Raw genomic sequence first — 71,761 nt, forward strand, 5'->3', positions numbered from 1 at the left:
ATATTTCATTAACTGATATAATGTTAATTTACCAACCTAATGAAGTACTAATATCTGTTTTGTACCTTTATAATACACTGACAGTCACCAAACACAGTGGTGATAAGAGTCACATGATGAACCAAAGTTCATCACAAGCTGAGAAAGACAACACTAACATATAGAAGGTGCACACAGTGTCATTCACACACACACTAAACACCATCATGATAACACGCATGAAATTTTAATAATGCAATAAACATTAATTTAACAACATTAGATGTAACATAAAACCCTAATATACATAACTGATTAGAAAAAAATGAGAAAAACTAAGAAGAAACAGAGTTATTTCAACGAAAATATATCAAATGTGAAGTGTCACGCAGGGAATTGTGGGAATGTCAATTTATGGTTTTTTACTGTAAATTTTACAATGAATTGTTATTTTTCACTTCCAAAAACTGTGAATTTAACGGTATGTTACCGTAAAATTACATTAAATGTACCATTAGATCTATTACAGTTATTCACCGTATATAGTACGGAAACTTTCTGTAAACCAATTTTTCAGTCTTTTACTGTTAAAATCATGGTCATTTTTTACAGTGTGGGTTACTCTTACAGAAACTTAATTCTTAACTCTTAGGCCTGGTTTCACAGCCTCCTTGTTAAGAGCGTCCGGGTTCGTGTCTCGCTTGGAGCGGGCAGGTGCGAACTGCAGGGGATACACTTGCTGATGACATGGCTTAATGCTTATTGGTTTAAACAACCTTGATGTATTGATCTACTTTAAAATGTTTGATTTTAAAACACTAATATCATGAATTTTATGTGTATAAATTATGTGTGAATATTCCCAAAATCTCTGACAGTGCGATCTCTCTATGGGTTATGTGATTGTTGTTATAGGCTATTTATAAAAATATACAAAAACATGTCTGTAATTAAAATAAAAATGATTGATACACACGCCTTTCGAATGGAAATATATAACAAGTACTTAAGTGTCTTGTTGATTATAGGCTATTTATTTTCATATAAAAGCAACAGAACTTAAATTACATCTAGTTTATCAGCAAACACAGCGCGTGAGTGTGAATCCCGCGATATCTGCCTTGATCTCGTAAGTGTCTGTCTTGGCTGCACTTTTTCACACCTCCTCTCACTGCAGCTGCCTCTCGCCTACATTTCAGGCGAGGCGCATCTCAAACAAGCCTAACTTTCTAAAATAAGGACAGCTTAAAAAACTCATGCTGGGGGGTCAGCTAGAATATTTTAAACATTCATGTGAAAAGGTTAATATTTTGGCTTTCTTCATTTTGTTTGTCTTTCTTCAGAAAAAAATATCAACAAAATCAAAAATTTGAGCCGGGAAAGTTTTTGAAATTTGGTTGATTTGACAATTTGACACAGAATGATCTAGAAGAGTGTCTGAGAACTTTTACACCTTTTATATACACATACAAGTTGAAATGACATAGGCTACACTGTGTTGTACAGTAATTTTGCATGTGTGCCTTATTCTGTCCTTTATTTTCCTATAAAAACCACGATTGTCCATTCTTTTCCTTAGCTGAAGTTAGTGTACACACCTTCTACAAGCCATCGCTCCCACAATTTTAACAGCACTGACACACATCATCAACACATCTCTCCACACTGGCACTTTCCCTAACACATTCAAGCAGGCTCGGGTAACCCCACTGCTTAAGAAACACACATTAGACACGTCTCTTGTAGACAGCTACAGACCTGTTTCTCTCCTACCATTCATAGGAAAAACACTTGAACGAGTTGTTTTCAACCAGGTGTCATCTTTCCTCTCACAGAGCAACCAATTGGATGTCAATCAATCTGGTTTCAAGAGTGGCCACTCGACTGAGACTGCACTGCTGTCGGTCACTGAATCCCTGCGGATTGTAAAGGCTGATTCCAAATCATCAGTTCTCATTCTGCTCAATCTATCTGCTGCCTTTGACACTGTGAATCATCAGATCCTCCTGTCCACCCTCTCATCACTGGGCATCACAGGTACTCCACTTCTCTGGTTTGAATCCTATCTCACAGGAAGGTCTTTCAGGGTTGCCTGTAGAGGGGAGGTATCCAAAGCTCATCAACTGACCACGGGTGTTCCTCAGGGTTCAGTTCTTGGACCCCTCCTCTTCTCCATTTACACTACATCACTTGGTCCCATCATTCAGGCACATGGTTTCTCCTACCATTGCTATGCTGATGACACACAACTCTTCCTTTCATTCCAACCAGATGATCCCACAGTAGCTGCACGAATTTCAAGCTGTCTGGCGGACATCTCGGCATTGATGAAAGAACATCATCTACAGCTCAACCTGGCTAAGACTGAGCTTCTCGTCTTCCCTGCCACTCCGACTCTAAATCACGATTTCAGAATCCAGCTAGGCACATCCTCAATTACCCCATCAAATTCGGCCAGAAATCTTGGAGTAATCCTTGATGATCAACTGACCTTCAAAGACTACATTGCAAAGACAGCTCAGTCATGCAGATTTGCACTATACAACATCAGGAAAATCAGGCCCTTTCTAACAGAACATGCAACACAACTTCTGGTCCAGACCCTGGTCATTTCTAGGCTTGATTACTGCAATGCACTTCTGGCTGGATTGCCATCATGCACAATCAGGCCTCTACAAACGATTCAGAATGCAGCAGCACGTCTCGTCTACAACGAGCCCAAAAGAGCCCACGTCACGCCTCTCTTCATCTCTCTTCACTGGCTACCATTTGCTGCTCGCATCAAATTCACAGCCAACATAGCATGGTGGGGCCCAGATGGGTGTCACCTGGGCTGCCTAACTGGGCCCAGACATTTTTGTCCACGGTTTCCATGGAGGCCCTACATGGGTTAGCCCAGATGAACTGAACACTGCTCAGTGTGCACACTACAGGCTGTTAAATGTAACACAGAAACATGCTGGAGTTAATGAGATAATTAGGTGATAACGAGCAGAATCACTGAAGGACAGAGAAACAAGAACTACGACTTCAGCCACAGCCTTCGATGAAAACAACTGAAGATAAAAGACATTAAATCACTGAAGATCTGATTAAACATCTCCACAAACACCATTACCAGCTTCACTTATTACTAACCAGACTGACTTTATCTCTGTCACATGCTCTTATTGAGAATTACCAGAGGTTTAGATGTTGATGATTTGTTGAAAACAAGTTTGGTTTGATGTCACCATGATCGAGGTCAGCGCTTACTTCAGTTAGGCAGTTTGACTCTTGACTGTTTTAGTATTAGTGTTTCTTTGGCTGCTCTTGTTGTTTGTTATGGCAAGAAAAGCAAGAGATAAAGTGTTAATGTTATGGCTTTGTTCACTGATCTAATGACTGAGCTTTATATGAAAACAATGTTATTAATTTTGTGCTGGATTTTTTCCAGAATAACAAAAAATGTTACAAAACTCAAATCAGAAAAATAAATCTGAATAATACAATGTACATTAAATGCTTTAAAACACCTGCAAGATTTATTCACACACAGACATCAAGAATCAGCGTATGATTCTCAACAATGGTGACATGCTTCATGCTGCAATGCATTCTGGGTGCCTCATACAAAACTCATCCATGACTCCCAGAATGCATTGCAGCATGAAGCATGTCACCATTGTTGAGATTCATATGCTGATTCTTGATGTCTGTGTAAGTGAAATGTGCAGGAGGTTTAAGATGTCCAGCGCAAAGTTAATCACATTTTGCTCATTAAAAGCTCAGTCATTACATCAGTGAATTACACCACTAAATGATGACTATATATTTGTCAATTAGCAGCTGACCACATTGTATCTTGGTTTTTTTGCCACAACAAACAGCAAGAGCAGCCAAAGAAACACTAAAATTGTCAAGAGTCAAACTGCCTAACTGAAGTAAGCGCTGACCTCGATCACGGTGACATCAAACCAAACGTATTTTCAACAAATCATCAACATCTAAACCTCTGGTAATTCTCAATAACAACTTTTGTAGATGAATGTCAGAAATAAAGTCAGTCTGGTTAGTAATAAGTGAAGCTGGTAATGGTGTTTGTGGAGATGTTTAATCAGATCTTCAGAGATTTAATGTCTTTTATCTTCAGTTGATTTCATCGAAGGCTTTGGCTGAAGTCGTAGTTCTTGTTGTTTCTCTGTCCTTCAGTGATTCTGCTCGTTATCACCTAATTATCTCATTAACTCCAGCATGTTTCTGTGTTACATTTAACAGCCTGTAGTGTGCACACTGAGCAGTGTTCAGTTCATCTGTGCTAACCCATGTGGGGCCTCCATGGAAACCGTGGACAAAAATGTCTGGGCCCAGTTAGGCAGCCCAGGTGACACCCATCTGGGCCCCACCATGCTATGATGGCTGGATTCAAGGCGTTGACGCTTGCTTACAGATCTACCACAGGCTCAGCACCCTCCTACTTCCACTCACTCTTACGAGTCTACACTCCTACCAGAAGCCGACGGTCTTCAAAGGAGAAGGCTTGTGGTACCATCACAGAGAGGCACGAAATCACTTTCCAGAACATTCTCATTCACTGTCCCTTGCTGATGGAATGATCTTCCTGCCTTCATCCAGAATGCGGAATCCCTGGCAATATTCAAAAGACAGCTGAAAACCCATCTCTTTCGTGAGCACTTAACCTCATCTTAAAAAAAACAAAACAACAACTTCTTATTCCTATCCTTTCACTTCCTCTAATCCCTCTCTATTGTAGCATATGATGATCTGAGCACTGCCTATAACTTGTATTATGAGCACTTCTTGTCTATTTGCCTCGTCATGGCAACTCGCTTGTTGTATTCCTCACTTGTAAGTCACTTTGGATAAAAGCGTCTGCCAAATGAATAAATGTAAATGGTGTGAAATCGGTAATTTCCCATGTAGCCTAACTAGGAAATGATGTCAGGTAGGCAGGGTCGGCAAACGTGACTTTAGGCAAAAGCCTTGTCCAAATACCCACACTTGCGGTTTTTGCACTTGACCACTTGTCTACTTACATGACGTATTTCCTGTTCAAGTGGGCGTAAAGACCGCAAGTGTGCAGAACTTTTGATTGCCTGATGGGACACACTTATAGTCTTGCAAAAAAATGCAAGCGTTTACAGCTTTTTTTTTTTTTTTTTTTTTAAATATTATTTTCAATACTATTTTTAAATTTTAAAATAAACTTCTAAATGTCTGTTCAGTGGTCGCTATGTAACTAACAGAAGACACTAAATTGTGGTGCTTCTTTAAGTGATAAAAAGCAGTTGCAAATGTTGTAGCTCCAAATCAGAAGCGTAATAGAACAGTTTTTAAATTAAGTCACCAGTAAATTGTATGGCTCCTACAGTAAATGTTGTATTGTCTTATTTATGTTTTATTTTACCAGTTGTGAAATCCAACCATTCATCCATCTGAGGTAACAGTTAGCCTACTTTATTGAGTATTTCCATTTTATGCAACTTTACACATTTATTAATAGTAAATTAATAATTAATAAATTTAAGATCATCATGTTTAAAGCGAACTAGGGCCTATATATTTTAGACCTAGTGGAGTAATAGTAATAATATCTAGGTAGGCTAATTGAAATATATGTTGTACGTTTTAATGGATCACGCTACGAACATAATGATCTTATAATACATGATACATTGCTGTGTCCGTTATCACATAATTCACACTTTTGGACACTTTTGCTTTAACGGACATTAGACAACACTGCAAAATCAAGCTGTTATATTCATAAATAGCACGTCTTTGGTTACCCATTTCTTCCACCTGGTGGTGAACTTCATTAATTGCTCTCCAGATTTTCTAACAATCATGTAGGTAAGTGGTGTATTGTCAGCATGTTGATGTCCTTGTAGTCGATCAAGTGTCCCATCTTCTGGGGAAACGCCGTTTGTAAAACCGAGAACAGTAAAACTTGACTGATAAATCCTTGTCTACATACATTGCCAATGACAGAATCATTTCCCTCTCACAATATTTCAGTAATCATTCTTCTGTATTTTCTGTTTACATATCACGACAAATCAGAACTGGCGATACCCGATTCGTAAATGAATCAAGCTTTTGAGTCGATTAGTGAACCTGACAACGATCCGAACCGGTTCATGAGTCTGAATCATTCGGGCAACTCGCTCAGACACTGAATCGCGTTTAAAGCGATGTGTCAATCTGTAAAACAGTAACTGTTAACTGAAAACAGACAACATACTGACAGTACACGAAAACACTAAAAGCACCATGGCATTACTGTGTGTGTTTAATGACATTTATAACCATGGTATAGGCCTATTAAAGTACCAGATTCTTTTTAAGAATCTGTCATGTTAATGTCTTTTTAAACGCATTCATGTTTATTTCTGTTTTTGTTTTTGTTTATGAATCCCATAGCATTTTAGTTACTATTCAAGTAAACTCAGGTTGACACTTTATTTGGCTGATAAATTTAATGACTGATAAATTTAAATTCTAAATATTTCACCACAAAATGAAAATACTCTTATAATTGACAAAATATCAGTTTGCTGATCTCTTTTTCCTCCATTCAGTTAAAGTCAATGGGGATTGAATCTCTCAACCTCAAAAAGGACTCAAAAGCGTCATTATAATAGCTTATCCCACAGAAGAGAAAAAGTAATAGCCTACTCATTCGTAATGACATGAGTGCGTAAATAATGACAGAATTTTTGGGTGAACTGTTTCTTTAATGATTCATCTTAAATATGATTAAACACAGTCCAAACTGTTACCAGACTGTTTCTTTTTTAATAGATTGATTATATATATAGATTTGCGGCATCTTCTAGGCCTCCATTGGCTCAGTCCTCAATCTTCTTCAGACCTGAAGAAAAGATGATCATATTATGAGTTTTTTTTTTTTTTTTTAATCAATATATAAGCATCATATTAAGATGTCATATTAATATTAGGGTTATATTTTCCAGTCTGGAATCCAACGTGCTTTTGGATCAGAGCAGTACTTCTCTGTATAGAATCTGCAGGACCAGATATACAGTACCATTGAAATAAAATGAAAAGTATAACGAAACAAGTTTCGTTTCCCATTGACTTCCATTGTATATTTTTGTCCATACAACGGAAGTCATTGGAAACAGAAACTGTTTAGCTTCTAACTTTCTTAAAAATAGCTTCTTTTGACTTCCACAGAAGAAGGTCAGCAACATGAGAATAAGTAGAAGATGACAGAATTTTCATTTTTGGATGGACTCTGCCTTTGGATTATGAAAGCATGTTGGTGTGAATTAAATGGATCTTAAAAGCAAAATCTGAGTATAAATGTAAAAAAAAAAGAAAAAAAAAGTTCCATAATAATCAGTACAAAAGCCAACAATAAAAAAAAAATCCAAAACTTACATTTGACTTGCTGCTAACAAGTGCAGTAATACACACAAGAAGTATCATCATTATTTCCAGCAGAGGTGCATGATGTTTGTGTAAAATATTCAGAAAACCAAAAGAAGAAGATGTCTGCAGGCTAGTTTCTGTTTAGAATGACTTAAGTCCTTTTATATGGTATTTTTCAAGACAGGATATTGACTTTCTTTGCATCTCTAACCAGTGAGAGTGTCCTGCAAACCCCATGTAACAAACCAGTAGAAACAGTATCATTGACTTTGATATTGAAATGTCGTGTGCTGCATGTTTATTAAGGTTTAAATGTGACCTTCATAAAAAAAAAAATAAATAAAAAAAATGTTAGTAAGAATGAAACTCAACTGATCTTTTGATATATAATGTAGATTATTATGTTAATGTCATATTTTGTTTTTAGGATTTTACTGACCTTAAAGACAAGAAAAATCAAAAAGGAATTTTCACTGTCAACACTCAAGTTCATAGAACGTACCAACTTACTCATGCAAATTAACATTTGATTATGGATGAAATGTTCATATGTAGCACAAGGATGGATACATGTATAGTCATCAAACAACTGCAAATGAATGAATAAAGATGCTAAATAGAAAAGGTGTCTTCATTGCTGACAGAGGACCTCTTGCACTGTAGGGGTATTTTACAGTTAAAGACCCAAAAGACCAGATATGATGAATGAAGACCTGGAGTCAGAGTTAAAAAAAAATAAATAAATTGAAGAAAATTTTATTGAAGAATAGTTTGCAGTTTCATCAGCAGCAGCTTCAAGTCTGAGAAGGAGTTCGTATACCGTTCCGTGTACATTCACATTTCCACAACAATTATACTCTAACAGAGTCCACTAACTATGTCATTACTAAGGTTAAAATGATTCTGATTGGCTAAGAAAAATAGACGAGACCAATAGGAACCTTCTAGACATGGACAAATAGTCAGAAGCATATCTCCATTCGTCAGGATGCTGACAAGGGGACCCTGGATTTAGGTACTGGTTATCCTGTTTGGTCATGACATGACATCTGCTGGTCTCCATGCAGCCAAATGCCGGCTGTCCTTTGATACCAATACAGGAACTACACACAGAACACTAGCGCACATACACAGATGCACGTGATTCACAGCTTCTTCAAGGCTGAAGTTGGCCCAGGCTCCAGCTATAAACAGGAAAGTTTCTCAAAGCATACTGATAAGTTGTACTTTTCTCTCAGTGAGAGGTACAGACAATATTCAAAATTATTTTCTAGTGTTTGAAAAGGAAAATAAATGCTTTAACATAAGTTGATGAAGTCATTAAAATAATTTAATATTTAGAAAGATGTTAATTAATAACTCAAAAGATATGTATTGAAGCAGCAGTGGATTCCAGAATTCACCCTTCAGCACACATTCAGAAACATCAACCACATGCAAAACCAGAAGTTGTTGATCATTGTTTATTTGTAGTTTCAGATTGCACTCGTTCATTTACATATTCAATTGACAAAAATATTCAGGTTTGCTCTCATACAAATCAGTTTGAAATTCACTCAGACTTGCGTCACACTTCTTCACACAGCAGTTCATGAGACAAATCCATTTCCAGTACATTGAGTGAAATATATTTCAATGTGAAATATAACATATGCTAATATTTTATTTAAAAACATTTGTTATAAAACACTTTCACCATAACTCAATTTCTTAATACAAATTGAATAAATTAAGAACTGATTTGTCACCGCTAAATTTCCTTACATGTATGACACCATATATTTAAATATTCAGTTTAAATATAAATATACATAATTTACTAACCTTCGTTTTAAATATTTTCAAAATACAACAGTGAAATATCTTAAATTTAAATAGTTTAAAAATGCATAACTACTTCAAGATTACTTTCAGATGTTCATGATTCATGAGCTCTCAGTTGATTGGGTAGATCCTGTCACATGAGTGTGCTCACTGATAGATGATGCTGGTTATGCCGTGGAAGTCTGCTGTGGAGCTCTGCTGTAAAAAAAAATGTGAATACAAGAATACCATACTAAATACGCAACACTTTATAAGCATATGTTGTTATAATCTGGTGTGTTTTACCACATTTGTTGGGTTTAACTTACATAAACTGCATAACTTTCTCCTTCACCCATTGCTGTCTAGGATCACAGCAGAACTCTCCTCGTTCAGTCTCAAAGCTGTCAAAGAGAAAGAAAACAGAAATATAACATCAGATGCTATTGATCTCTAATCGCAACATGATTTCTTTAGGGAGGAACTGCAATTCTTACACGATGGCCATCACACATGGAAGACTTTGTTTTTGCTTCCTGAAACCGATGATTGGATCAGTCAACTTTGCTTTGGAGACGGCCTTACAGCATGTGCTCACCTTCTGTGGTGCATCTGCTGAGACTGAAGAACAAGATAAACCTCAATGTTCTGCATCGTTCAGACAGAATAATATACAAACAGTTTAAAGCACTTTACCTGTTATAGTCCAGATCACAGATGCAATGAACACAACAGCCAAACTCCTCATGAGGATCCTTTGTGTCTCCATTGTCTCAGTCGATCTTCAACTCTCACTTCTTGTGTCTGAGAGAATATATTCAAGACTACTAGTTTACTTTATATAGTCAATATAGCGAAACTAAAACTGCATGGGCTACATCCTCTCCATTGTGCACATTTATTTTTGTAGCTGATCTCATAAGTTTCATCATCATGTACTTTTCTTGTTCATATTGGGAGTGAAATCATTTGTCATAGTAAGTATAAATGTTATCTGCTAAATTAATCTATGTAAATATAGAAGGGGGATCTCTGTTTGATGAATCTTTTGATGATATTTCATTTTATTCCTTGCTGTCAGTCATTTAACTGCCTGTGTAATGACAGGAGCTGACCAAAAGTGAGCCAGCTCTGGCCCACTAATGTTTGCCAGATTTGGCCCAGTTTGCACTGAGACATGGCACATTTAGCCACATTCGGCCCAATTCTAGACCATAATGGCTGGTCTGATTTTGGGTGAAATATGGCCATACAGACCCGGACCTGGCGGTGGGTCTCCTTTTACAATGTGGTAAATTATATGTAGCAGTGACCCTTAACCTTAAGCATAATATCCTTTTCCTGTCAATGTTGTTATTAGTGTAATTTTTATTTTAATTCCAGTTCAGAGACCTGTATGTGTTTAAAGTTTCTATTGACTGAGTTTTTTGGGTCACCATTGTGCTGAAGAGTAGATCCTGTGCTTCAGTCCAGTAGAAGACCAAGAAACACTGATGGTGTGCTGCATGTTGCTTTATTTTAAAGGTGCCCTAGATTATGTTTTTAAAAGATGTAATATAAGTCTAAGGTGTCCCCTGAATGTGTCTGTGAAGTTTCAGGTCAAAATACCCCATAGATTTTTTTTTAATTAATTTTTTTAACTGCCTATTTTGGGGCATCATTATAAACGCGCCGATTTTATGCTGCGGCCCCTTTAAATCCCGTGCTCTCCGCCCCCGGAGCTCGCGCTTGCCTTGAACAGTGCCTTAACAAAGTTTACACAGCTAATATAACCCTCAAAATGGATCTTTACAAAGTGTTCGTCATGCATGCGGCATGTATGCGTCGGATTATGTGAGTATTGTATACTGTTATATTGTTTACTTCTGATTTTGAATGAATTTGAGGCTGTGCTCCGTGGCTAACGGCTAATACTACACTGTTGGAGAGATTAATAAAGAATGAAGTTGTGTTTATGCATTATACAGACTGCAAGTGTTTAAAAATGAAAATAGCGACGGCTCTTGTCTCCGTGAATACAGTAATAACCGATGGTAACTTTAACCACATTTAACAGTACATTAGCAACATGCTAACGAAACATTTAGAAAGACAGTTTACAAATATCACTAAAAATATCATGTTATCATGAATCATGTCAGTTATTATTGCTCCATCTGCCATTTTTCGCTATTGTTCTTGCTTGCTTACCTAGTCTGATGATTTGATTGTGCACATCCAGATGTTAATACTGGCTGCCCTTGTCTAATGCCTTTTATAATGTTGGAAATGTGGGCTGGCATATGCAAATATTGGGGGCGTACACCCGACTGTTACGTAACAGTCGGTGTTATGTTGAGATTCGCCTGTTCTTCGGAGGTCTTTTAAACAAATGAGATTTATATAAGGAGGAAACAATGGAGTTTGAGACTCACTGTATGTCATTTCCATGTACTGAACTCTTGTTATTTGACTATGCCAAGATAAATTCAATTTTTCATTCGAGGGCACCTTTAACACAATTGAAATTTTCATATATTATTCAGTATATTTGCAACATATAATATATTGATTGTAAATATATGGAAGTATGTTTTGTTTCTGGAAGGGCAGTACTGGCTAAGTGTAACATTTTTGTTGCTGTGATTGTGTCGCAGTGTCAGCTCAGTTTCAGTACCCAGTCTTGGACCAGTACCGGCTAAGTGTAGTATTTTTGTTGCCATTATTGTGGCCCAGTACCGGCAGTGTTGGCTCAGTTTTAGTACCCAGATTTGGGCCAGTACCGGCTAAGTGTTTAATACTTGTCGGTGTGCTTGTGGCCCAATGCTGGCAGTTTTGGCAGCCAGACATGTGCCAGTGTATTTGGGCCGATTCTGGGGCGTCATTCATCCCACGTCCGTCCCGAGTCTGGTAACCGCAACCGGGTTGAGTTATTTCTTCTGTTCTGCTGGATCTGGACCATTATTGGGCCAAACTGTTTTGGCTACCTGGGATCTGTCATATATTGTGGCTGCGGTGTGTCACATGACAAGCATGATGCTTCACCATGGAAATAATAAGGTGAAACTTTTTAAAATAAGGGTGCCATAAAAAACTCATGCTGGGGGGGTCAGCTAGAATATTTTAAACTTACATGTGAAAAGGTTAATATTTTGGCTTTCTTCTTCATTTATGCTTGTTTTCTTGTTCTTCAGAAAAAAAAATTAACAAAATCAAAAATTTGAGCCGAAAACGTTTTTGAAATTTGGTTGATTTGACAAAGAATGATCTAAACGTGTTTATGTTTGAGAACCTTTACATCTTTTATACATTAACTGCAGAAATCAAGTTGAAATGACGTACACTGTGTGGTTCATTACAAATATTTTGAGTGTGTGCCTTATTTTTTCCTTTATTCCCTGTTGAAAAAAACAGCATATGCTGGTATGTTTTGAAGCTGGGATGCTGGTTTGAGCTGGTCTATGCTGGTCCTAACATTCCAGCCTCAAAACATACCTTACTGTTTTTTTTTTCAACAGGGATTTTCCTATAAAAAAACACCATTGTCCATTATTTTCCTTTGTTGTTAACCCTGAAGTCGGTACTTTCCTATTTGATAATTGGGAAATGAGGTCATTGAGGCGGTGTTGGCAAACGTGATTTTAGGCAAAGAGCTTAAAACCCAAGAAGCTACACTTTGATACTTTTTTGGGCAGCCACTAGATGGCGCTCTGGTAGTGCGGCTGCCATTATGGGCTGAAAATACTAACTTGGACCATAGAATCCTTCACATCTTACACACTCAAAATCGGCGAATTTCACTGCCAAATCAGAAGCACAATAGAACAGTTTTTTTTTTTAAATTAAGTCACCAGTAAATTGTATGGCTCCTACAGTAAATGTTGTATTGTCTTATTTATGTTTTATTTTACCAGTTGTGGAATCCAACCATTCATCCATCTGAGGTAACGTAGTAAGCCTATTATTGAATATTTCAATTTTATGCAACTTTACACATAAATGTATTAATAGTAGGCCTACATTAATAATGAATAAATTTAAGATCATCATGTTTAAAGCGAACTATAAGACCTAGTGGATTAATAGTAATAATATCTAGGTAATTGAAATATAATCTTGTACGTTTTAATGGATCACGCTACGAACATAATGATCTTATAATACATGATACATTGCTGTGTCCGTTATCACATAATTCACACTTTTGGACACTTTTGCTTTAACGGACATTAGACAACACTGCAAAATCAAGCTGTTATATATATTTATTGTCCAACATTCCCAATTTTTCTGATGCATATCCTTAATTTCATATGTTGGTATTAATTCAGTGTTTATAAAGCCTTTTAAAGAATTTGAACCCAAACTGACTGGGTTTCTAGAGAGCAAAGGTTTTGTAAAAAAAAATGGAAGACTTAAACACAGTGAAAAAGTGTGTAAAATGAACTGTAAAAAGGATTTGATGATAACTAGTGATAATATTTTATTCTGTGTTGTCATCATTCAGGTTGGATTGCAGCTTTAATGCAGGTTTTTTTTAAAGGTGCCCTCGAACGTTTTTTTACAAGATGTAATATAAGTCTAAGGTGTCCCCTGAATGTGTCTGTGAAGTTTCAGCTCAAAGTACCCTATAGATTTTTTTTAAATTAATTTGTTTAACTGCCTATTTTGGGGCATCATTAAATATGAGCCGATTTATGCTGCTACCCCTTTAATTCTCGTGCTCTCCGCCCACGGAGCTCGCGCTTGCCTTAAACAGTGCATAAACAAAGTTTACACAGCTAATATAACCCTCAAATGGATCTTTACAAAGTGTTTGTCATGCATACTGCATGCAAGTCGTCGGATTATGTGAGTATTGTATACTGTTATATTGTTTACATTTGATTCTGAATGAATTTGAGGCTGTGGCTAACGGCTAATGCTACACTGTTGGAAAGATTTATAAAGAATGAAGTTGTGTTTATGCATTATACAGACTGCAAGTGTTTAAAAATGAAAATAGCGACGGCTCTTGTCTCCGTGAATACAGTAATAAACGATGGTAACTTTAACCACATTTAACAGTACATTAGCAACATGCTAACGAAACATTTAGAAAGACAGTTTACAAATATCTCTAAAAATATCATGATATCATGGATCATGTCAGTTATTATCGCTCCATCTGCCATTTTTCGCTGTTGTTCTTGCTTGCTTACCTAGTCTGATGATTCGGCTGTGCTGCTCCAGATGTTACTGGCTGCCCTTGTCTAATGCCTTTCATAATGTTGGGAACATGGGCTGGCATATGCAAATATTGGGGGCGTACATCCCGACTGTTACGCAACAGTCGGTGTTATGTTGAGATTCGCCTGTTCTTCGGAGGTCTTTTAAACAAATGAGATTTATATAAGAAGGAGGAAACAATGGAGTTTGAGACTCACTGTATGTCATTTCCATGTACTGAACTCTTGTTATTTAACTATGCTAAGATAAATAACATTTTTAATTCGAGGGCACCTTTAACAAAGCATCTGATATTGCCATATAAACTAGAACAGTGCCGACTCGCTTTCACCCCAAACGCAGGGCCGCTGCTGGGCACCGGTGTTGCAATCAAAGAATATACTCTAACAAGAAGCGACAGTCAATCGAACGTTCCATTGCAACACCGGCGCCAGTGGCAGTGTTTCAGTGGCAACATTGTTTGTGTTCATTAATATTGTAATGTTATGTGCTTTGAATTGAGACATAAGCTAGTTTAACAGCGTCTCATTATGCTTTTGTTTGCTCCTTGCTGTACGCATTCATGTGTTTTGGAGGAAGCGTGATTTTAGAGATGCTCTGAAGGGAGGGTGGGATATTTCAAAGCTATCGCTAGCCTTTCCGAAAATAACCTAACCTACTTTTAATTCTCCTCTTAATTCTTGACTTTAGACTTAAAGTGTTAGTTCACCCAAAAATGAAAATTATGTCATTAATGACTCACCCTCATGTCGTTTCAAACCCGTAAGACCTCCGTTCATCTTCGGAACACAGTTTAAGATATTTTAGATTTAGTCCGAGAGCTTTCTGTCCCTCCATTGAAAATGTTTGTACGGTAGACTGTCCATGTTCAGAAAGGTAATAAAAACATCATCAAAGTAGTCCATGTGACATCAGTGGGTTAGTTAGAAGTTTTTGAAGCATCGAAAATACATTTTGGACCAAAAAAAACATTGTATATCCGCTTTCACATATATACAACAGACCCGGAAGAGAAGACAATGCTGAATAAAGTCGTAGTTTTTGTTATTTTTGGTCCAAAATGTTTTTTCGATGCTTCAAAATATTCTAACTAACCCACTGATGTCACATGGACTACTTTGATGATGTTTTTATTACCTTTCTGGACATGAACAGTATACTGTACATACATTTTCAATGGAGGGACAGAAAGCTCTCGGACTAAATCTAAAATATCTTAAACTGTGTTCTGAAGATGAACGAAGGTCTTACGGGTTTGGAACGACATGAGGGTGAGTCATTAATGACATAATTTTCTCTTTTGGGTGAACTAACCCTTTAAAAAAGTTCTATTTCCTCAGTGAATTTATGTTTCTGCCCCAGGTGCATACATTTCCTTCTCTGATTTTCAAACTTCTATAAGAAGACTAGTTAAACTTAATAAGTTGAGTTATGTTACAAATAAAAATACATCAATATTTGATTTATACATTCATTTTACTTTGAAATCGATTTACTTCCACAGCCTGCATACTTACTTGGTTCACAACTTCACACTTATATTCCTTGATATTATTTTTGTGATCAGACTTATACCAATTGTAATTAGTTTGCCTTTTTTTAAATACATTTTGTTATTCCTTACTAAAAATTGAACTATGACATCATCATTGTGCATTTACTGCATCAAATAGATACCTGAAGCTATCTGCCACTACCTGCTTCTGAGAAGAACGAGATTGCTAAGATCTGCACTGCAGGGATATTAGACGTCTTTGGTTACCCATTTCTTCCACCTGGTGGTGAACTTCATTAATTGCTCTCCAGATTTCTAACTATCATGTAGGTAAGTGGTGTATTGTCAGCATGTTGATGTCCTTGTAGTCGATCAAGTGTCCCATCTTCTGGGGAAACGTCGTTTGTAAAACCGAGAACAGTAAAACTTGACTGAGAAATTCGTAAATGAATCAAGCTTTTGAGTCGGTTAGTGACCCTGACAACGATCCGAACCGGTTCATGAGTCTGAATCATTCGGGCAACTCGCTCAGACACTGAATCATTTAAAGCGATGTCAGTCTGTAAAACAGTAACTGTTAACTGAAAACAGACAAGAAAGAGATCTAAAGATGAAGTGAATATTTACGCAAAATCAACTGAAACAACCTGCAGAATCGCCTTATCGTTTGTAAGCGATGAAGATTTTATTTGTCTTTAGTTTCATCACCTGCTCGTGCAGCGTGTGAACGAGGTAAATACGCGGCTCACCTCAAAGAGTACCACACTGACAGTACACGAAAACAATAAAAGCACAATGGCATTACTGTGTGTGTGTGTGTGTGTGTGTGTGTGTGTTTGATGACATTTAGAACCACTGTATAGGCCCAGAGTCAAACTCGGGTTGACACTTTATTTGGCTGATAAATTTCATGACCTACTTCATGACCTGTGCATTAGTTGCTGTTCTCCACTAGATGGCGCAAATTACTGTATTTCTATTACTGTAACACAATATGTTCAGTAGGTAGAGAAATATTTCACCACAAAACGAAAAATACTCTTATAATTGAACAAAATATCAGTTTGCTGATCTCTTTTTTCTCCATTCAGTTACAGTTAATGGGGATTGAATCTTTCAACCTCAAAAAGGACTCAAAAGCAAAGGTATCATTACAGTAACATTATCCCACAGAAGAGAGAAAGTAATACTGATTCATAATGATATGAGGGTGCGTAAATAATGACAGAATTTTCCTTTTTGGGTGAACTATTTCTTTAATGATTCAGCTTAAATAGTAATAAACACAGTCCAAACTGTTACCAAACTGTTTCTTTTTTAATAGATTGATACATAGATTTGCGGCATCTTCTAGGCCTCCATTGGCTCAATCATCAATATTCTTCAGACCTGGAGGAAAGATGATCATGTTATGAGTTTTTTTTTTGTAATCAACAGATAAGCATCATATTAAGATCTCATATTGGGTTGTACCTTCCAGTCTGTATTGAATCCAACATGCTTTTGGATCAGAGCAGTACTTGTCCTTCTCTGTGTAGAATCTGCAGGACAGATATACAGTAGGCTACACTCTTAAAACAGATGTGTTAAAAACAACACAACCTGTGTTATATCTTAACATTTTGTGCTACTTTTAACTCAACCAATGTGTTATTCTTCTTAACACAAGCAATGTGTTAAAATATTCAACACACTAATGTGTCATAAATCACAATTTGTTTAGATGTGCTATTTTTGACCAGTTAAAATAAATGCAATACAGTAAAAGCAATTTCTCAAAAAGGATATTAATTAATAACACATTTGTTTGAGTTATGGCTATTTTAACAGATTTTGTTGTGTAATTTTGTCTGTGTAATTTTAAGTTGATCATGTGTAAAGAGAGAGAGAGAGAGAGAGAGAGAGAGAGAGAGAGAACAACACGTGTTAAATATCGTCCAATCACATTGCTGCTAAGTCACTCCGCAAGCCGTTAAGCTAGTTCGCGCCTCTTTCTTCATTGGTGGATGACTTAACACACGGGTGTGTTAAAAATATAACACAGATTGTATTTAAAACAACACAACCTGTGTTATATCTTAACACACCCATGTGTCTAGTTAAGGACAGCACATTTTGTGTTACTTTTAACTCAACCAGTGTGTTATTCTTCTTAACACAGGCATAAAATATTTAACACACTAATGTGTCATAAATCACACAATTTGTTTCATAGATGTGCTATTTTTGACCAGTTAAAATGAATGCAATACAGTAAAAGCAATTTCTCAAAACAGATGTGTTAATTAATAACACATTTTTTGTGTTATGGCTATTTTAACACATTTTGTGTAATTTTAAGTTGATTATGTGTAAAAAGAAAGAGCGAGAGAGAGCGAGAGAGAGAGAGAGAAACAACGCTGTGTCCAACACAACATGTGTTAAATATCATCCAATCACATTGCTGCTAAGTCACTCTGCAAGCCGTTAAGTAGTTCGCGCCTCTTTCTTCATCGGTGGATGACTTGTGTTCATTTTGACACATTCATTGTGTAATGATTTTAACACAGTAAATGTGTCAGGAAGGTGATCTGCTGCTAACAAGCAGAATCACCAAAGGAGAAAATCACAGTTTAAGTCACCACCATGGAAATCAGGGATTGCTGTAGTTGGGCTCTTGACCCTTGACTTTTTAATAGTAGATTCTGTTTGGGCTGTTGTACCTGAGTTATAACATCCAAACAAGCAAAGAGAAAAGATCATCAGGTGGTTATGTTTTCAAATAATCGTTATTTGATCTGAACTACTGAACTCGTTTAAAGCTCAATCTGTGAGATAGATTTATGTTATTGATTACAGCAGCACTCTGACTCTACAGCAGAAACTCCAGATTTTTCAATATAATCCAAAGGATTTCTTAAATGTTGTTCTGATTAATGATAATAAAAATGTCTCTTTCATTTAGAGACACTGACATCAAGAATCAGCGTATGAATCTCATCAGTGGTGACCATCAAAAAGCATGATTTGCAGTGCATTCTGTGTGCCACCATTCAAAATTGATTGGTGGCTCCCAGAATGCATTGCTGCATGAATAAATTATGAGCTGATTTGTTTTAGTAATTTCCTTTTTTCTCATAATTTTATTTTGTTCTGTTTTACGTGACTTTTTAGTAGCTTGTTTTCTAATGTTTAGAGTTGATCTGTTAATCAGAATATGTTTGCTTGACCACTGTTGTTGAAATTCATATGCTGATTCTTGATGTCTGTGTGGAAAGATTTTCTTTTTTCATTTTTTTTTTTTTTTTTTTTTAATCAGAACAACTTTTGAGAAATCCTTTGGATTATATCCTCCTGGGACCCGGGAAGAGACTTCTGTTCCCTTTCGATACTTCACTCGTACTGCGTATGGGGAAAGGTCTCCCTTTTTCCCCGCTGCTGAAGCCTTTTTCAATAACGCAGTGTAACTGCACCGTCATTGGTTCACTCATAGACAAGTTGTTGACTTACCAATGACGGCGCGGCATAGCTGCGCGGCCTATGGCGACAAAGCGCGCGAATATTCCCGCCGAAATGGGCGGGGTTAAGGGCTATATAAGCAGGCGTTTCGCCATAGGATTTCAGTGTTTTCTCCTTCAGCGACGACCTCATCATCTCTTCGCTGATCTCCGCCTGAAGCCGAGAAGCTCGCCGCCTTCCTGACTGCTCTCGCCGCCGTCTGAAGAGGCTCCCGCAGCGGACTCGCCTGGACTCGCCGGACTGAGGACAGCGCCGGCGCCCTCTCCGACTGCAGCGTCAGCGCCGTCGCCGAGTCGCCGCCTCCCGCTTCCCGCTCCCGGCCGCTTCCTGTGTGTCCCCTGCCGCCATCCGGCGCGCCGTCTTGAGAGCTTCACCGCGGCTTAACGCCGCTCTAAAAGAGCATATTTCAGCGGTTTTCACCGCTTCTAGAGCTTCCGCGGCCCTCGCCGCTCTAAAAGAGCCACCCAAGTGCCGTTTTCACGGCAACGGCGTCTTCTCAGATGCCCCGCCACTCGTGTGGCACGTGCAGGGCCCCCCTGCACGACGGTGATGGTCACAGCGAGTGCGTCGCTTGCCTGGGCAAGCCCCATGCGGACGGCGCGCTCGCTGGGGACTCATGCCCGCACTGCGAGTGCATGAGTCTCAGTTCCCTGCGCTCGCGGGTCGCCTTCTTCACAGAGGGTGATCTCGCCGCTCGCGCCCTCCCGTCTCCTTCCTCCCGCGAGCCGGCTAGGAAGAGACAGCGGGGCAGAGCGACTCAGCGCCAGGAGATAGGCGAGCTCACGGCGGCCCAGCTCCCGCGTGCCTCGCCCTCTCCTCCGAGGGAACCCTCTCCCGTCCTGTTCTCTCGGCCTGAGCAGCGTCCCTCTGCGGAAGCGAGTGACCTCGTCTCATTCGGTGGAACAGACGACGAGCAGGACGACTCCATGTCTCTTGCGGCTTCCGAAGCAGAAGTGTGGGCTGGCGAATCGGACGATCCCGCCCCCCCGCCTCCCTTGGAGCCCATTGAACATGGCCAGGGCATGGATGCCGAGCTCTTCCGCATCCTATCCAGAGCCGTAGAAGAGCTGGACCTCGACTGGGCCCCACCTGAGGAGCCGTCGCGCAGTCGCCTCGACGAGTGGTTCCTGCCTGGCCGCCGCCAAGCCCCTCGCCAGCGAGCAGCGCCCTTTTTTCCCGAGGTCCACGAGGAGCTGACGAAGTCGTGCCGCGCCCCGTACTCCGCCCGCCTTCATACCACGCACCGCTCCGCCCTCACTGCCGTCGACGGCGCCGAGGAAAAGGGATACGAGCACCTGCCACCCCTTGACGAAGCAGTGGCTGCTCACCTCTGCCCTCCCGCGGCTGTGGGATGGAAAACTAAGAGGTCACTCCCTTCCAAGCCCTGCCGGACTACTTCCACCTTAGCTGGTCGAGCTTACACTTCGGCAGGACAGGCCGCTTCTGCGCTACACTCCATGGCCATATTCCAAGTCTTCCAGGCCAAACTCCTCCGCTCTCTGGACGAGTCTGGGATTGACGCGCCGGCTTTCAAGGACCTTCGCAGCGCCACTGACCTTGCCCTGCGAGCCACGAAGGCTACGGCTCAGGCCATCGGCCGTTCCATGGCCAGCCTGGTAGTGTTGGAGCGCCACCTGTGGCTTAACTTGACGGAGATCAAGGACAATGACAAGACGGCCTTCTTAGACGCCCCGGTCTCTCCCTCTGGTCTCTTCGACCCTGCAGTGGATGGCTTCACTGAGCGCTTCACAGCGGCACAGAAATCGTCTCAGGCCATGAGACATTTCCTGCCCAAGCGCTCCAGCTCTGCTTCCAGCCGCCCCAGGACTGCGTCGGCTCAGCAGCACAAGCCCGCTCCACCTGCAGCACCGCAGTCAGCGCCACCTAAGGAGCAACGCCAGCGCTCGCGCTCTGCCAAGCGCCATCCCTTCCCGAGACGCCAGGGACCCCGGCCCAGGATTGTGCTGGACCCGGTGCCTCCGAAGTCATCCTGATCTGCCAGGAAGGAAGAGGATGGGGAATCGTCCCGTCGCGACCGGACCACCCCAAAAGCTCCCACGAACATTTTCCCCTCCGCCTCGTTTAAATCCGGGCGTGGGAAACATGTTTCAAGTGACAGCTGGGCCCACAACTGTTGCGCCCACTCCAAACGCCATTCTCACGGTGAACAAATTTTTATATCATCTAAAAGAGAGCAAATTTCCTCTTCCGCTACTCTCGGTGTACAACCCCCTCAGCGGCGGTCTGTCACACGATATCATTCAACCCCTTGCCACTCGGGCCGAGGCTTGGCAGGCCATCCCCGATGTGTCAGATTGGGTCATGGGGATCGTAACTCAGGGTTACTCGCTCCAGTTTGCACGCCGGCCCCCTCGCTTCGGCGGGGTGCTTCAAACTTTGGTCAATCCGGACGACGCCCATGTCCTCCGAGCCGAAGTCATGACGTTGCTAAGAAAAGGGGCTGTGGAAATAGTTCCCCCCGCGGAAAGCGAGTCAGGCTTCTACAGCCGCTATTTTCTGGTCCCCAAGAAAGATGGTGGTCTCAGACCCATCCTGGATCTCAGACTTTTGAATCATTCCCTCATGAGACGGAAGTTCAAAATGCTGACGCTGAAACAGATCCTCGCGCACATCTGCCCCGAGGACTGGTTCTGCTCGCTGGACCTGAAGGATGCGTATTTTCACATCCAGATAGCCCCTCGTCACAGACGATTCTTGAGATTCGCATACGAGGGAGTGGCATACCAATATACGGTCCTGCCCTTCGGGCTGTCTCTGGCTCCTCGCACTTTCACCAAGTGCATGGACGCGGCACTTTCCCCTCTCAGACAGGCGGGAATCCGAGTCCTGAATTATCTCGACGACTGGCTCATTCTAGCCCGTTCGCGAGTCGAGCTGGAACACCACAGATCCGTGCTCCTCAGCCATTTACAATGCCTGGGTCTCAGGGTCAACGCAACCAAGAGCTTGCTGTGCCCCACTCAACGAATATCGTTTCTGGGAGCAGTTTTCGACTCAGTCCATATGACGGCAGTAGTCTCGCCAGAGCGCGCTCTGACGATTCAGCAGCTCACAGCCTCAGTCAAGAACAGAGCCTGCCTCCCTCTGAAGTTTTTTCAGAGGCTGCTAGGGCTAATGGCTTCCGCCTCTCCGGTACTACAGCTCGGCCTTCTTCGGATGCGGCCTCTTCAGTACTGGTTGAAGTTCCGGGTTCCTCCCAGCGCTTGGCGGCACGGCCGCCTTCGCCTCAAGGTCAATCAGGCCTGTCTTCTAGCCCTGAAACCTTGGACGAACCCTGTATGGTTCAAGCGCGGAGTGCCCTTACAGGCGGTCTCACGAAGGACGGTGCTAGCAACAGACGCCTCCAACTCGGGTTGGGGCGCTGTGTGCGACGGCAGACCGGCCTTCGGCTCATGGAGCCAAGAGGAAAGCCATCTGCACATCAACTGTCTAGAGATGCTAGCAGTGATGAAGGCCCTTCAGTTCTTTCAGGCTCATTTGACAGGGCGTCACGTTCTAGTCCAATCGGACAGTATGACAGTGGTGTCATATTTAAACCACCAGGGCGGTCTCTCGTCCAGCCGCTTATGCGCTCTGGCGAAACGTCTACTGGAATGGGCTCTTCCGAGGCTTCAGTCGCTCAGAGCGACTCATGTTCCTGGCAGGAACAATCTGGGTGCAGACATGCTGTCACGGAGCAACGTCCCCTCCGACGAGTGGACGCTCCATCCCCAGGTTGTCCTCAGGATTTGGGAGCTCTTCGGGAAGGCAAAGATAGACCTCTTCGCCTCAGAAGACAACTCTCATTGCCCAACATTTTTCTCGAAGGAGGTCGACGCTCTGGCCCATTCATGGCCCAGCACGCTCCTTTACGCTTTTCCTCCGATCGCCCTGATCCCTCAGGTCATCAGGCGCATCAGAGAAGACCAGCACAGAGTCCTTCTAGTGGCCCCGCTCTGGAGGAACCAGATTTGGTCCTCGGAGCTGTTCAAGCTCTCTCTGAGAGCCCCGTGGCCGATCCCCCTGAGACGGGACCTCCTCTCTCAGGCGAACAGGGCAATCTGGCACCCACAGCCGGAGCTCTGGGCTCTGCACCTCTGGTCCCTCGATGGGAGCCTACTAACCTCCCCAGGGACGTCCTAAATACCATTTCTCAGGCTAGAGCGCCGTCCACGAGACGCCTCTACGACCAGAAATGGTCGGTCTTTGCTGACTGGTGTTCGTCACGCAACATAGACCCAATGGAGAGTGACGTATCTTCTATACTGTCTTTCCTCCAAGAACGCTTGGAAATGGGGCGCACCCCTTCCACGCTCAAGGTTTACGTAGCAGCCATTGCAGCGTTCCATGCTCCTATTGCTGGCCAATCAGTGGGACGAAACGGACTTGTCATCCGTTTCCTGAGGGGCGCTAGGCGATTGAATCCTCCTCGCCCCCTCACCGTTCCCTCCTGGGACCTGTCTTTGGTCCTCAGGGCCTTAAAAGGAGCCCCATTTGAACCAATGGGCTCAGTCGACCTCAGGCCATTGACGCTAAAAACCGCCTTGCTGTTAGCACTGGCCTCGGTTAAGCGTGTTGGCGATTTGCAGGCCCTCTCTGTGAGCCCTGCATGCCTCGAATTCGGGCCTGGAGACTCTAAGGTCGTTCTGAAACCCAGGCATGGCTACGTCCCTAAAGTGCTCTCAACGCCGTTTAGAGCTCAGGTCATCTCGCTCTCTGCTCTGCCCCCTTCGACGGAAGAGCAAGGGCTGGAGTTACTCTGCCCTGTCAGGGCATTGAGGACCTACATAGAGCGATCGCAGTCTTTCAGACAGTCAGATCAGCTCTTTGTCTGTTTTGGAGGCCGCACCAAAGGATCTCCGGTCTCAAAACAGCGCATTTCTCGTTGGATAGTGGATGCTATTACGCTGTGCTACTCCTCACTGGGAGCCAAATGCCCCATAGGAGTCAGAGCCCACTCCACTAGAGGGATGGCCTCCTCATGGGCTTGGTCCAACGGAGTTTCCATCCAAGACATCTGTGAGGCGGCCGGCTGGTCTTCGCCGTCCACCTTTGTCAGGTTTTACCATCTCGATGTCCCGACCTTACAGGCTCGAGTCCTTTCAGTGTGATTAGCGGCCTCAGATGAGCTCCGCCTCACGCTATCATGGAAATAAATTTCCTCTAAGTGTAACGCAAGGGTTCGGTAAGGGCTTGCCCTCTCGCTTGTCTTTTTGGCCCCCTCTCAGGTGTCCAAACTTCAAGCTATATCGTTCCCAGCCGTGGCACGGCGTGGTTGAATTCGTTCCCCATACGCAGTACGAGTGAAGTATCGAAAGGGAACGTACTCGGTTACTAACGTAACCTCGGTTCCCTGAGATACGGAACGAGTACTGCGATACTTGCCGTGCCACGAGGCTGCGGCTCAGGGTCGTCGCTTCAGTCGAATGACACTGAAATCCTATGGCGAAACGCCTGCTTATATAGCCCTTAACCCCGCCCATTTCGGCGGGAATATTCGCGCGCTTTGTCGCCATAGGCCGCGCAGCTATGCCGCACCGTCATTGGTTCAACAACTTGTCTATGAGTGAACCAATGACGGTGCAGTTACACTGCGTTATTGAAAAAGGCTTCAGCAGCGGGGAAAAAGGGAGACCTTTCCCCATACGCAGTACTCGTTCCGTATCTCAGGGAACCGAGGTTACGTTAGTAACCGAGTACGTTCTCTGTAGTGGACATTATATTTTAGTGATTTTATCTGACATCATACATGTTTTAAGTCTGGATGTCCTGTAAAGAGCACATTCAGGGCTTTGCAGAGATACCAAATATACCTTCTTAGAGGTTTCGCCATGACAACAACAAATTTTTGGTCTTTAAATATGACTGAAATGAAAATTAGCACTCTTATGGAAATATGATAATATTTTGTAATTATCATTTACATTGGTTTAATTTTCAAATTGTTTGTTATAAATCAAAATCTCAGGATAATGTTATGGGGTTTCAAATCAAAATATGACTTTCTGTAATGAAACAGGACATTGATTTCATACATGACCTCTGTAGAGGACACAGGGAATTAAATCATGTTTATCAGGCATTTTAGGAGATAAAATATATCAATATTCCTATTAAATTATTAGATATTATTTTGAAAATGTTGCCAATTATTACTCCCATTATTACACTTCTTTTTTCATTACATGTTGCTCCAAGTACATATTAATATGCAAATTAGATACAATGTATACATGCTTTGTATTGAATGGGAAAATCCATGTATGACTGTTTTACCCACATGTTGCATTAAAGTAAAATTGGTATATCAATTAATTCCATTATATCTTTCATAACATAGTTGAGAATCATCTTTATACAAAGTTTGGTTTGGTTTTTTTTGGTTTGGTTTTTTGGAAGCCTAAAAATGAATTGGTGATTTAAAAAAAAAGTCCTCTTTGCTTGTCTGGATGTTATAACTCAGGTACAACAGCCCAAACAAAATCTACTATTAAAAAGTCAAGGGTCAAGAGCCCAACTAAAGCAATCCCTGATCTCCATGATGGTGACTTAAAATTGTGATTTTCTCCTTTGGTGATTCTGCTTGTTAACAGCAGATCACCTTCCTGACACATTTACTGTGTTAAAACCATGAACCCGTGTGTTAAGTCATCCACCGATGAAGAAAGAGGCGCGAACTACCTTAACGGCTTGCAGAGTGACTTAGCAGCAATGTGATTGGAAGATATTTAACACATGTTGTGTTGAACACAGTGTTGTTTCTCTCTTTTTCTCTCTCTCATACACATGATCAACTTAAAATTACACAAAATGTGTTAAAAAGGCCATAACACAAAAAATGTGTTATTAATTAAGAGTCCAAATAACTTCTTTGGACTTCTACAGAAGAAGTTCAACAACATGAGAATAAGTAGACAATGACAGAATTTTCATTTTTGGTTAGACAATGCCTTTAGATTATGAAAGCATTTTGGTATGAATTAAATGGATCTTAAATGCAAAATCTGAGTACAAATTAAAAAAAAAAAGGTTCATTAAAATCCGCAGATCCATAATAATCTGTACAAAAGCTCTTGGTAAAAATACAAATCCAATGATAAAAAATTACTTGCTGCTAACAAGTCAAATGTATCAAATTGCATATAATACACACAAGAAGTATCATAATTAGAGCAAATTTCCAGCAGACGTGATTAATGTCCTCTAATCTCAAGACTCACGTCCTTTTATATGGTATTTTTCAAGACAGGATATTGACTTCCTTTGCATCTCTAACAAGTAAGAGTGTCCCTGCAAACCCCATGTAACAAACCAGTAGAATTCATGATCACAGCAGTGTGATATCCTGTAAATTTAGGGTTCTTCTTCCTAAGATTTCTCATAATCAGCAGCATATGAAGAAACAGTATCATTGACTTTCATATTGAAATATTGTATGCTGCATGTTTAGTTACAGGGTTTTAATGTGACCTTCATATAACAAATAAAAAAAATCTGTTAGTTTGAATGAAACTCAACTGATCTTTTGATATATAATGTAAATTATTATGTTAAGGTCATATTTTGTTTTTAGGTTTTTACTGACCTAAAAGACAAGAAAAATCAAAAAGGAAATTTTCACTGTCAACACTCAAGTTCATAGAACGTACCAACTTACTCATGCAAATTAACATTTGATTATGGATGAAATGTTCATATGTAGCACAAGGATGGATACATGTATAGTCATCAAACAACTGCAAATGAATGAATAAAGATGCTAAAGAGAAAAGGTGTCTTCATTCCTGACAGAGGACCTCTTGCACACATTCAGAAACATCAACCACATGCAAAACCAGAAACTGCTGATTATTGTTTATTTGTAGTTTCAGATAGCACTCGTTCTTTTACATATTCAACTGACAAAAATTTTCAGGTTTGTTTTCATACAAATCAGTTTGAAATTCACTCAGACTTGCTTCACCCTTCTTCACACAGGAGTTCATGACACAAATCCATTTCCAGTACATTGAATGAAATATATTTCAGTGTGAAATATAATATATGCTAATATTTTATTTCAATACATTTGTTCTAAAACAAATTCACTATAATTCATTTTTCTGAAAATATTGAATAAATAAGAACTGATTTGTTACGGCCAAATTTCTTTACATCATATGTATGACAACAACATATATTTTAAATATTCAATTTAAATACATATAATTTACTAACCGTTGCTTCAAATATTTTCAAAATACAACAGCAAATTCTCTTAGACTTTAAAAATAGTTTCAAAATGCGTAACTACTTTCAAGATATGTTTTCATTATGAGTTTATTTTCAGATGTTCATGATTCATGAGCTCTCAGTTAATTGGGTAGATTCTGTCACATGAGTGTGCTCACTGATAGATGAAGCTGGTTATGCCATGGAAGTCTAGGCGTTTTTTTTTTTTTTAGCTTCTGGTGTAAAAAAAAAAAAAGAAGTGAATACAAGAATATCATACTAAATACTTAACACTTTATAAGCTTGTGCTTGTTACAAATTCTGGTGTGTTTCACCACACTTGTGGGTTTAACTTAAAACTTAAAAAATGGCTTAGCTTTCTTCTGCACCCATGGTTGTCTAGGATCATAGCAGAACTCTCCTCGTTCAGTCTTAAAGCTGTCAAAGAGAATGAAAACACAGAGATATAACATCAGATGCTGTTGATCTCTAATTGTGACATGTTTTCTTTAGAGAGGAACTGTGATTCTTACATGACGGCCATCACACATGGAAGATTTTTGTTTTTGCATCACTGACATTGATGATTGCATCAGTCAAACTCTACTGTGGAGACGGCCTTACAGCATGTGCTTACGATCCTCATCTTGTGGTGCATGTGCTGAGACTGAAGAACAAGGTAAACCTCAATATTCTGCATCGTTCCATCAGACAGAATAATATACAAACAGTTTAAAGCACTTTACCTGTTATAGTCCAGATCACAGATGCAATGAACACAACAGCCAAATTCCTCATGAGGATCCTTTGTGTCTCCATTGTCTCAGTCGATCTTCAACTCTCACTTGTTGTGTCTGAGAGAATATATTCAAGACTCTTACTAGTTCACCTTAAATAGTCAATAAAGCGGAACTTAAACTGCATGGGCTACATCCTCTCCATTGTGCACATTTATTTTTGTAGATGATTTCATAATTTTTGTGTTTCATCATCATATGCTTTCCTTGTAGTTTATATTGGGTGTGAAATAATTTGTCATAGAAAGTGAAATTAATAAATAAATATAAATGAGGGATCTCTGTTTGATGAATCTTTTGATGATATTTAATCATTTCTAACCTTGCTGTCAGTCACTTAATTGATGCAAATTCAATATATGCTGCAAAAAGCTATCATTTTAATATTCCAATATAGGACAAGTCAGTTTTTTTATTCAGTGATTCAAATATGTTTTATCTTGTAACTTTGACCAGTTAATTATAATATTTAAATATAATTATTAGATTTAAATACCATTTAAATGAAGCAAAATAGGAAGGAAGAGCTGACCTCCTACTGTTTTTTCAGGTTTGTTGGGTAGTTTTGTTAGTTAGTATGATGGCATGGGTCAAGTTTTTCCATTTCACAATATTCTCATACTTAGATTCTCCATAACTGTCAAATTTTTCAGAAATGCAAGACATTGTCATCCTTTAATGGCAGAAATATATAAAATATATATTAAAATGAACTGGATATACATGGAAGCAATTTTTGTTCTGTGTATCCAGTAATGTGTTTCTGTATCATGTTCTTATAAAGGTTGATCAGGAACTAGTGATCTTTTCTAACTGATCCGACTTAAGGTTTTCATTAAAGGAACAATCAACTTTTTTTTGAAAATAGGCTCATTTTCCAACTCCCCTAGAGTTAAACAGTTGAGTTTTACCGTTTCGAATCCATTCAGCCGATCTCCGGGTCTGGCGGTACCACTTTTAGCATAGCTTAGCATAGTTCATTGAATCTGATGAGACCAATTGCATTTCGCTCAAAAATGACCAAAGAGTTTCTATATTTTTCCTATTTAAAACTTGACTCTTTTGTAGTTACATCGTGTACTAAGACCAACGGAAAATGAAAAGTTGCGATTTTCTTGGCCGATATGGCTAGGAACTATACTCTCATTCCGGCGTAATAATCAAGGAACTTTGCTGCCGTACCATGGGCGCAGCAGGCGCAATGATATTACGCAGCGGCTCTCACAAATGTCTCCATGGTTGCAAGGCACGCTCCCTGTGCAAACGAGGTCACAGCCGCTGCGTAATATCATTGCTAAAAGTGGTACTGCCAGACCCGGAGATCGGCTGAATGGATTCGAAAATGGTAAAACTCAGCTGTTTAACTCTAGGGGAGCTGGAAAATGAGCCTATTTTCAAAAAAAGTGGAGTGTTCCTTTAAACGGAAGATCAAAACTGAAAATCTCCCAAACTCCCATAGACCTTCATTGAGGGGTCAAAGCTTTTATAGAATCACTATTAGAGTCTAATAGTCACAGTCTGCTCCGATTAGTAGATTAAACTAATTTCCACCTGCATTACAATAGACGGATGCCAGTTTTGTGAAGAAAATTGAGCTAATTTAGTTTAACTTAACAATAACCGTCAGTATTTAAAACTGTTTATTTAGACACAGTACCCTACTATATGTATGTCATCTTTTATTTTATTGTGTAACATTATCTGAGAGATGCAGTTGTCCGTGCTGCCGGTGTTGCCAGGAATGAGATTAACAAGCAGCATGCAGCTCAAACTGCCTTGCCTCACTCCTGTTCGTACTACTAGAAAGGCATTCATGAGTTGCCTGAACTATCCTGCAGGACATCCCTTCATAAGAGTTTTTGATGATGTTTGTGATCTTTTATGTCACTCCATGGTGTCTCAGTATCTTTCAGAGGGTCTGTCTATCCATGTTGTCAAACACCTTCTTATAGTCTATGAAATTGACATAGAGAGGCGAGTTCCACTCCAGCCACTGCTCTAAAATGATACGTAATGTTGCAATCTGGTTTGCAACTGATAATATGATCGCCGATGACCTGGCCCTTCTCTCTCACACCCAACAACAGATGCAGGAAACGAACAGCACTGTCACGGATACCTCAGAAAATCTGGGCCTCAACATCAATAGAGAGAAAAGCAAGGTACTAAAGATCAGCACAGCCAGTGCAATGCCCATCACGCTTGGAGAGGAGGCACTAGAGGAAGTGGATAGCTTCCCTTACCTTGGCAGCATAATTGACAGGCATGGAGGGACAGATGTGGAGAGAGCAGCTTTCCTCCAACTGACACCGAATGACACCGGTAGCCAGATACATTTAATGTACAAATGGCTGCGTCAGCTCTTACCTGGAAAATAAGGTGGATTGAGGAAAGTTTCATCCACCACGTATCTATCTATCAAGTATCTAAATGTTATCAACATGGTAAAACATGCTAGCAACATGCTAATTCATGTTAACTGTGTAAAAACATGCAAACCCTTACGAAAAACTAGTATACTTCAAGTTCATTTGATCAAGTATACTAAAGTAATGTTCAAGTATAATATCGATGTACTAGTAGTAAACTTGTAAGTGTACTATTTTAATACCGCTTGGGACTAAATTGGCCCAATTGAAGTATACGTTTAAGTGTACTATAAGTGTAACAGTAGTAAACTTTAACTAATTCTCATTTGTACTGCATCTGTACTAAAAGTGAACTTATACTAGTATACTAGTAGTTTACTATTTTAATACTAATAGTAGCTACATTTTTAGTATACGAAAGTACACTTTGAAATATACTCTCAGTAAACTGCTAGTTTAGTGCAAGTATACTTTTAAGTTTTCTTTAAGTGAACATGACATCACACTTATAGTTTACTTTTTATATATTATTTTTGCACTTTAAGCATACTTCTATGTTCCTACACAGCAAAAACTGCAGTGTTAAATTAACTCTCCAGGGAGTACATGTGAGACCATACTCAAGAGTGTTAAAGTTAATGAGATAATTAAGTGATTAATTGAGTGATGATTGAGCATTATTGAAGACACCTGATGATAACAATTAGAATCACCAAAGGAGAAAATCACATTTTTTTAAGCCACCATCGTGGAGATGAGGGTTTGCTTTAGTTGGGCTCTTGACCCTTGACTTTTTAAAATAAAATTTTGTTTGGGCTGTTTTAACTGAGTTATAACATCCAGACAAACAAGTGGAAAAAATGGTCAGGTGATGTTGGTTATGTTTTTACATAATCATTAATTGGTCTGAATATCTGAACTCATTTAGAGTTAGATTTACATTATTGATTGCAGCAGCACAAGATCCGCTTTATCAACATAATCTGAAGTATTTCACAAACAGTTGTTCTGAGCAAAAAAATATGTATATATATTTCTCTTAGGCACACACAGACATCAAGAATCAGCCTGTGAATCTCAAGGACGGTGACAAGCAACATATTCTGATCAACAGATCAACTCTGAACATTAGAAAACAAGCTACTAAAAAGTCACATAAACGGAACAAAATAAAATATGGGAATAAAGAAAATTACTAAGACAATTCAGCTCATAATTTATTCATGCAGCAATGCATGATGGGAGCCATGGATGAATTTTGATTGGTGGCTCCCAGAATGCACTGCAACATGCTTTATTATTCTCACCATTGTTGAGATTCACAGACTGATTCTTGATGTCTGTGTGTGCCTAAAAGAAAGATTTTTTTTTTTTTTGCTCAGAACAACTGTTTGTGAAACCCTTCAGATTATATTGATAAAGCTGATCTTGTGCTGTAGAATCACAGTGCTGCTGTAATCAATAATGTAAATCTAACTCAGAGATTGGGCTCCAAATGAGTTCAGTGATTCAGGGCAAATAATGATTATATAAAAACATAACCAACACCACCTAATCATTTTTTCTATTTGTTTGTCTGGATGTTATAACTCAGTTAAAACAACCCAAACAAAATTTTATTTTAAAAAGTCAAGGGTCAAGAGCCCAACTAAAGCAAACCCTCATCTCCACGATGGTGGCTTAAAAAATGTGATTTTCTCCTTTGGTGATTCTGCTTGTTATCATCAGGTGTCTTCAATAATGCTCAATCATCACTCAATTAATCACTTAATTATCTCATTAACTTTAACACTCTTGAGTATGGTCTCACATGTACTCCCTGGAGAGTTAATTTAACACTGCAGTTTTTGCTGTGTAGGAACATAGAAGTATGCTTAAAGTGCAAAAATAATATATAAAAAGTAAACTATAAGTGTGATGTCATGTTCACTTACAGAAAACTTAAAAGTATACTTGCACTAAACTAGCAGTTTACTGAGAGTATATTTCAAAGTGTACTTTCATATACTAAAAATGTAGCTACTACTGGTATTAAAATAGTAAACTACTAGTATACTAGTATAAGTTCACTTTTAGTACAGATGCAGTACAAATGTGAATTAGTTAAAGTTTACTACTGTTACACTTATAGTACACTTAAACGTATACTTCAATTGGGCCAATTTAGTCCCAAGCGGTATTAAAATAGTACACTTACAAGTTTACTACTAGTACATTGATATTATACTTACTACATAAAGTATACTTGAACATTACTTTAGTATACTTGATCAAATGAACTTGAAGTATACTAGTTTTTCGTAAGGGAATTCATGCTAGCAACATATTAATCATGGTAGCAGTGTGATAAAACATGTTAGCAACATGTTAAAACATGTTAACAACATGCTAACTCAAGTTAGCAATGTGTTAAAACATGTTAGAAACATGCTAAGTCATGTTAGTAATGTTAAAACATGCTAATTCATGCTAGCAATGGGAGGAACATGTTCAAATTGCCTGTCCAATCTGCATGAGGGGAGGCCTATATTTATGTACACTGTAAAAAATTACTAATTTTACAGAAAATAACAGATTTTTTTTTTTTCAGGTTGTTTTCTTTTATTTTAAATTGTAGTCAAATTGTGAAATTTTAAAGATAATGCACCTATTTTAGAAACTAATTTAATAATCTGTTATGAGGCTGCAGAAGACCCAGAGGCAAAGGAGCAGGTTAACAATATTTATTTAGAGTCCCAAACAGAAAATAGAACAAATGCAGACTGCCAGGCATAGAAACACTGCACGCTGCAGCTGGAGATCAGGAGGAGTCACAGTTCGTTTTTAAAATTAATTAAAAACTAAATAAGAATGAATAAATGTCACTGAAACTATAGACTATTCCTATCACATAAACTAAACCAGTTGTGTAATATTACATTGAAATGACACCAGTTTATACTTCAAATTTAGCTTAAATTCATTGCCTTATGGTGGGGTACGTTAAAACGCTGGCTCAATTTACCCCACAGCATTTGGCTCACTTTGCCCCATAACTGCCATTTTAGGAAAAGCTAGCTAGCTTAGCAATTCAGAATAATATTTAGCTAAATGACTTGAATGGTTTTATATGTTGCTAAATCACCAATATGCATCATAAATAGTTTTAGACCTGGACAAATTTGCTTTGATGAAACAGCCATTACATCTGTTATGTTAAAATTTTACTTTGACAAGCCAAAAACAGTTTTTAAAGTAAATAAGCGACTTCCACTCCTCCCATGTGCTTCTCCTTTTCATAGTCTGGCAGAAATTATGGGTGGTTCTAAAATACATGACAATACATTGGTATGGTTGCCAAGATACAGGGGGTGGGTCAACTTACCCACTGGCTCATCTTACCCCAATCTCCCCTACACGAAAACACTAAAAGTGTGTGTTTGTGTGTTTAATAACATTTAGATCCATGGTATAGGCCTATTAAGTACCATGTCACATGGAACTGCCAGGTAGGCTTTTTTTAAGAAACTGTCATGTTAATGTCTTTTATAGATGCTTGTAGCCCATAGTTACATTATTATAATACAACTTCCCAATACATTACCCCTTTTGTTTTTAACGTCTTGTTTGGGAATGTGTGTACAGTTGTTGCTTGCTTCATGTTTACTTCTTTTTTTGTCTGTTTATGAATGATAGCATGTTTAATTTTTTTTTTTAGTTGCTATCCAAATAAACTCGGGTTGACACTTTATTTGTCTGATAAATTTCATGACCTACTCTGTGCATTAGTTGCTGTTCTCCACTAGATGGCACAAATTCTATTAACACAATATGTTCAGTCGTTAAAGAAATATTTCACCACAAAACAAAAATTCTTATATAATTGACAAAATATCAGTATGCTGAGTTCTTTTTTCTCCATTCAGTTACAGTCAATGGAGATTGAATCTTTAAACCTCAAAAAGGACTCAAAAGTATCATTATCGCACAGAAGAGAGAAAGTAATACTGATTCATAATGACATGAGGGTGAGTAAATGATGACACAATTTTCCTTTTTGGGTGAACTATTTCTTTAATGATTTAGCTTAAATAGTAATAAACACAGTCCAAACTGTTACCAAACTGTTTCTTTTTTAATAGATTGATACATAGATAGATTTGCAGCATCTTCTAGGCCTCCATTGGGACAGTCTTCTTCAGACCTGGAGAAAAGATGATCATGTTATGAGTTTTTTTTATTATTTATTTTTTTTTTTTATCAATACACAAGTATCATTAAGATCTCTTATTAATATTAGGGTTGTACCTTTCAGTCTGTGTCGAATCCATTTCACTTTTGGATCAGAGCAGTACTTGTCCTTATCTGTGTAGAATCTGTGGGACAGATATACAGTACCACTGAAATAAAATGAAAATGATAATAATCAACCAGTTTCGTTTCCCATTGACTTCCATTGTTTTTTTGTCCATATAACAGAAGTCAATGGAAACAGAAACTGTTTAGCTTCTAACTTTCTTAAAAATAGCTTCTTTTGACTTCCACAGACTCTGCCTTTGGATTATGAAAGCATGTTGGTGTGAATTAAATGGATCTTAAATGCAAAATTTGAGTATAAATGTTAAAACAAACAAAAAACATTCAAATCAGCAGATCCATAATAATCACAAAAGCTCTTTATAAAAATACAAATCCAATGATATAAAATTTCAAGCTGCTAACAAGTCAAATGTATCAAATTGCAGTAATACACACAAGAAGTATCATCATTAGAGGTGCATGATGTTTGCGTAAAATATTCAGAAAACCAAAAGAAGAAGATGTCTGCAGGCTAGTTTCTATTTTGAAGGTGCTATCTAGACACAAGACCTTTTATATGGTATTTTTCAAGACAGGATATTGACTTCCTTTTTTGTTTTCTTCCAAGGTTTTTCATAATCAGCAACATTTGATTATGTTAATAATCAAGTAGCACAAGGATGGATACATGTATAGTCATCAAACAACTGCAAAGGAAAGAATAAAGATAAAGAGAAAAGGTGTCTTCATTCCTGACAGAGGACCTCTTGCACACATTCAGAAACATCAACCACATGCAAAACCAGAAGCTGCTGATTATTGTTTATTTTTAGTTTCAGATAGCACTCGTTCGTTTGAATAATAAAAAAAATTTCAGGTTTGTTTTCATACAAATCAGTTTGAAATTCACTCAGACTTGCTTCACCCTTCTTCACACAGGAGTTCATGACACAAATCCATTTCCAGTACATTGAATGAAATATATTTCAATGTGAAATATAATATATGCTAATATTTTATTTAAAAACATTTGTTCTAAAACAAATTCACTATAATTCAGATTCTGAATAAATTAAGTAAATAGGAACTGATTTGTTACTGCCAAATTTCTTTACATCATATGTATGACAACAACATATATTTTAAATATTCAATTTAAATACATATAATTTACTAACCGCCGCTTGAAATATTTTCAAAATACAACAGCAAATTTAAAAAATGGATTAAAAGAAAATGCTTAAGTACTTCAAGATGTGTTCTCATTATGAGTTTATTTTCAGATGTTCATGATTTATGAGCTCTCAGTTGATTGGGTAGATCCTGTCACATGAGTGTGCTCACTGATAGATGATGCTGGTTATGCCGTGGAAGTCTGGCGTTTGTTTCTTTGAGCTTTGCTGTAAAAAAAAAAAAAAAAAAAGTGAATACAAGAATATCATACTAAATACTTAACACTTTATAAGCTTCTGTTGTTATAATCTGGTGTGTTTAACTTACATAAACTGCATAACTTTCTCCTTTACCCATGGTTGGCTAGGATCAATGCAGAACTTTCCTCGTTCAGTCTCAAAGCTGTCAAAGAGAATGAAAACACAGAGATATAACATCAGACGCTGTTGATCTCTAATTGTGACATGTTTTCTTTAGGGAGGAATTGTGATTCTTACATGACGGCCATCAGACATGGAAGACTTTGTTCTTGCGTCGTGAAACCGATGATTGGATCAGTAAACTCTACTCTGGAGACGGCCTTACAGCATATGCTAAACTTCTGTTGTGCATCTGCTAAGACAGAAGAACAAGATAAACCTCAATATTCTGCATCGTTCCATCAGACAGAATAATATACAAACAGTTTAAAGCACTTTACCTGTTATAGTCCAGATCACAGATGCAATGAACACAACAGCCAAACTCCTCATGAGGATCCTTTGTGTCTCCATTGTCTCAGTCGATCTTCAACTCTCACTTGTTGTGTCTGAGAGAATATACTGGCAACAGTGTTGCCAGTATTTTACTGTAAAAAAGCCCAGCAAGGTCTAACAGTGTAGTCTATGAAACTGACATAGAGAGGCGAGTTCCACTCCAGCCACTGCTCTAAGATGATATGTAATGTTGCAATCTGGTTTGCAACTGACAATATGATCGCCGATGACCTGGCCCTTCTCTCTCACACCCAACAACAGATGCAGGAAACGAACAGCACTGTCACGGATACCTCAGCAAGTCTGGGCTTCAGCATCAATAGAGAGAAAAGCAAGGTACTAAAGATCAGCACAGCCAGTGCAATGCCATCACGCTTGGAGAGGAGGCACTAGAGGAAGTGGATAGCTTCCCTTGCCTTGGCAGCATAATTGACAGGCATGGAGGGACAGATGTGGAGAGCAGCTTTCCTCCAACTGACACCGAATGACACCGGTAGCCAGATACATTAAAATTACAAATGGCCGCACCCGCTCTTACCTGGAAAATAAGGTGGATGGAGTAAAGCTCCACCAAGTATCTAAATCATGTTATCAACATGGTAAAACATGCTAGCAACATGCTAATTCGTGTTAACAATGTGGAAAAACATGTTAGAAACATGCTAAGTCATGTTAGCTACCTGTTAAACATGTTAGCAAAACATGCTAATTCATGTTAGTAATGTGTTAAAACATGCTAATAACATAATTGCTGTTTGCAATGTGTTACGACATGCTAGCAATGTGCTAAAACATGTTAATTCATGTTAGCATTGTGTTAAAACATGCTAGCAACAACAAAGTTCAGGAGGAACACGTTCAAATTGCCTATCCAATCAGCATGAGAGGAGGCCTATGTAGGCTATTGTAAAAAAAAATACTAATTTTACAGAAAATAACTATGATTTTTTTCAGGTTGTTTTATTTTAAATTATAGTCAAAACTGTAAAATTTTCTCTAAATTACATACTAATGTATGTTAAATTACAAAAATAATCTGTAATTAATACAATGACAAAACAGTTAGATGCCAAACAACAACCTTAAAATTCAAGTAAAATCTCTATTTAAATATACTGAAAAACATTGTTATTTCTCAGGTATTTCCTGAATTATGATCAAACACCTTCACTGTAAAACAAAATGGTCAAATGATTGGAAGCACAGGGTGCCAAACAAAAACATTAAAGTAAAATCTCCTTATTTAAAAAAGCTGAAAACACGGTCACATGACTGGCAGCAACAGAACATTACACGCTAACAGATCTCTCTAGATCTCAGCATCTTCACTTATTGCAGTCTATTTTGTTATAACTATGTGCGTTACAAACACAGTTAAAGCAGCTAAAATTAGAGTTAAAAAGTCAAGGGTCAAGAAACGAATGCAAATGCTTACCTCCATAACGGTGACTTCAAACATTATTATTTTCAATAAAACATCAACATCTAAACACCAGTTAATTCCTAATAACATTCGCCTGGTTGCTGTCCTAACCAGAGATACAGGGGAGTACTCTGGGTTCGAAGCTCAGAGCCCTCCCCTCAGACAGCACACCAAATACACATATTTTTTTTACTAATTATTTGTAAGTGTGAACTCTTGAAATGCTAGCAACATGCCAAAAATACTACTAACATAATTCATGTTATCGAATTTTATCTTGAAGTCTATTTACTTCAGCAACCTGCATACTTACTTGGTTCACTTATATTTCTTGATATTTTTGTGATCAGACTTATACCCTTTGTAATCAGTTTGCCTATTCTGAATAAAATTTTGTTTTACCTTACTCAAATTTGATTTCTGACATCATCATTGTCCACCTTCCTGGATTACTGCATCAAATACCTGGAGATACCTGAAGCTATCTGCCACTACCTGAAGAAGAAGAGAGAAGAAGAACAAAGAACTCTGGAGGGATATTAGTCGTCTTTGTTACCTTCTTCCACCTGGTGGTGAACTTCATTAATTGCTCTCCAGAGTTTCAAACCATAAGGGGCTTTCCCACCTTTTAATAGTTCCTAGAACCCAGAAAGTACCCAGATTTTGCTGTGTTTGCACTGCAGGAACTAGGAACGATTTTAGACCTAGGAACTCCTTTTGGGGGAACTAAATTAGCTCAGAGTAGGGTCTAAACTAGTCTCACGCAACCAGACCTTCAGACGGACTACAGAAGGTCTGGACTCTATCGCAGCTTTCAATGATCAAGGACCTCCCAAGAGGATGTTTGACTGCATGTAAAGCAACCAATAACAGTTTGTTTTATTCCGCGTCATGTTTAGGGGCGTGAAAATGTAAAGTCGATGTCCCTACAATAACAGACCGGCATCTAATAAATTATTCATTCAAGAATGTTGTGCAAGTTTACTGCAACAATGGAGCCGCAAACTTCACATATGTTTAAAAATCCTATGTTTAATTGATCCTCATTGTCACAGTTGTAAACACGACAGCGTTCTTCTTCCATGAGGGGGTTTGTCATCACGGCATTTGTTTCCCGGCGGACCATCAAAGAACGCGACACACACGTCTCCCGGACATCCTGTAGAATTCAACCAACCAGATGACGACTTCGAAAATCCTGAAGTGTTTCCGGTAAAGTGTGCCATTTGCATCAGATGTTCAGCCAACAGTCCATAAGTGTGAAGCCTGAGGCTGAGACAAGGTCTAAACCAGCATTATAGGAACTATCAGTGACGTAAGTGTATGTTAATTGGCAGAATGCACGCAAAATACAGTTTCTGGCCACAGAGTACCACACTGACAGTACATGAAAACACTAAAAGTACCATGGTATTACAGTGTGTGTGTGTGTGTGTGTGTGTGTGTGTGTGTTAGGCTACATGCAACTGCTAGAGTAGGCCCTATGTTATTTTTTTATTATTATTATTTTTTATTTATTTTGAGAAACTGTGCCATGTTAAATTATATTATAGATACGTGTAGCCCATAGTTACCTTAATATAATATAACTTCCCAATATTACCCCTTTTGTTTTTTAACATCTTGTTTGGGGATGTGTGTACATACAGTGGTTTCTTGCTTCATGTTTATTTCTGATTTTTTCTTTGTCTGTTTATGAATCCCATAACATGTTTCATTTGTTTAGTTGCTAGCCAAGTAAAAACGGGTTGACACTTTATTTGGCTGATAAATTTCATGACCTACTCCACTAGATGGCGCAATACAGGCGCATTTCAATAAATTAGAATATCATGATTTTTTTTTCTGTAATTTAATTCAAAAAGTAGAACTTGAGTATATTCTAGATTTATTAGACATAAAGTAAAATATTTCCAGACTTTTTTTGCTTTCATTTTCATGATTACATCTTGCTGCTCACCAAAATTAAAAAAACAGTATCTCAAATGATTAGAATATTTAATTTCAAGTTCTATTAAATTACCATTCTTACTTAGGTCAGTAATCCCAAAAGCAGTCATAGGGAAGTCTTCTGACTTGCCAGTTGTCCAGAAGACGATCATCAAGACCCTCTACAATGAGTTGACTGGAAGGAAAAAGTGTGGTAGGAAAAGGTGTACAAGTGAAGGAAATGACCGCAGTCTTGAGAAAATTGTCAGGCGAAGCCCATTTAAGAACTTAGGAGAGGTGTTTGTGGAGATGTTTAATCAGATCTTGAGAGATTTAATGTCTTTTATCTTCAGTTGATTTCATCGAAGGCTGTGGCTGAAGTCGTAGTTCTTGTTGTTCCTCTGTCCTTCAGTGATTCTGCTCGTTATCACCTAATTATCTCATTAACTCCAGCATGTTTCTGTGTTACATTTAACAGCCTGTAGTGTGCACACTGAGCAGTGTTCAGTTCATCTGGGCTAACCCATGTGGGGCCTCCATGAAAACCGTGGACAAAAATGTCTGGGCCCCAGTTAGGCAGCCCAGGTGACACCCATCTGGGCCCCACCATGCTGTGTTGGCTAGGAGGCTGATTTCCTCCATGCCACGCCGCATTGATGCAGTAATTCATGCAAAAGGAGGCCCAACCAAGTATTGAGTGCATAGAAATGAACATACTTTTCAGAAGCCTGATATTTCTGTTTAAAATATCCTTTTTTTATTGCTCTTATGAAGTATTCTAATTTTTTGAGATAGTGAATTGGTGGGTTTTTGTTACATGTGAGCCAAAATCATCACAATTAAAAGAACCAAAGACTTAAAGTACTTCAGTCTGTGTGCATTGAATTTATTTAATACACGAGTTCCACAATTTGAGATGAATTACTGAAATAAATGAACTTTTCCACAACATTCTAATTTATTGAGATGCACCTGTATATTCTCCACCCCCATTCAGTTACAGTCAGTGAGGATTGAATCTTTCAACCTCAAAAAGCAAAAGTATCATTATAGTAGCTTATCCCACAGAAGAGTTAAAAGTAATACTGATTCGTAATGACGTAGGGGAGTAAAAAAAAAAAATCATATTTGAGTGAACTATTTCTTTAATGATTCAGCTAAAATATGATTAAATACAGTCCAAGCTGTTACAGAAAAAAGGCTGAATGTTTGTATGAAAGTAAGCACAGTTTCATTTTTTTTTTCTTTCAAAAGTGCATTTAATTTTAAAGCATATAAAACAAAGCGATTAAGTGAGACATCTTTTAACGTTCACATAAGCTAGAAGGGTATCTAATGGTACTTGTTTTGGTTAAATAAACATAATATATATTCTCTTTTAATAGACTGATATAGATTTGTGGCATCTTCTAGGCCTCCATTTGCTCAGTCCTCAATCTTCTTCAGACCTGGAGAAAAGATGATCATATTATGAGTTTTTTTGTTGTTGTTGTTGTTGTTGTTGTTGTTGTTTATCAATACACAAGCATCATATTAAGATGCCATATTAATATTAGGGTTGTACCATCCAGTCTCTGTCAAATAGTTTCGCTTCCCATTATCTTCCCACTGACAGAAGAAACCAAAATTTTCATTTTTGGTTAGACTACAGATTTTGAAAGCATGTTGGTGTGAATTAAATGGATCTTAAATGCAAAATCTGAGTATAAATATAAAAAGAAAAAAAGTCAAATGTCAAAAGTCAAGTCAAATGTATCAAATTGCATATAATACACACACGAAGTATCATCAAATTTCCAGCAGAGGTGCATGATGTTTGCGTAAAATATTCAGAAAACCAAAAGAAGAAAATGTCTGCAGGCTAGATTCTGTTTAGAATGACTCAAGTCCTTTTATTTGGTATTTTTCAAGACAGGATATTGAGAAGAATAAAGAGGTTAAAGAGAAAGAAGTGTCTTCATTCCTGACAGAGGACCTCTTGCACACATTCAGAAACATCAACCACATGCAAAACCAGAAGCTGCTGATTATTGTTTATTTGTAGTTTCAGATAGCACTCGTTCTTTTACATATTCAACTGACAAAAATTTTCAGGTTTGTTTTCATACAAATCACTTGTGTCACCCTTCTTCACACAGGAGTTCATGACACAAATCCATTTCCAGTACATTGAATGAAATATATTTCAATGTGAAATATAATATATGCTAATGTTTTATTTCAGTACATTCGTTCTAAAACAAATTCACTATAATTGAATAAATAAGAACTGATTTGTTACTGCCAAATTTCTTTACATGATATGTATGACAACATTTTAAATATTCAATTTAAATAAACAATTTACTAACTGTCACTTTAAATATTTTCAAAATACAACAGCAAATTCTCTTAAACTTTAAAAATAGTTTCAAAATGCATAAGTACTTCAAGATGTGTTCTCATTATGAGTTTATTTTCAGATGTTCATGATTCATGAGCTCTCAGTTGATTGGGTAGATCCTGTCACATGAGTGTGCTCACTGATAGATGATGCTGGTGGTGGAGTGGAAGTCTGGCTTTTGTTTATTTGAGCTCTCCTGTAAAAAAAAAAAAAAGATTACTATTATTCTAAATATGTAACAATGTAAACACTTTATAAGCTTTTTGTGTTGTTACAAATTATGCTGCGCTTGTTGGGTTTAACTTACATAAACTGCATAACTTTATTCTGTACCCAAAATTTTCTAGGATCACAGCAGAACTCTCCTCGTTCAGTCTGAAAGCTGTCAAAGAGAATGAAAAAAGTTGAAAACAGAAATCTAGCATCAGATGCTGTTGATCTCTAATCGTAACATGTTTCTTTAGAGAGGAACTGTGATTCTTACATGATGGCCATCAGACATGGAAGATTTTGTTTTTGCATCCTGAAACCGATGACTGGATCAGTCAACTCTACTGTGGAGACGGCAGTACAGCATGTGTACACCTTCTCTTTAGAATGTGCTGAGACTGAAGAACAAGGTAAACCTCAATATTCTGCATCGTTCCATCAGACAGAATAATATACAAACAGTTTAAAGCACTTTACCTGTTATAGTCCAGATCACAGATGCAATGAACACAACAGCCAAACTCCTCATGAGGATCCTTTGTGTCTCCATTGTCTCAGTCGATCTTCAACTCTCACTTGTTGTGTCTGAGAGAATATATTCAAGACTCTTACTAGTTCACTTTATATAGCCAATAAAGAGGAACATAAACTGCATGGGCTACATCCTCTCCATTGTGCACATTTATTTTTGTAGATGATCTCATCATTTTTCTGTTTCATCATCATGTACTTTCCTTGTAGTTTATATTGGGTGTGAAGTCATTATAAATAAATATAATAAGTAAATATTATCATTATAAGTAAATATAGATGGGGGATCTCTGTTTGATGAATCTTTTGTTGATATTTAATAGTTTCTAACCTTGCTGTCAGTCATTTAATTGATACATATTCAATATAAGTCAGTTTTTTTATTCAGTGATTCAAATATATTTTATCTTGTAACTTTGACCAGTTAATTATAATATTTAAATATAATTATTAGATTTAAATACCATTTAAATGAAGCAAAATAGGAAGGAAGAGCTGACCTCCTACTGTTTGTTAGGTAGTTTTTCTAGTCAGTATGATGGCATGGGTCAAGTTTTTCCATTTCACAATATTCTCAAACTCAGATTCTCCATAACGGTCAAATTCTTCAGAAATGCAAGACATTGTCATCCTTTAATGACAGAAATATATACAAACTACATAAATATATTAAAATATATATTAAAATGAACTAGATATACATGGAAACACGTTTTGTTCCGTGTATGTGTTACTATATCATTATGTTCTTATTTAGGTTGATCAGGAACTAGTGATCAGCACCAGGACTGGATTCACAATACTGTTCAGGTCAGACTCGCTCATACATTAGTCTGTTTAATAATAGTTAGCATTTACCATGTAGGCCTATCAAATTCTTTTTTTTTTTATCTTTCTTTCCATTGTGAAATGGGACAAGATGATTGGACAGTGATGAAGTTATTTATACTCAGTAATATTTCTTAAATAATCATCCTTTATGCACCTAGCATCATCTCTTGTGCTCATACACATTGAATTATGTCACTCGCATTGAATCTGCTATTAGAAGTTTATTCAATGCTAAAGAAATTTTCTGCTTTAAACTTTAAAAATCTAACCTGGAATCACCTGTACTGTTGGCTTTGTCTCTTAGCTCTGATATTATTTTCTTGTGATTAGCATATGGAATCGTAATCCATCATTCATTGCTGTCAGTCATGATGGTGATTTGTAACCACAACACAATGAACCACTAATGTGAGAAAAGTGCTGTTGTACAGGTGCTGGTCATATAATTAGAATATCGTGAAAAAGTTCATTTTTTTATTGTAAATTATTTTTAAAAAGGAAACTTTCATATATTCTAGATTCCCTACATGTAAAGTAAAACATTTCAAAAGTTTTTTTTTTTTTTTTTTTTAATTTGTTGATTATAGCGTTCAGCTAATGAAAGTCCAAAATGCAGTATCTCAAAATATTAGAATATTTACATTTGTGTTTTATTACATGACCATCTCTACAGTATAAATTCCGGGTATCTCTTGTTCTTTGAAACCACACTAATGGGGAAGACTGCTGACTTGGCAATGGTCCAGGAGACAATCATTGACACCCTCCACAAAGAGAGTAAGTCACAGAAGGTCATTACTGAATGTGGTGGCTGTTTACAGAGTGATGTATCAAAGCATATTAAAGACAAAGTTGACTAGAAGGAAGAAATTGGGTAGGCAAAGGTGCACAAGCAACAGGGATGACCACAAGCTTGAGAATACTGTCAAGTAAAGCCGATTCAAACACTTGGGAGAGCTTCACAATGAGTCAAATGAAGCCGGAGTCAGCGCATCAAGAGTCACCACACTCAGACATCTTCAGGAAAAGGACTACCAAGCCACTTCTGAAACAGAAACAACGTCAGAAGCATCTTACCTGGGCTAAGGAGAAAAAGAACTGGACAGTGAACAGTGGTCGAAAGTCCTCTTTTCAGATAAAAGTAAATTTTGCATTTCATGTTGAAATCATGGTCCCAGAGTCTGAAGGAAGACTGGAGAGGCAGAGAATCCAAGCTGCTTGAAGTCTAGTGGGAAGTTTCTGAAGTCAGTAATGATTTGGGGGGGCGTGACGTCTGCTGGTGTTGGTCCATTGTGTTTTATCAAGTGCAAAGTCAATGCAGCCATCTTCCAGGAGATTTTAGAGCACTTTATGCTTCCATCTGCTGACAAGCTTTATGGAGATGCTGATTTCCTTTTCCAGCAGGACTTTAGCACCTGCCCACAGTGCAAAAACCACTTCCAACTGGTTTGCTGACCATGATATTACTGTGCTTTATTGGCCAGCCAACATGCCTGACCCCTGAATCTATGGGATATTTTCAAGAGAAAGATGAGAAACAGTCGATCCAACAATATACAGATGATCTGAAGGCTCAATAGTGCCTCAGCAGTGCCACAGGCTGACCATGTCACACTTCACTGATGCTGTAATTTGTGCTAGAGCAAGTCATTTGCTGTAATATGTGCTGCCGACCAAGTATTGAGTGCACAAATTAACATACTTTAAAGAACTTGAACTTTTCTGTTTTGAAAATCCATTTTTTGATTGATCTTAGGAAATATTCTAATATTTTGAGATACTGGATTTTGGACTTTCATGAGCTGTATGCTCTAATTATCAAAATTAAAAAAAAAAACTTTTTAAATGTTTTACTTTACATGTAGGGAATCTATATTAAAGTTTCATTTTTAAAAATAATTTACAATAAAAAAAATGAACTTTCTGATGATATTCTTAATTATATGACCAGCACCTGTATATGTGCTGCAGGTAAAACAGATGGAAAGATGGGCACATGACTTAGAATGTAAATTGTTTCTTATATTCATATTCAGATTCATATCTCCATGCATGTATCCTCATTCTCTTGGGACATGCATGCATGTTTCAGTATAAGGGTGCATGATTTAAACCTGACTCAGCATGCTATATCTTTTCTAACTGATCCGACTTACGGTTTTCATTAAACGCAAGATCAAAACTATGAAAATCTCCCAAACTCCCATAGACCTTCATTGAGGGATCAAAGCTTTTATAGAATCACTCTAATTGTCCTTGATCACAGTCTGCTCCGATTAGTAGAGTAAACTAATTTCCACCTGCATTATTGTCAATAGACGGATGCCAGTTTTGTGAAGCAAATTGAGCTAATTTATTTTAACTTAACAATAACGTTAATATTTAAAACTATTTATTTAGACACAATACCCTACTATATGATAAATGATACCCTACCTTCATAAGAGTTTTTGATGATGTTTGTGATCTTTTCTGTCACTCCATGGTGTCTCAGTATCTTTCAGAGGGTCTATCTATCCACGTTGTCAAACACCTTCTTATAGTCTATGAAGCTGACATAGAGAGGCGAGTTCCACTCCAGCCACTGCTCTAAGATGATACGTAATGTTGCAATCTGGTTTGCAACTGACAGTATGATCACAGATGACCTGGCCCTTCTCTCTCACACCCAACAACAGATGCAGAAAACAAACTGCACTGTCGCAGATACCTCAGAAAATCTGGGCCTCAACATCAATAGAGAGAAAAGCAAGGTACTAAAGATCAGCACAGCCAGTGCAATGCCCATCACGCTTGGAGAAGAGGCACTAGAGGAAGTGGATAGATCCCTTACCTTGGCAGCATAATTGACAGGCATGGAGGGACAGATGTGGAGAGCAGCTTTCCTCCAACTGACACCGAATGACACCGGAAGCCAGACACATTTAATGTACAAATAGCCGCGCCTGCTCTTACCTGGAAAATAAGGTGGATGGAGTAAAGCTTCATCCACCAAGTATCTAAATCATGTTAGCAACGTGGCAAAACATGTTAGGAACATGCTAATTCATGTTAACAATGAGCAAAAACATGCAAATTCATGCTAGCCATATATTAATCATGGTAGCAGTGTGATAAAACATGTTAGTAACATGTTAAAACAACATGCTAAGTCATGTTAGCAATGTGCTAAAACATGCAAATTCGTATTAGAAACATGTTAAACCATGCTAGCAATGTGGTAAACATGCTAGCAAAATGTTAATTCTTGCTAGCAACATGCTAAAACCTAATTCATGCTACATGTTAATTCATATTAGCATTGTGTTAAAATATGCTAGCAACAACAAAGTTCAGGAGGAACACGATCAAATTGCCTATCCAATCAGCATGAGAGGTAAAACATTACTAATTTTACAGAAAATAACTGATTTTTTTCAGGTTGTTTTATTTTAAATTGTAGTCCAAACTCTGTAGAATTATCTCTAAATTAACAGCTCGGCTGTTATCTTAAGTATTATGACATTAATGACAAATTACAGTAATTTTTGTAATTTAAGAATACAGAAAAATACACAAACTAACTCTACGAACATGGAAAAAAATGATAGATGGACCTCTCGAGTTAAGGAGAAAATCCAATGCAACTTTGAGGGGACCAAGTGAAACATGATTATATTTCTGCTCAGCTAGAGACATTGGATATCAAAAACTAAAGTTTTTTCATATACTGTCAACCTCAAACACAATGTCACTTCATAGTTCCTAATGGCAGTGTGAATGCACCCAGGAAAACGGCCCAAGGGGAGCTAATAGTTTTCGAGGAACCACCTAGTTCCTATAGAATTAAGTTCTTAGAACTCCCACCGGGTACTAGCGCTGTGAAAGCCCCTATAATCATGTAGTCTACTGGTGTATTTTCAGCATGTTGATGTCTTTGTAGTCGGTCAACCCAACCTAGTGCCCTAGTGGAAATGTAGAATTTAAAGTTAAAGCTCCAATCTCCTTCCGAAAATCCTGAAAAAAAGTCTGTTGGTGCCTCAGTTGACTACTTTGCTCAGAGAAGCTGTCAATCACAGCTGTCATGACATCACATGACATCACACCCCCCTTTTTATACCATCAAATAACTAACTCAAACCAAACTTTTTTTTTTTTTTTTTTTTTTTTTTATGAACACTTGACCTTACATCAGTGTGATAAAAATTACATAAATGACAGAAACCATCTAAAAAAATAAAATAATAATAATTATTTGAAGTGTAATTTAATTGTGTACTTTGTCTTTCGTCCCATTAAAATTACAATGTTTATGACCAACCACCTGGGGGCGATCGAGACGCTTTGGCTTCACTTTTTTTTAGGAGGACTTGTGCGGCACGCTTGGGCAACTCTCTCAGGCACTGTAGCATTTGGAGCGATGTGTTACTCTGTAAATCAGTAACTAAAAAAAAGACAACAAAAAAGATCTCGAGATGAACTGAATATTTCCCTAAAATCAACTGAAACAACATGCAGAAGAATCACCTTATATCGTTTACCTGCGATGAAGACTGCATTTGTTTTAGTGTCAACACCTGCTCGTGCAGCGTCTTGTGAACGAGGTGAATACAGTTTCTGGCCACAGAGTACCACACTGACAGTACACGAAAACACTAAAAGTACCATAATATAACTTCCCAATATTACCCCTTTTGTTTTTTAACATCTTGTTTGGGGATGTGTGTACATACAGTGGTTTCTTGCTTCATGTTTATTTCTGTTTTTTTCTTTGACTGTTTATGAATCCCATAACATGTTTCATTTGTTTAGTTGCTAGCCAAGTAAAAACGGGTTGACACTTTATTTGGCTGATAAATTTCATGATCTACTCCACTAGATGGCGCACATTCTATTACTGTACCACAATATATTCTCTTGTAATTGGAAAAAAATATCATATGCTGATCCCCCCTCCATTCAGTTACAGTCAATGAGGATTGAATCTAAGAACTTCAAAAAGGACTCGAAAGCAAAAGTATCATTAGATTATCCCACAGAAGAGATCAAAGCAATACTGTTTTGTAATGACGTGGGAGTAAAAGAAAAAAAAATAATATTTGGGTGAACTATTTCTTTAATGATGCAGCTTAAATATTATTAAAACAGTCCAAGCTGTTACAGAAAAAAGGCTGAATGTTTGTATGAAAGTAAGCACAGTTTCATTTTTTTTTTTCAAAAGTGCATTTAATTTTAAAGCATATAAAAACAAAGCAATTAAGTGAGACATCTTTTAACGTTCACATAAGCTAGAAGGGTATCTAATGGTACTTGTTTTGGTTAAATAAACATTAATATATATTCTCTTTTAATAGACTGATAGAGATTTGTGGCATCTTCTAGGCCTCCATTTGCTCAGTCCTCAATCTTCTTCAGACCTGGAGAAAAGATGATCATATTATGAGTTTTTTTTTATTTTTATCAATACATAAGCATCATATTAAGATGTCATATTAATATTAGGGTTGTACCTTCCAGTCTCTGTCGAATCCAGCGCGCATTTGGATCAGAGCAGTACTTGTCCTTCTCTGTGTAGAATCTGCAGGATAGATATACAGTGTCACAGAAATGAACACAATATCAGGCATAGTAACGTCTGTGAAACTGCTCTGTGTAGAGAAAGCTTACATTATAGCATCCACACACGGACTCAGAGCATTCTGATGCTTGTATCCAATCAGTTTAGTTTCAGGAGGGATTCTTCCCTTCGACACCGTCTTACAGCAGGTCACTCCAACTCTAGTGGGCCGACGATCTGAAAGAGAAAAAGAGATTGAAATCTCCAACGTACTTGTACAGTGCGTACTGTATACAGTATGTGTGAAAACAAGAAGATCTTGATCTTGATAAGGGCTCCATCAAAGAAAACAAAACCATCACCATCATTAAAGAGAGAGTTCACAAAATGTAAATAATATAATACATTATTCTCTCTGATGTTGTTCCAAATCTGTATGATTTTTTCTTATGCAGCTGAACAAAAAATAAGATATTTTGAAAAACATTAATAACCAAATAGTTTTGTTTCCCATTGACAGAAGAGAGTCAAAAGGATGAGTAAATGATGAAAATAATTTTTATTTTTGGTTAGACTATGCCTTTGGATTATGAAAGCATGTTGGTGTGAATTAAATAGATCATAAATGCAAAATCGGAGTATTAATATAAAAAAAGTTTCCTAAAAAAATACAAATCCAATGACAACAAAAAATCCCAAAACTTACAGTCGTTGACATGCTGCCCAGTAACGCACACAAGAACCATCATCATCAGAGCTAATTTCCAGCAGAGGTGCATGATGTTTGTGTAAAATATTCAAAAAACCAAAAGAAGAAGATGTCTGCAGGCTAGATTCTGTTTTGCAGGTGCTATCCAGACTCGAGTCCTTTTATATGGTCTTTTACAAGACAGGATATTGACTTCCTTTGCATCTCTAACCAGTAAGAGTGGCCTGCAAACCCCATGTGACAAACCAGTCGAATTCATGATCACAGCAGTGTGAAATCTGCAGATTTACCTTCATAAGATTTCTCATAATCAGCATAATGTGTGCTGCATGTTTAGTTACTTACAGTTGCCCAGTGCACCAGTGAAGCATCCAATGAGGGTGATCAGAACAGCGATGGTGATTAATCTAGAAGTCCAGGCCATAGCTCTTGATGTCCAGATCAAAGGGGTGTTGGTCAGTTAGTTGGTGTTGATAATGTGGGTATGTTATTATGAGGAGGTCTTTTTAAGAGACTGTAGCAGGCAGTTGAAATAATGCGTCACAAACTTACCACCACCTTTTTGACACCATTGCATCAAGTGATCATTTACCCTCACAAGCATTCACACCTCTCACCCACAATACAGTCAGTTTTACCCGTCAGCATAATTTATGAGAAACCAATATCCCCCCTTGGGGAAAAAAAAAAAAATGCAAAGACACAAATACCTCCTTCAATTATTTTTCTGCAGGTGAGAACACAACTTGAAGCTGATGTGTTGAGTTTCTGATGTGTGTGTCATTTGATGCCCTGTAGTACTTTTATATTTATCTATAACATCTATATCCGGGTGTTTCTTCAACTATGAGCACTTTTAATTCTGTGGATTTTTTTTCTCAGAAACATTTCAACCACATGCTCATTTCCACCTCTTCTCACATGATGTGTTTATCTTGAAAAGTCTCTAAGACAGTTTTAATGTGACCTTCATATGATAGAAATAAAAAAAATGTGTTAGTTTGAATAAAAATCAACTCTTGGAACATAAAAAACCTGAAGCTAAAAGAATGTCCCACTATTATCACCTATTTTCAATATTATGTTGATTATAATGACAGACATTGTTGTTGTGATATTCATGTGCATTTTAAAACGGATAGATCATAAGGTAATAATTATTTATTTCTTAGCTGGTAATTATTCAGTGATGTGATTGATGCCCATGAGTGTGTTATGTCATTGTTTTTAGTTCTAATATTCCAACCGTCAGCCAGCCTAAGTTTTTGACAGATGTGGTAATGAGCGTGAAGGGTGAACTATGTTTGATTTTGGGGTAATTATAAATTATGCTGGAGATGTTCAAAATGCTTTTTGACACGCAGAGACTGATATGTTAGGCTTGTCAAAAATTCAGCTGTTGCAAATTCGTTGAGAAAATCATCATGTATTTTTTTTTTTTTTTACCAGGAAAGGAGGGATTCAAGGACTCAAGTTCACAAGACGTACCAACACGAGCAGGAAGGGGAATGAGGGAACGAGAGAATAAAGATGCTAAAGAGAAAATGTGTCTTCATTCCTGGACCTCTTGCACACATTCAGAAACATCAACCACATGCAAAACCAGAAGTTGCTGATCATTGTTTATTTGTAGTTTCAGATTGCGCTCGTTCTTTTGCATATTCAACTGACAAAACTTTCCGTGTTTGTTCTCATACAAATCAGTTTGAAATTCACTCAGACTTGCGTCACCCTTCTTCACACAGGTTAATTTCCAGTACAATGAGTGAAATATATATCAGTGTGAAACACAATATATGCATATTTATTACACACATTTGTTCTAAAACAGTTTCATTATTATTCAGTTTCTGAATAAACTGAATAAATTAGGAACTGTCACTGTCACATTGCATAACATCATATGTATTTGACAAAATATAAATATACTCAAATTACTAACTGTCACTTTAAAAATGTTCGAAATACAACAGCGAAATCTCTTAAACTTTAGAAATATTTTTAAAACTACTTAAGAGATGTGTTCTCATTATGAGTTTACTTTCAGATGTTCATGATTCATAAGCTCTCAGTTGATTGGGTAGATCCTGTCACATGAGTGTGCTCGCTGATAGATGATGCTGGTGGTGGTGTGGAGGTCCGGCGTTTGTTTCTTTGAGCTCTGCTGTAAAACAAAACAAATCAAACAAAAAAAACTATGTGAATACAAGAATACTATATTAAATATGCAACACTTTATGAGCTTGTATTGTTACATATTCTGGTGTGTTTCACCACACTTGTGGGTTTAACTTACAAAAACTGCTTAACTTTCTCCTGCACCCATGGTTGTCTAGGATCATAGCAGAACTCTCCTCGTTCAGTCTCAAAGCTGTCAAAGAGAATGAAAACAGAAATATAACATCAGACGCTGTTGATCTCTAATCATGGCATGTTTTCTTTAGAGGAACTGTGATTCTTACATGACGGCCATCACACATGGAAGATTTTGTTTTTGCATCCTGAAACCGATGATTGGATCAGTCAACTCTACTTTGGAGACAACAGTACAGCATGTGCTCACCTTCTGTGGTGTATCTGCTGAGACTGAAGAACAAGATAAACCTCAATATTCTGCATCGTTCCATCAGACAGAATAATATACAAACAGTTTAAAGCACTTTACCTGTTATAGTCCAGATCACAGATGCAATGAACACAACAGCCAAACGCCTCATGAGGATCCTTTGTGTCTCCATTGTCTCAGTCGATCTTCAACTCTCACTTGTTGTGTCTGAGAGAATATATTCAAGACTCTTACTAGTTCACCTTTTATAGTCAGTAAAGAGGAAACTTTGTACTACACATGATTTCATCATTGTTCTGTTTCATCAACATGGTTTTCCTTGGAGTTTAGATTGGGAGTGAATTCATTTGTCATTGTGTGTGTAAATGTCTTCTGCTAAATGAATATATGTAAATGTAGATGGGGACCTCTGTCTGATGAACTTCTTGGATGATATTTAATTTCTAACCTTTCCATCAGTCATTTAACTGACATAAAGTCAATGCATGCTGAAAAAAGCTAGTTATTTTTAAAATTCTAATAGGACAAAAAAAGTGTTTTTGTTTTATTCACTGATTCAAATATATTTTATCTTGTAACATTGACCAGTTGTTGAAAAAAAAAAAAATGAAGGAAGAGCTGACACCCTACTGTTTGTTCACCTAAGAGGTTCGTTAGATAGTTTTGCTAGTCAGTATGATGGCATGGATCAAGTTGTTCCATTTCACAATATTCTCAAACTCAGATTCCCCATAACTTTCAAATTCTTCAGAAATGCAAGACACTGTCATCATCTACAGTATTATGAATGATATGAATAAATATCAACTGAGATTGCAAAAATATTGCACTAAGCAGTGCAGGGACGTGGGAACTATATTGTGAGAGGGGGGGCGGGATTCTTGGGGGTGGGTGTTAGTGTAGGCCTATAGTAGGCTGTGTTATGTATCCTGATTGACTTTATGATTAGTTAAATCTGTTTTGCACATGCATCGCCACAGAGTTAACCATTTCAGACAGTACAGGACAGCCTCTGTCTCATTCACTTCACGTCTGTGGGCGTTACGCACAGCTCAGTGTGGCCCAGGCACGGTGCCAGGATTACAGTTTTGGATGGGCCAGACCAATTGTGGGTGGACCTTAAATTAAAAATGTTAAATGAAAAAAAAAAACGTTATCCAATCACTGCTTAACCTAATAAAAAAATATTGACTAATATAGCCTACTGTTATATTATCTGTGCGTATACATAATATAGATTTTAATAGCTTGATGCTTTTTAAATATTTTGTTGCATTGTTAAAAGTTTCGGTGCATAGGACAGACCTATCCGCGATCGCTCTCCATGATTCTGACCAAAAAGAGCGCTTTGAAATCTCCATTACGCATGAAACACATCATACCTGGGCTGCGTTTCCCGATAACATTGTCTCTTAGCGCGCTACGAAGACTCTTAAGGTATAACGTAACTAAAGGTATACTACCACTAAACGTATATCATTGCTAGGCGTCTTCAGGGCTATCACCCACTCGCGAGGCATAGGCGCTGAAAGGCAGAGGCGCTGGCGCCCTCTTAGCAACGGCGCTGTTTTTGGTAAAACATGATTTTGACGACTTCATTAAGTTTTGTTTTATAGAAAACTCTTTTTAAAAGATATTCGTTTTGTATAAATTGTATCTTAATTTTGATCAATGTTTTATCAATCAATTGCCCGTATTTAGAAGCAAATATATAGCAGACGATGTAAAAACCTTACTGTAATTGACAGAATTACTAAAAAATATTTTGCTACCTAAAAGTTAAAGATTTTTTGTGTCACGCATGCATGCATGTCTATTTCCCTCATATTAAATATAAAACGCATGTGGACTGATATTTTTCCAATGTCTGGACTCCTTTAAGCCCCGGGTATACTTCGGCCGCCCGCGTTCGTGCACCGTCCGGACACCCTGGCCGCGTGCAGGCCAAATTTCGAGACCGCGCGGACAATCCGCGTGCAACAGCGCATGCCCAAGCAGTATAGAAGAGTCCACTAGGTGGCAATGCGCACAGTATTGAGCACAGTGTTCAGCCGTCAAAGAAGAGTGTGAAAAGACCGTTTTAAAAACAACACACTTGAAAAGAGAAAAACACGACAATGGACAGCGAACTTGACGAGCGTTTGTTCGAAGAGATTAGAAAGTAACCACATTTGTACAATTCATGTTTAAAGAGTACAAAGACGTGTTTAGGGCGGCAAATTCATGGAGGGGGATAAGTAAAATATGGGAAAGGATGCACTTCTTTTCTTCTCCGATCATGCCCAGTGAATGTCACGTTGATGACACGACTCAGTGCTGCTCTCCGATGTCAGGTAGAGCATAGAAAAAAACTGTACTGCGCATGTGACGAACGCGGTCATCCGCGCGCATCCGTGGTGTAGTATACTTTGAAAGACGCGCGGACGTGACTGCGCGCGTGACGCGTCCGGGCGCGGAAAGTGAAGTATACCCGGGGCTTTATTAATGGAGTATATAAACAGACGTTTCAATATATTGGTATTAAATGCATTTTCTGAGAATTTATATTTCAAGTTTTTACTGCAAATGTCGAAATGCGCGCTCTTTGGTCCATCAGTGCTTGAGTCACTGATCACATTAGAATAAAATATCTTATAATAAAATACAAAATTGACTGATTTATGAATGTATATGCATAGTTCTCATCAGTCGGAAATACAGATAAATGCTTTCATTTGTTGTATTTTTGATCCTGAAAGAAAACAGAACAACAAAAGAGCGAATCATAGGCCTACATGGAGTCTGTACGTGTTATGCTTCTTATGCTGACTTTTGGGACTCAGTTTTTAACTGGTGTCAAGGCGTTAGCTGAGCTGTATGCGCGATATAATTTTATGACACAAAATTTTGAAATGTAGGCTTAAATCAAACACATTTTAATTCAGATTCTGTATATAGTATATGTATATGTATTTCAATCATGACAACTCTCGGAGTGGATTAAATTCAACCAGCATTTATTGGCATGGGGTATGAAGTATACATGGCTTGATTTTGGCGTACGAGATCTGCTACGCTGCTGCTGTTGCTGCTGCTGTTGCTGCTGAGCAAACACAAATTGTTCAGCTTAGTCAAATAAAACAACAAGGAAGAGGCTGCTGCAAGAATGGTAGAACCCCCATAGCAGATCTCTACAGGTGGTGCTGGGGAGGAGGAGGGATAACAGCGCTTCACATTGCGCAGCTTGTCGATCGCAGGCTAGGGTACGATATATATGGTTACGTGGATATGGAATTACTCCCGATTGGCTGATGCCATGGCGTAGAAAGAACCAATCAGCGCTCGGTTAGAGTTTCATGACTGAACTTTGTATATATCCCGCCCCCCCGTTCCAATGTCTTTGAAGCAGTGGGGTATTGAACTACGTACGCTGGTACGATTTGTCACTCTAAACTACGCAAAAACCTGGCTCTGTGCACGCGTAGTACTCAAATCGAGCAAAAGAAAAAGAGTTCGACCAATCATAGAGCTAGGTTCATTACATCAAATAGCCATACTATGGGGGATGATTTCAGGGGTGTGTTTAGGTTATTGGGGGCCCTAAGCAAATCTCCGGGATGGTGCCTTGCGATCACGTCCCCGTATTTTTTTGTATTGATTATACTGTGATTTTTTTCCCTCCCAGCCTCATACTCACCCTTCCCAGAGCAACACCCCATAAGCACCACCACACTCACTAATGCATATGGTATGCAACTGATCTAGGCTACATGTAATTGAGAGATTTCTGAAAGACTGATTATGTGTATGTTATCAACAGGTCAATTTATTATAAGCATTATACTTATAACAACTCAACAGCTTATAACAACTGAACAGCTAAAGCCGAGTTCAGACTGCACAATTTTCAAAGTAGTCGGGTCACTGTTCTTTTCACACTGCATGACTAATTTGGCCAGCATTCAGTCGCTGCTGTGTTCACACTGCACGATGGATCGGTGACAGAAGGTTTCACACTGCATGACTTTACAATAGGAAGAATCGCAGACAACTCTGTCTGGCACGCAAACTACGTTTCACAACCAAACACACGCGAGACATGACAAGGAAACAACGCATTAGGCTTGTTTGAGATGCGCCTAGCCTCGCCTGAAGTTCAGCTGAGAGTAGGCGGCTGCAGTGAGGGGAGGAGTGAAAAAAGTGCAGGCAAGTCAGACAGTTCTCTGTTCTCGTAGTGGACAGACACCTACGAGATCAAAGGCGGATATCGCGGGATTCACACTCGCGCTTTTTTGCTGATAAACTGGATGTAATTTTAGTTCTGTTGCTTTTATATGAAAATAAACATAATGAACAATACACCCAAAGTACTTATTTATTTCCATTCAAAAGATGTGTGTATCACTCATTTTTACTTTAATTATAGACATAATTAAAGACATAAGGTAAAACCGCCTTCTTCCATCTAAAAAATATATCTAAATTACGACATATGCTCTCAATGACAAATGCGGAACAGTTGGTTCATGCATTCATGACCTCAAGACTAGATTATTGTAACGCTCTACTGGGTGGTTGTTCTGCTCGGCTTTTAAACAGACTACAGTTGGTCCAAAATGCGGCAGCTAGAGTTCTTACTAGAACCAGAAAGTATGACCATATTAGCCCAGTTCTGTCAACATTACATTGGCTCCCTATTAAACATCGTATAGATTTTAAAATCTTGCTACTTACTTATAAAGCTCTAAATGGTTTAGCTCCCCAGTACCTAAGTGAGCTCTTAATGCATTATAGTCCTTCACGTTTATTGCGATCTCAGAATTCAGGCCAGTTGATAATACCCAGAATATCAAAATCAACTGAAGGCGGCAGATCCTTTTCCTATTTAGCACCTAAACTCTGGAACAATCTTCCTAGCCTTGTTCGGGAAGCAGACACACTCTGTCAGTTTAAATCTAGACTAAAAACACATCTCTTTGCTCTTGCATACACATAACACATTATCAATACATTAACATTTTTCAAATCCGTTAAAGGATTGTTACGCTGCAATAATTAGGTCGGCCGGAACCGAGAACATTTCCTATAACACTAGATATACCTGTACGTCAGAATAAGAATGGCATCTACGCTAATATCTGTCTCTCTGCTTATCCTGAGGTTTGCCGGGTGCTGGATCCAGGCCGTATCCAGATCAGATGGAGAACCTGTGTCTGGACCTGACTACAACGTAGCCCAGGAGACAATGGGCCTACAGATCCAGTTCTGGCTGCATCTATAATTCAGATTTTTAATCCCCGTATCCGCTTACATATATTTATATATAATCTATTTTTAATCTCTAGAATAAAAATGTATAATTCAGATTTTGATCTCCATATCCATTTACATATATTATATATATCTTCCAAGGGGTTTTTTCCCTCCTAGGACTTTTTTCCCAGTGTTAACACGCTGGGTTTTTCTCCTAGGGGGTTTTTTCCACCCCTGGGAGTCAGCCGACATTGGCTTAATGTAGCACCATCTTGTATATGTTACATATTACCACGCTTGTTTGTACAGCTTATTTTTAACCACTTCCCTTTTTTCTGTGCTTCTAATATGTAAAGCTGCTTTGAAACAATTACCAATTGTAAAAGCGCTATATAAATAAATTTGACTTGACTTGACTTGACATGTTTTTATATATTTTTATAAATCTGACAACAATCACATAACCCATAGAGAGATCGCAGCGTCAGAGACTTTAGGAATATTCACACATAATTTATACACATAAAATAATGGTATTAGAGTTTTAAAATCAAACATTTTAAAAGAGATCAATACATCACGGTTGTTTAAACCAATAAGCTTTAAACTGTGTCGTCAGCAAGTCGTTTCCCATCGTGCTTTTGGTCAGCACAGTCGGTGGAGAGCAACTGGGCTCGACTGCAGAATCCGATGAGGCCGCCTCGCCCTCGCGAGAGGTTTTTGACACACGTCAGCATGACATCAGAGCAAGGCGGCCCACCCTCGGACACATTTCTAACCGGCATGCATCTCGCGGTGATCACCGGTGATCGGTTCTGCGCAGAATTTGCTCATCTCAAACAAGCCTAATATCACACGTTCAAGACCGGAGTTCTCACGTGAGACTGGCCCTGCGTCTCAATCAGCTCCCTAGCTCCCTAGGTCGTGAATCAGTATACACAAATCCGCCGCGAACTCTATGGGCGCCGCCATCTTGCCTGCCGCCATTACTGCGTGCCTGCGAAGTGTGACGGTGTGACACTTGCCGGTGCCCTCTAATGACATTTCAATTAAAGCGCATCCTGCTCATTAAAGAAAATGTCTGGTGAAAGGGAACATGGGTAGATGATATCAGGCAGTGGCCAAAACTTACCGATAAAGGTAATTTAATATTGACAACATAATGTAATAATGTAAAAATGTAATGTAATTAAGAAGTGTATTAATTGATGACAACAATAAAACCGAACGCTGTCATTACTAGCTGTGTTGCTAATATGTTCACAAGCTTCACAGTTTCAAATAATTATTAGGCCATCCTTAAAAATATTCTTGTTTGCCATAACCCGACCGACCCTGTCAATTCAGGACCGACCCCATTAATTATTTTTTCCCCTTTTAGTCCGACCGACTTGCCGATTGTAATTGCGTTAAGACCCACGGATTTTTTTTACTCTTCAAACAGCTAATACAAATGCAATAAAATGTGAGAGACACGCAATTGACGCTTTTCACACGCTCTCACGCCACACATCCATTTTCTCACGCACAGAAAAATCGCGAAGTAAAGAGGACACAGAGACCGACAGACTAGACAGAGCAGGTTACTTATGATAGAAAAAAATCTCAGCTCTCAGATTCTGTCAATTTTATTACGAAATTCAAACAATAAATACCGTTTTGGTGCTTGTAAATGTGACATGCTAGAAATACAGATTACAAAATATTACAACATCAAACGACGTATAATGTTATGTTCTTGTAAACATGTTTTTCAAAATGGATTTATGTATTCACACTTACCTTCGTCTGAGGTAAATCTCTCAGAAATGACCGAACGCTGCCAGCTAGCAGCCCCTCACACAGAACCTGTTTTGGCTGTTATGTGTACTGTATTACATCTTTATTATATTTTTACTTATATCATTAAATAAAGTTGTTATTATAATAAAAAATGCATTATATTTAAATTGTTATTTTTAAATAATACTGCCAGCTGATAGGGCTCTCTGTATGTTTACAGCATTAAGTTAGGTGAGTTATTTTTTTTCTTGAGAAAAATTAATGCCTACCCTGTGTAGCCTAGCTAATATTTATCCAAATGAGTCAATATTAAATCAAATCACAATAATAATTAAATAATAATTGAATAAAAATAATAAAAAAGTGTAGCTTACCAGAAATTGTAGCCTACCATGTAAACATTGTAACATGTCACTAAACCTCTAGATACTTGCATGTTTCCTGAAAGAAAAATTAAGTACAATTTACCTTGATTTTCGAATTCAAAAAGTTTTCACCCCCCAGCTCTTAATGAATCGTGTTTCCTTCTGGAGCATCAGTGAATGTTTCAACCTTTTTTAATAGTTGTGTTTGAGTCCCTCAATTGTCCTCAGTGTGAAACATCTCAGGTCACGTATGTAACCATGGTTCCCTGAGAACAGGGAACGAGGACTCTGCGCTGACTCCGTCACTCAGGGGGAAAATCCATCCCGCTGCCACCAAGGAGGCCTAGCCAGATAGGCCAGATACTTCATAGAAGTCTTCAACCAAACCAGCTTAGGGAGCTAAACACAATTACACCGTTAACCCTGAAGGGAAGTACAAAGCTCAACCTAACAGACAGACCGTAAAGCGGGCACATAGTCATGGAGGCCGGGAAAAGGGCCTGCAACATAACCAGAGTTCACCAGAGAACTGAATGCAGACGGCGGTAGCCCAGGATGGCCTGTAGGGCCACACCCTATTGCATATCAAGGTGGAGCAAACACCAAGACATAACAGCTGCAAGTGCCCACGAGACAGCCCGTCCAACACAAACCAACGAGCAGTGCACTCGGTGAAGTACCTTTCAACTCTTTAAGCAAGAGGAGTACAACATACACCATCATGCGCTAAGGAAAGGCCCCATGGGCCTATAATCCCAGCAGGCATGTGGCATCAGCTCGTGGCAGTGTTATCGGGGTTCAGGCTGAACAGACCGACTACACAGGAGGTCATAGTCAACCCGAGACCCGGCCAGCCGGCGAAACCATCCCTTTTGCTGTCGAAGGTCAGCACGCTCCACAGGAGGCCTTTACAGCCTACCCGTCACACGCGACATCAACCAGCGGCCACTAAAGTTCTAGGAGCAAAAATAGAACCCGTTAATTAGACAGGGAAAATATTTTAGCTCGACTAGAGCTAAAGGGAATAAACACACAAAATACTCAGTAAAAACATCTTTTACTCTCAGCGAGAGGAGTATCAAGCTAAACTCCGACATGCTAGCAAAGGAAGGCCTGAAAGTGGCCTATAACCTTAAAAGCGCGCGGCGATAGCTAGTGCATTTATTCAATCATGGAATGATGCCCGTACACGACCAGCGTAGCTGGGCCAACAGGAAGCTATAAGAGAAGCCTGGAGAGGCCTGCTGCTTAAAGAACCATGTGGCACCGGCCCGTGGTCAGGACAGGGCCCTAGCTACAAGGAAGGGCCAGTATAACCTAAAATGACAAATTTAAGGGAACTAGCTACACAACCTGAACCTAGGCATACACATTCCAGCAGGCAATGTAAATCATGCTAAACAGCGTGAGCGTAACCAGCATCGTAGACCAACAGCGCTGTATCCAAACAAGCTGCATACAGAGAGGCTTAAAACAAATAGCCAACAATCAAACAGCAATGAACCCCAGATGCTGTGGTGCAAACGACCGGGAGAGGTCGGGTAAACAAAATTCCCTACACTCATCCTGAGTGTGCGATCCAACAGGTGATGCTCTCAGTGAAACACAAACCCTAACCAGGGAGTACAACAACAACACCGTATTCATATATAGAGGCCGGATAAAGCCTGCTATCATAAAAAACAGGTGTAACCTGTGGCAGCACAAGCACGCTCACATAACACGCCTGCATAAACATATGAAGGGGAAATATGGGCAAAAAACGTCCAGCAACTTCCTCAGAAGGAGGCCAGAACTAGGAACTATACAACCGCAGGGGGATAGTCATAACAGGGGGATGTAAACAAACACGCACCTAACCTAGTTCTAGCCTAGCCGCTAGCTAAGGACTGTATGTAGACCAAGCTACACTCGGGCTACAAATTCCCAAACACACGGAGAAAGCAGCGCGAGCGACAGCATTAGGTGGCCGAAAAACCGGCCAACACATAACTGACAATAGCGAAAGCTAGTTCTAGCTATACACAGTATCAGCCGAGAAACTACACCAACGCTAAACAACAAAGCGGCCATAAAGGGCCTGCCTGTAACAGTCAGCCTAACATACAGTTATTTGCCCAAATAACCCCTTAAAAACATGAACAGATGACAACTATATGCATGGGAAGCTATACAGGAAAAGCAAGGTCTATATCGAGAATGAAAAATGGACCTGGCTTACCTCCTGCGGCTCGTAGAACGCAGATTCCTCCCCGATTCGTCACATGGAGGGGGAAAATCCAAAGTCCCATAAGCCCAAAAGCACTTTCACTATCAAGCCAGACGGCGGGCCGTCAGGAATATATTCATCATAGGCCCACAACATCAGCCCGACTGTAAAGCCCGCAGCATATAGATGTCAAAAACGCTACCGGGAGGCGAAGGAAGAGCGAAGGCGAGAAAAAGCCCTCGTGAGAGAGGGGATCGATTACCGGCGCTGCTGGCGCCGCTCCTCGATCTCCTCCCTCAGATCTTGCTTCTTCCTTCTAGCGTCTCGCCGTCTCTGCGACTTACTCCGAGGAGGAGGAGGCGCACGAGCGGCGACACTTTCCCTCTGGGCCTGCCTCTGAGCCTCGGCTCGAGACGGCCCGGGATCTCCCGGCTGTCTGGGCCCAGAGCTGGATCTGAGCAGGATGCAAGATCTAAACGCCACGGAGCGCATCTTCGCCTCCCTGATCAAGATCCGTAAGCAGATCAGCCTGGTACGCCAGAAGCACCGTCATAGTGTGCAACGCCGCACCAGCCTGACCTGCAGCGGCGTAAGCCCTGCCATTCAAACGTGACGTCACCTTCAACGCTTTGGATGGCAGGGCCCTCGCCGGAGTTGCCGGGCCATGGGTAGAGAGAAAACGATCGTCTAACCTGCTGCAAGCGGGTTCCCTCCTCACGCGCTCCCAGGGCAGCTGCAGTCTGCTCGAGGCGCGTTCCATAACCTCCAACAACTCCGAAAAACGCCGCGCAGGGAGGCCGAGCGGGAGCCACGGGCTCGCCCGCTTCTCCCACCTCGGCCATCTTCTGCTCTCCGGGGCTTTGGACCAAGAGAGCACTCGCTCCTGGGTCCGAGGATGTTAAAGATAAAACATCGTCGTCATCCGCCAGAAGCGCGTCCTCGTCAGTCGCTTCAGCTTGAGAAAGATAGACACCCCTCTCAAATTCTTCAGCGAGTTCCACCTGCGAGCCCCATGATTTCAATTGCCGCTGAGCCTCAGCACAAGCGGGGCCGGAACCACCAGGCAGCGGTGGTGGCACTTCTCCCCTCGAGAAGAGGGCCAAACGAGAACGGAGCGTTTCCATAGAAAAACGCTCACAGTTAGCACAGGCAGCACCCTCGAGTACTGACCGTGCGTGCTCCTCGCCCAGACAGAAAACGCACAAGTTGTGTGTGTCCTCCGGTGTCAGAAAACCTGGGACAAGGATCAGCACACTTCCTGAACGATTTAGCAGACATATTTTCTTTTGGCAGAGTGAAAAAGGCACGAGCAAAAGCAGTCGCGAAAAGACAAAAGGATGTCGGCTGTTTCCCCAGGCGCTCCCTTTATACGTCACGGTTGGCGCCGTTTGACGTGATAGGCTGTCGCTGGCCAATAGGATTGGAGTGTGGTGATTTTTGGCATTTCGAGCACGGGTCACGGAGGACGTTCTCCTAGCGCAGTTAGCGCAGAGTAGAAGTTCCCTTTCGAAAGGGAAAGATGGATCTCACAATCATACAGTCACTGCTGTAAAGGGTTCAAATATGCAAAGATGCTGGAAAACTGAAGAATCTGCAGGACCTGGAGGATTTTTCTGAAGAACAGAGCTCAGTTTAACTGCTCAGGACAAACAAAAGACTCATGAAGAACCATCACAAAACACAAAAACAGTCGTAGATCATCAGGTAACCACACACAGTATTAAGAATCAGTGGTTCACATACTTTTTCTTGCAACTGTATGTAAATGTAGATTGGGGACCTCTGATGAACTTTTTGGATGATATTTAATTTCTAACCTCGCCATCAGTCATTTAACTGACATAAATTCAATGTATGCTGAAAAAAGCTAGTTATTTTTAAAAAATATTAATATGACAGTGTATCGAAAAAGTGATTTTGTTTTATTCAGTGATTCAAATATATTTTATCTTGTAACATTGACCAGTTGTAAGAAAAAAAGGAAGGAAGAGCTGACGCCCTACTGTTTGTTCACCTAAGAGGTCCGTTAGGTAGTTTTGCTAGTCAGTGGGATGGCATGGGTCAAGTTTTTCCATTTCACAATATTCTCAAACTCAGATTCTCCGTAACTGTCAAATTCTTCAGAAATGCAAGACACTGTCATCATTTACAGTATTATGAATGATATGAATAAATATCAACTGAGTTTGCAAAAATATTGCACTAAGCAGTGGGGTATTGAACTACGTACGCTGGTATGATTTGTCACTCTAAACTACGCAAAAACCTGGCTCTGTGCACGTGTAGTACTCAAATCAAGGTTGTCAGTTGTCAGTTTGTATAGGCACACATTATGCAATATTAATCATGAATTTAAAAAAAGCTTTTAAGCAGATGTAGTGCAATTTTCGAATTGGGTCAAGTGCTTTCACCCCCCCCAAGTGCTTCCAATATATATGGGTATTAAATATGGATATTTTTATACACAAACACATTACTTTGCTTCAGAAGGCCTTTATTAACACTCCGGAGCCGTGTGGAGTATGATGGATGGATGTGGATGGAAGCACTTTGTTCAGCTCATATTTATTGAACCCTATCACTGCCATTATAAAGCTCAGATGTGTCAGGATACTTATCAATATTTCTCTGATTGTCTTCATCAGAAGCAAGAAAGTCACCCAGGATGGCTTGAGGGTGAGTAAATTTCAAAGTGAACTAATCCTTTAATCACCTACAGTACATGTAATTCCAAATCTGTATGACTTTATCATCTCAAAAATGTCTCAGCACTCAGCATCTCAGCATTTTAATTTATTTTATTTTATTGTATTTTATTTTGTACAATGAAAGTCAATGACCAGTATTGTTTTGGACCCCACTGGCTTTCATTTTATGGGCAAAAATAATTTCTGAAACATTCTTCTGAAGTTCTTGATAAGTTCACAGTTTAGGAGTGTGTAGTTTAGGACTTTGTAAAGTCTTCACATATTACACCATTTATCAATCCCTTAAACATTAAAAATAGTTTCAAAACACGTTACTACTTCAAGATGAATTTACTTTTAGATGTTCATAATTCATAAGCTCTCAGTTGATTGGGTAGATCCTGTCACACGAGTGTGCTCACTGATAGACGATGCTGGTGGTGGAGTGGAATTCAGGTGTTTTTAGCTCTGCTGTAAAAAAATAAATGAATAAAAACAAATACAAGAACACCATACTAAATACTTAACACTTTATAAGCTTATGTTACATATTCTGGTGTGTTTCACCACACTTGTGGGTTTAACTTACAAAAACTGCTTAGCTTTCTTCTGCACCCATGGTTGTCTAGGATCATAGCAGAACTCTCCTCGTTCAGTCTCAAAGCTGTCAAAGAGAATGAAAACAGAAATATAACATCAGATGCTGTTGATCTCTAATCATGATGTTTTCTTTTGAGAGGAACTGTGATTCTTACATGACGGCCATCAGACATGGAAGACTTTGTTTTTGCAGCCTGACACCGATGATTGGATCAGTCAACTCTACTCTGGAGACGACAGTACAGCATGCGTACACCAGCTGTTCTTTTCCCTTCTCTTCTGCATCTGCTAAGACAGAAGAACAAGGTAAAACTCAATATTCTGCATCGTTCCATCAGACAGAATAATATACAAACAGTTTAAAGTCCCTGTAAAGTCATTTTAAAGTATGTGTTCTGAGTTTGTCACAGCGCAGAAAAAATGTGTTATTAACCACCCAGCCAAATTTGAATGATTAAAAAAATCTGCAAGTAAATGAAATAAGTTATCAAAATTTCGAAAAAATAGGCAGCGCTCTCTGCTCTCAAACGCTGGGGGCGTGTCCGCTGTCGGCGCTGAAACCACGCCCACTCGCGAGAACTGCCGTCTCAACAATGAGTCAAACATACTGATGCATATAAAAAGAATCATTTAGAGGGTTGCAAATTTTAGTAGAGTTACTGTGGACTACCTACTAATTATAACATAAGCAAACTAGGCAATTTACACTCATCGATGGGCACGTACTGCCGACTGTTGTCGAGTCGACAAAGGACGGCGCCGCGAGACGGGAGGATGAAGGCCGGGACGGGAGAGACTCTGTCCGGCCCCATATATCATCGGCTATCGGTGGGACGGTAGGAAGGCAGAGGTCTGTTCAGTCACATTCACCAAAAACAGCGGATTATCTGTGAATCCCAGCTGTCTGATGAAAGTTTGTAAAATTATCCGGTGTAGAACGATCACTTTAATCCTTCATATCATCGTTTTAGGAAATTTAAATAAGGAGACCGAGCATATCGTATATTATAACAACCATGTAATATGTATTTGCGTGACGACGGCATTACTAGCTAAATGTGCAAAGGGCTGTATAACTGTAATGACACTCGAGATTGAGCGAGTGAACCATAGACATATAATATGTCTATGGAGTGAACCGCTGTAGAGTTAGAGGCGGCGCCACGCTCCGTGCGTCATCGACAGTTATATAGTGTTAGGGGAGGGGCTATGTTCGGGGGTCCAAGTGCGTCATCAGACCCCCGTTTTAGCTCCGCCCAAAAAATCCTGAGCAGAGACTTGGTGAAAAACTGTTTAACGCTCTAACTTCACAATTAAGCATTACACAATTCACAGACTTTGTAATGTGTTTCAGCAATACATTTGTAACATTTATAAAGTGTTTAGAAAGAATTCTCAGAATTGACTTTACAGGGACTTTAAAGCACTTTACCTGTTATAGTCCAGATCACAGATGCAATGAACACAACAGCCAAACTCCTCATGAGGATCCTTTGTGTCTCCATTGTCTCAGTCGATCTTCAACTCTCACTTGTTGTGTCTGTGAGAATATATTCAAGACTCTTACTAGTTCACCTTAAATAGTCAATAAAGAGGAACTTAAACTGCTTGTACTACATCCTCTCCATTTTTTTAATAGATGATTTCATCATTGTTCTGTTTCATCAACATATCTGGTTTTCCTTGTTGTTTAGATTGGGAGTGAAGTCATTTGTCTTTGTGTGTGTAAATGTCTTCTGCTAAATGAATAAATGTAAATGTAGATGGGGACCTCTGTCTGATGAACTTCTTGGATGTTATTTAATTTCTAACCTTGATATCAGTCATTTAACTGACATAAATTCAATGTATGCTGAAAAAAGCTAGTTATTTTTAAATTATTTTAAATTCTAATAGGACAAAAAAAAAGTTTTTGTTTTATTTAGTGATTCAAATATATTTTATCTTGTAACGTTGCCCAGTTGTAAGAAAAAAAAAGGAAGGAAGAACTGACATACTACTGTTTGTTCACCTAAGAGGTTCGTTAGGTAGTTTTGCTAGTCAGTGGGATGGCATGGGTCAACTTTTTCCATTTCACAATATTCTCAAACTCAGATTCTCCATAACTGTCAAATTCTTCTGAAATGCAAGACACTGTCATCATTAACAGTACTATGAATGATATGAATATCAACTGAGTTTGCAAATATATTGCACTAAGCAGTGGGGTATTGAACTACGTACGCTGGTACGATTTGTCACTCTAAACTATGCAAAAACCTGGCTCTGTGCACGTGTAGTACTCAAATCAAGGTTGTCAGTTGTCAGTTTGTATAGGCACACATTATGCAATGCAATATTAATCATGAATTTAAAAAAAGCTTTTAAGCAGGTGTAGTGAAATTTTTTAATTGGGTCAAATGCTTTCACCCCCCCCCAAGTGCTTCCATGGGTCAAGTGCTTCCAATATGGATATATATGGATATTAAATATGGATATTTTTATACACAAACACATTGCTTTGCTTCAGAAGGCCTTTATTAACACTCCGGAGCCGTGTGGAGTATGATGGATGGATGTGGATGGAAGCACTTTGTTCAGCTCATATTTATTGAACCCTATCACTGCCATTATAAAGCTCAGATGTGTCAGGATACTTATCAATATTTCTCTGATTGTCTTCATCAGAAGCAAGAAAGTCACCTAGGATGGCTCGAGGGTGAGTAAATTTCCAAGTGAACTAATCCTTTAATCACCTACAGTACATGTAATTCCAAACCTGTATGACTTTATCATCTCAAAAATGTCTCAGCATCTCAGCATTTTAATTTATTTTATTTTATTGTATTTTATTTTGTACAATGAAAGTCAATTACCAGTATTGTTTTGGCTTTCATTTTATGGGCAAAAATAATTTCTGAAACATTCTTCTGAAGTTCTTGATAAGTTCACAGTTTAGGAGTGTGTAGTTTAGGATTTAGTAAAGTCTTCACATTTTACACCATTTATCAATCTCTTAAACTTTAAAAATAGTTTCAAAACACGTTACTACTTCAAGATGAATTTACTTTCAGATGTTCATAATTCATAAGCTCTCAGTTGATTGGGTAGATCCTCTCACACGAGTGTGCTCAGCTGGATGATGCTGGTGATGGAGTGGAAGGTTTTTTAGCTCTGCTGTAAAAAAATAAATGAATAAAAACAAATACAAGAACACCATACTAAATACTTAACACTTTATAAGCTTATGTTACATATTCTGGTGTGTTTTACCACACTTGTGGGTTTAACTTACAAAAACTGCTTAACTTTCTCCTTCACCCATGGTTGTCTAGGATCAATGCAGAACTTTCCTTGTTTAGTCTCAAAGCTGTCAAAGAGAATGAAAACAGAAATATAACATCAGATGCTGTTGATCTCTAATCACAATGTTTTCTTTTGAGAGGAGCTGTAAATCTTACATGACGGCCATCACACATGGAAGACTTTCTTTTTGCAGCCTGACACCGATGATTGGATCTGTAAACTCTACTGTGGAGACGGCAGTACAGCATGAATTCCTCTCTGTATCTGCTGAGACTGAAGAACAAGGTAAACCTCAATATTCCGCATTGTTCCATCAGACAGAATAATATACAAACAGTTTAAAGCACTTTACCTGTTATAGTCCAGATCACAGATGCAATGAACACAACAGCCAAACTCCTCATGAGGATCCTTTGTGTCTCCATTGTCTCAGTCGATCTTCAACTCTCACTTGTTGTGTCTGAGAGAATATATTCAAGACTCTTACTAGTTCACCTTATATAGTCAGTAAAGAGGAACTTAAACTGCTTGTACTACATCCTCTCCATTTTTTTAATAGATGATTTCATCATTGTTCTGTTTCATCAACATATAGTTTTCCTTGTAGTTTAGATTGGAAGTGAAGTCATTTGTCATAGTATGTGTAAATGTCTTCTGCTAAATTAATATACAGTTGCAAGAAAAAGTATGTGAACCACTTGCAGAATCTGAGAAAATTTGAATCATTTTAACAAAATAAGAGACCTCTGCTTGGACGCCGGTCCGCCTTTATTAGGGGAACCATAACAGACAAACAGTTGCTCTGTTTTACGCCACAGGGCAGCTCTGTGGGCGTATGCATCCAAAGCCCTCACTGGGCAGAGCAGATTCAGTTTTTCCTGATCCGAGGATATAAATGGAGGAGGATGGAAGGCTTGAAGCACAATAGGACCCGGGACATTGGTGGGGACCTTCGGCACATAGCCAGGTCTAGCATGAAGAAATGCTCTCACCATTCCAGGAGCGAACTCCAGATACGAGGGGGCCACTGAAAGGGCCTGAAGATCTCCAATTCTTCTTAGAGAAGTAATAGCAAGTAAAAATACAGTCTTTAAAGTCAGAAACTTTATAGACACCTCCTCCAGTGGTTCAAAGGGAGCCTCGGCTAACCCTCGTAGAACCACTGACAAGTCCCAAGCCGGGGTCCTTGTGCGCACTGGAGGCCTCAACCTCAGTGTACCACGGAGGAAGCGTGACACGAGGGGGTCTCGACCCACCGAGGAATCCCCCCCAACATGATAGGCTGATATAGCCGCAACATAGACCTTCAAGGTTGAATAAGATAGGCCTTTTGAGAATTTTTCTTGGAGAAACCATAGCACAGAGCTAATAGGAGCATGGACAGGGTCCGTTTCATGTTGTCTACACCAAGTAGAGAATAGATTCCATTTATAGGAGTAAAGCTTCCTCGTGGAGGGAGCCCTGGAGCAAAGTATGGTCTCAACAACCTCAGTTGAGAGACCAGCCTCTATGAACCTGGCCCCTCAGAGGCCAGGCCCACAGTTTCCATAGTTCTGGACGGGGATGTATTATCGCGCCGCCCGCCTGAGATAGAAGATCCGGCCTTAGGGGAAGCTCCATTGGAGAGCCGTCTATCATGGACACCAAGTCCGAGAACCATATTCGGGTTGGCCAGTATGGGGCCACCAGTATTAGGCTGACCCCTTCCTGGCGTACTTTCTCCAGGACTCGTGGGAGCAGAGCGAACGGGGGAAATGCATACAAACGTAGCCTCGGCCACGTCTGTACCATGGCATCCAGACCCAGAGGTGCTGGATGCGTGAGGGAGTACCAGAGAGGACACTGGGTTGACTCTCCCGAAGCAAACAGGTCTACTTGTGCCTGACCAAAGTTCTTCCAAATGAGATCCACCACTTCCGGATGGAGTCTCCACTCCCCGGGCCTCGGCCCCTGCCTCGACAGGGCGTCTGCCCCCACATTCTGACTCCCGGGGATATAAGCTGCCTTCAGTGAGCGCAGCTTCCCCTGAGACCACAGGAGGATCCGACGGGCCAAGTAATTTAGTTGGCGAGACCGTAGACCCCCCTGATGGTTTATATAGGAGACCACTGACATGTTGTCTGTGCGGACCAGCACATGGTGGTCTCTCAGGTCCGGGAGAAAGTGTTTTAGTGCTAAAAACACCGCCATCAACTCCAGCCGATTTATGTGCCAAGAGAGTTGATGGTCCTCCCAGCTGAGAGACCCTGAGCTGAGCGACCACTCATGATCGCTCCCCAGCCCGTGAGGGAAGCGTCTGTCGTAAGCATTGCGCGACGACCAGAGGCCCCCAACACAGGTCCCTGGGACAGGAACCAGGGGTCTTTCCACACGGTTAGAGCATGAAGGCATCGCCGTGTGACTTTGATCATACGGAAAGGATTTCCCCTCGGGGAAAACCCCCTGGTCCTGAGCCACCACTGTAGGGGTCTCATGTGCAAGAGGCCAAAAGGAATTATGTTGGACGCAGCTGCCATTAG

General features: G+C 39.2%; 4 protein-coding genes and 1 long non-coding RNA gene across 8 annotated transcripts; all 5 read right to left on the reverse strand.

The window, feature by feature from the left end:
• Nucleotides 1–6,813: 6,813 nt before the first annotated feature.
• On the reverse strand, nucleotides 6,814–37,045 carry LOC125258376 (C-C motif chemokine 20-like). Of its 2 annotated transcripts, none has more exons than XM_048175288.1 (4): nucleotides 36,910–37,045; nucleotides 36,707–36,821; nucleotides 36,537–36,611; nucleotides 6,814–6,853 (listed from the first exon to the last, which is right to left on the reverse strand). In XM_048175288.1, exons 1-4 carry the CDS (start codon nucleotides 36,980–36,982, stop codon nucleotides 6,838–6,840), a joined length of 279 nt encoding a protein of 92 aa, XP_048031245.1. In that variant the 5' UTR covers nucleotides 36,983–37,045; the 3' UTR covers nucleotides 6,814–6,837. The 2 variants fall into 2 exon arrangements, with proteins under 2 accessions (XP_048031245.1, XP_048031244.1); XM_048175287.1 differs by lacking the exon at nucleotides 6,814–6,853 and adding an exon at nucleotides 36,294–36,436.
• Nucleotides 8,827–10,037, reverse strand: LOC125258375 (C-C motif chemokine 2-like). 2 transcript variants are annotated; one of them, XM_048175286.1, is made up of 4 exons: nucleotides 9,877–10,037; nucleotides 9,678–9,801; nucleotides 9,510–9,584; nucleotides 8,827–9,396 (listed from the first exon to the last, which is right to left on the reverse strand). In XM_048175286.1, exons 1-4 carry the CDS (start codon nucleotides 9,947–9,949, stop codon nucleotides 9,369–9,371), a joined length of 300 nt encoding a protein of 99 aa, XP_048031243.1. In that variant the 5' UTR covers nucleotides 9,950–10,037; the 3' UTR covers nucleotides 8,827–9,368. The 2 variants fall into 2 exon arrangements, with proteins under 2 accessions (XP_048031243.1, XP_048031242.1); XM_048175285.1 differs by having other exon boundaries at nucleotides 8,827–9,399.
• LOC125258381 lies at nucleotides 27,224–28,495 on the reverse strand. The gene is made up of 4 exons (XR_007182598.1): nucleotides 28,339–28,495; nucleotides 28,126–28,259; nucleotides 27,953–28,030; nucleotides 27,224–27,825 (listed from the first exon to the last, which is right to left on the reverse strand). It is a non-coding gene; the product is annotated as an uncharacterized LOC125258381 (long non-coding RNA).
• Nucleotides 37,046–42,337: 5,292 nt separating the features above from the next.
• On the reverse strand, nucleotides 42,338–43,547 carry LOC125258372 (eotaxin-like). The gene is made up of 4 exons (XM_048175282.1): nucleotides 43,387–43,547; nucleotides 43,184–43,307; nucleotides 43,007–43,081; nucleotides 42,338–42,895 (listed from the first exon to the last, which is right to left on the reverse strand). Exons 1-4 carry the CDS (start codon nucleotides 43,457–43,459, stop codon nucleotides 42,790–42,792), a joined length of 378 nt encoding a protein of 125 aa, XP_048031239.1. The 5' UTR covers nucleotides 43,460–43,547; the 3' UTR covers nucleotides 42,338–42,789.
• Nucleotides 43,548–49,454: 5,907 nt separating this feature from the next.
• ccl34b.4 (chemokine (C-C motif) ligand 34b, duplicate 4) lies at nucleotides 49,455–51,280 on the reverse strand. Of its 2 annotated transcripts, none has more exons than XM_048175294.1 (4): nucleotides 50,862–51,280; nucleotides 49,918–50,044; nucleotides 49,761–49,828; nucleotides 49,455–49,667 (listed from the first exon to the last, which is right to left on the reverse strand). In XM_048175294.1, the coding sequence occupies exons 1-4, from the start codon at nucleotides 50,938–50,940 to the stop codon at nucleotides 49,645–49,647; spliced, it is 297 nt and encodes a 98-aa protein (XP_048031251.1). In that variant the 5' UTR covers nucleotides 50,941–51,280; the 3' UTR covers nucleotides 49,455–49,644. The 2 variants fall into 2 exon arrangements, with proteins under 2 accessions (XP_048031251.1, XP_048031252.1); XM_048175295.1 differs by lacking the exon at nucleotides 50,862–51,280 and adding an exon at nucleotides 50,514–50,671.
• Nucleotides 51,281–71,761: the final 20,481 nt, after the last annotated feature.

The sequence above is a fragment of the Megalobrama amblycephala genome, linkage group LG22 (genome assembly GCF_018812025.1).
Source record: "Megalobrama amblycephala isolate DHTTF-2021 linkage group LG22, ASM1881202v1, whole genome shotgun sequence".
NCBI lineage: Eukaryota > Metazoa > Chordata > Actinopteri > Cypriniformes > Xenocyprididae > Megalobrama > Megalobrama amblycephala.

Excerpts from the sequence above, each read along its gene's own strand:
- LOC125258375 (XM_048175285.1), bottom strand. The coding sequence starts at position 9,949 with ATGGAGACACAAAGGATCCTCATGAGGAGTTTGGCTGTTGTGTTCATT. Across the intron at positions 9,585-9,677 it reads CCATGTGTGATGGCCATCGT|CTTTGAGACTGAACGAGGAG; the intron begins GTAAGAATTGCA and ends TCTCTTTGACAG. Across the intron at positions 9,400-9,509 it reads GAGAAAGTTATGCAGTTTAT|CAGAGCTCCACAGCAGACTT; the intron begins GTAAGTTAAACC and ends TTTTTTTTACAG.
- LOC125258376 (XM_048175287.1), bottom strand. The coding sequence starts at position 36,982 with ATGGAGACACAAAGGATCCTCATGAGGAGTTTGGCTGTTGTGTTCATT. Across the intron at positions 36,822-36,909 it reads TGTGATCTGGACTATAACAG|ATGCACAACAGAAGTTTAGC; the intron begins GTAAAGTGCTTT and ends CTGTCTTAGCAG. Across the intron at positions 36,437-36,536 it reads GAGAAAGTTATGCAGTTTAT|CAAAGCTCAAAGAAACAAAC; the intron begins GTAAGTTAAACA and ends TTTTTTTTACAG.
- LOC125258372 (XM_048175282.1), bottom strand. The coding sequence starts at position 43,459 with ATGGAGACACAAAGGATCCTCATGAGGAGTTTGGCTGTTGTGTTCATT. Across the intron at positions 43,308-43,386 it reads TGTGATCTGGACTATAACAG|TCTCAGCACATTCTAAAGAG; the intron begins GTAAAGTGCTTT and ends CTTGTTCTTCAG. Across the intron at positions 43,082-43,183 it reads CCATGTCTGATGGCCATCAT|CTTTCAGACTGAACGAGGAG; the intron begins GTAAGAATCACA and ends TCTCTTTGACAG.
- ccl34b.4 (XM_048175294.1), bottom strand. The coding sequence starts at position 50,940 with ATGGCCTGGACTTCTAGATTAATCACCATCGCTGTTCTGATCACCCTC. Across the intron at positions 50,045-50,861 it reads CACTGGTGCACTGGGCAACT|ATCGTCGGCCCACTAGAGTT; the intron begins GTAAGTAACTAA and ends TTTCTCTTTCAG. Across the intron at positions 49,829-49,917 it reads CCGTGTGTGGATGCTATAAT|ATTCTACACAGAGAAGGACA; the intron begins GTAAGCTTTCTC and ends TCTATCCTGCAG.